This window comes from Mytilus californianus, unplaced genomic scaffold (assembly GCF_021869535.1).
Source record: "Mytilus californianus isolate M0D057914Y unplaced genomic scaffold, xbMytCali1.0.p SCAF_7, whole genome shotgun sequence".
Classification (NCBI taxonomy): Eukaryota; Metazoa; Mollusca; class Bivalvia; order Mytilida; family Mytilidae; genus Mytilus; species Mytilus californianus.
Genome location: NW_026262723.1, coordinates 89,399,522 through 89,471,610, shown reverse-complemented (window position 1 = coordinate 89,471,610; position 72,089 = coordinate 89,399,522). Strand labels below are relative to the sequence as shown.

The 72,089-nt window shown below is 33.0% G+C and overlaps 1 protein-coding gene across 2 annotated transcripts; it reads right to left on the bottom strand.

Annotated features, from left to right (window-relative positions):
• Positions 1 to 30,900: 30,900 nt before the first annotated feature.
• On the bottom strand, positions 30,901 to 69,189 carry LOC127710151 (wings apart-like protein homolog). Of its 2 annotated transcripts, none has more exons than XM_052215887.1 (17): positions 69,087 to 69,189; positions 65,068 to 66,711; positions 63,417 to 63,500; positions 59,491 to 59,679; positions 54,874 to 55,010; positions 53,984 to 54,095; positions 50,210 to 50,458; positions 47,617 to 47,728; positions 46,772 to 46,875; positions 45,087 to 45,163; positions 43,532 to 43,674; positions 42,210 to 42,325; positions 40,428 to 40,568; positions 37,170 to 37,416; positions 35,464 to 35,552; positions 33,998 to 34,093; positions 30,901 to 33,258 (listed from the first exon to the last, which is right to left on the bottom strand). In XM_052215887.1, the coding sequence occupies exons 2-17, from the start codon at positions 66,709 to 66,711 to the stop codon at positions 33,193 to 33,195; spliced, it is 3,606 nt and encodes a 1,201-aa protein (XP_052071847.1). In that variant the 5' UTR covers positions 69,087 to 69,189; the 3' UTR covers positions 30,901 to 33,192. The 2 variants fall into 2 exon arrangements, with proteins under 2 accessions (XP_052071847.1, XP_052071848.1); XM_052215888.1 differs by having other exon boundaries at positions 63,435 to 63,500.
• Positions 69,190 to 72,089: the final 2,900 nt, after the last annotated feature.

The following is a 72,089-nucleotide window of genomic DNA, read 5'->3' as shown; positions in this document are numbered from 1 at the left end:
CAAATATTTCCGCTTCCCGCATCTAGAGAAGTAATCGTGCTTATTTCCCGCGCCGGTTTTTTTGTAAACATTGAAGAAATAAAAAGCGATCGCCAGAGCGTTGTAGGCAGCGTCAAATCGCAAACCTTTAAACTGTTTCGAGCATTAACACAGATTTCTTATCAAAGTCAAGGACGATTCTTCACAAAATCATGCCGATTTTCGTTGTTAGAATAAAGGTGTATGTGTTAATACAGACACCTTTAAGCAAAACTTTCCATACCCGCTGCATTTTTATGCACCTGTCCTAAGTCAGGAGCCTGTTGTTCAGTAGATGGTAGATTGTTGGTGTGGTTCATAAGTGTTTCTCGTTTTGTATATAGATTAGACCGTTGGTTTTCCTGTTTGAATTGTTTTACACTAGTAATTTTGGGGCTCTTTATAGCTTGCTGTTCGGTGTGAGCCAAGGCTCCGTGTTGAAGGCCGTACTTTGACCTATAATTGTTAACTTTAAAAACATTGTGACTTGGATGGAGAGTTGTCTCATTGGCACTCATATCACATCTTATTTATATACAAAGTTCCCAAAAGACAAAGAACAAAAATGAGAACACCAAAACGACGGAGACACAGACTGAACAATTATTCAGTTCAAGATCTGATGTCCTCAGAAAGTAACAGTAATACAAGAAGTCATAAATATGCTGCAATTAAAGGTGGTCATTACATGCCTTGGTTAACAGAGGAAAAAAACACTTCAGCAGTTGATAAATTAAAGAAATGTCAAAGTACAAGTGGTAAATCAAGTTTCATACTATCTTGTTTTTATCAATATTGTGAGAACCTATGATTTTATGTTTAAAAAAGCTCGCCTTTACTTTTCAAGCTTCGCCTAAAAAATTTGCAAATTAAATTTTTTGTTATAAAAATTTTCAAATCGCTTGCGCTCCCCAATTTCTGGAGTGGAAAAATCCGTAGAACAAAATATTAAATTGGTGTGGCCTAAACAATTCACGAAAAAAAGCGAAATACCCGAACTACAACCACAAGGATGAACACCCAGACTATTTGTATTCGTTCACGAATTAGCAGCCAATTTACAAAGACATAAAAACTCAAATGACATACAAGTGATGCATCCAGGTTCCGAAAACGGGAGTCGCATGGACTTTTCAGTAATCCAGTAAAATTGGGAAAGCGATTGTCAAATTTCCGTAAAATGGACTTAAAATTGAAAAATAATGTTTTTTTTTGTTTGTCAATTTGTTACTTCTTTTGGTTTTTAATATATTCATTCATTTCCAATTTCTGTTTTTGCTACTAATATACTGTACCGGTTTCCCCTTTACATAAAGCATTGTATACTTAGTAAAGTATTTCTGTTATTCAGATGTACCTTTAGAAATATGCTTAAATAGAGACAATTGAGTAGTCTAATATACTTTAATATCCAAAGCAGACTGACTGTACGAGTCTTATAAATGACTGAACGATTCAAATGATGTGTCATGCGAAAGACTTTTTTTTCATTATCCTGAGATCTTTTCACAAACAAATCTTATCCATTTTCCTTTATAAGAATTTTTTTTGTGAAATAGCCCCATAAACTTGAAGTTTTTTTTTTGTAATAAAAATCGAAATGTTTTACATATAATATATTTTTCTATAACTTAATGATATTAGCTCTGCACATTTATTGTTGTTTCAAATGAAACTGTTGGGTGTGATGATAAAAAGAATGTTTAAAACAAATTTCTTTAAAATTTTATTGAAAGAAAGTTTAATTTTATGTATCGAAATGTGAAACAAGTGATTGTTGACATCCCCACTGGAGGGCCTCTGACAGACTGTGTGAGCGTCAAATCATTGTTGTCGATAACCGATGACAAACAAGTTAAAGGTAAATGATTTGCTATTATTAGGAACATAAGTATTGGTGTCGACCACACTGTTACGGGTTTGCCTCTATTTGATGTTGTGAGTTCGTAGACCGCCCATGGCAGCACGGTGCATTCGACTGCCGTCTTAATTGACTAGGATTGCCAGTTTTCCTGCCAATTAAAGTTCCTCTCTTGAGCACTTCTGCCTCCTTCACCTATAAAAACTGACGCCATGATATAGCGAAGAGTGTTAATAGTGACATTATCTCCTTATTATATTAAATACTAACGATCAATCTTATATTCCATTGAACTTAGATACTTCCGAAGTTCTGCTTTATATCTGGTTCTTTTTTTTATATATATATATTGACACACATATAGTCGAATTCGAACTAAAGGATCTATAACAACAAAATGAAAACAACACTTTAAAAATGTAATGCGTCCGAGGCGCTTTTCTGGATTTACCTTCATCACGAACGCTAAAAGCCGAATAATTTAAAACCAAGAATGAATAAGAACCGAAAAAATTGAAAAGTTATATGACAGCTAAATATAATAGCAGAATCCATCTATTGCTAATTTTGCCTGAGGGAGTTGAAACCTTGTGACAAAGGTGATGATTTCAAAGTAGGGTAGTGAGGATGAATGATTGAAATCGACAATACCTTTTACGATCACCATCACGAATTTGTTCACCGATACGATGTGTCTTTGTGTCAACTCACAAGCGTCATGTTTTCGCGGTTTTAGATCTTAATTAGATACCAGAAAAGTCGCATATTTTTTATGTTTACCGATTGTGTTCTATTTCTTATTGTTACATTTTAACTGATGGTTTATTCGCTTGTTGGTTGATGCATCGTATAGAGTTCGTAAGTTGAGATACGATCCATATAAAGTTACTGTTCCCTTGAATAAGCTCATTCGAAAAATAGATTATGTATCAATTTAGAATTGTAGTAAGATCTTTGAATATCACCTTCATCGGTACTAACATTAATTTCATTTTTGATAGTTAAATACATTAGTAAATGTATATTGTTTTCCTGGTATAAACACTTATTGTCCTATACATACTTAGTTTTAGCATTGCACATGGTCATGTTTTCTCAGACTACTCATAGATGACTTTACACTAGATCCATCAAAGGTGTACATGGTTAATCTATAATTAGACGAAACAGAGCTTTGAACCAGCGAGTATCTACAAGAACGCTTAGATCGATCATATGTTATGAGTTTTTGTGCTAAGTATGCCAATATGATGAGTTTAGCCCTTTTTAATTGATGTTTACAGTTTATTCTTATTTCATGTTGTAACGCCACTGTCAAAGGTAAGGGAAGGATTGATCGCTCATAAACATGTTAAACCCCACCACATGTTGTATGTGCCTGTCCAAACGCCAATAACCTGTTATCCAGTGGTTGTTGTTGGTTACTGTTTGCTGATTTCTTCTTTCATTGTTGTATAAGTCAGGTCGCTGGTTTCCTCTTTTGAATTGTTCACATTTTGTCATAAGAAGACTTTGTTTAGGGGCCAGCTGAAGGACGCCTCCGGGTGCGGGAGTTTCTCGCTGCATTGAAGACCCATTGGTGGCCTTCGGCTGTTGTCTGCTCTATGGTCGGGTTGTTGTCTCTTTGACACATTCCCCATTTCCATTCTCAATTTTTTTTTAAAGCTTACAGTATACGATATGGGTTTTTCTCATTGTTGAAAGTCGTACGGCGACCTGTAACTGTTCACATCTTTATCCTTTGGTCTATGGAAAGTTGTCTCATTGGCAATCAGTCCACATTTCCTTATTTTTTTTATCAAGCTGTTGAGACATCAACGGCAACACTGTATGCTGTAATCAACTCCCTAGACCACTATATATATATATATATATATATATATATAAGTCTGAAAATTACACCCAACAGTGTTAGAATTAGACTTTTATATATATAACTTTCGCTTGTTGGTTCATGTATTTCCTCGTTTGGTTGATCTAGGATTGTAACACAATGCATAACATATAGTATCTCGGAAATGGTATTATCTATACGGTTCATTTTTATTTCAACAACTCGAAAAGAATGGCAATCTTATTTCTCATACTTGTGACAACTACAGGACATGTTTCTCTGTTAGATAGCAGAGGCAACCGGCATACAGGGCTGTCACTACATTGATTTCCTTAAGTCTCCAATTAAGACCAACAACTGGGTTTTCTATGATCCTGTGGCTAAATGAAGAAATGTTTGTGTTGCGTTTTAGTTGTCAAAATACTACGGGACCCTAATGAGTGTTACATAAACTATGACCATGAACCACTGTAATACAGAAGAATCCAATATTCAACCTTTAAAAAGGTCTCTCTTACAAGTTTATCGATGTTTTGTTCTGTCAAGAAACTTGGTTTACTTCTCAATGGTGTTTTGTTTTCTCTTATGAAGTCGTCTAGTTAAATAGGTGTTTTTCTAAATCATTTTACTATGGTTCGGGAAAAAAAGTTCTGTTTCCTAAAAAAATAATGCTTCTTTGTGAACTTGTCATATTTATTTTCTTTTGTCTTTCTGATTGTTGCAATCATTTTTATACATTTCAATTATATTCTTGTCAAGCAAATATAAAAACAGTTCTATCAATAAAAAATACATCACTTTAATGATATAAGTTATTAGCCTGTGCTTTAACATTGACATATTTCAATACGGAATTTCCTTTCATTAATCAGACACTTAACGTATTGTCTTGTGTCATATTATTCAAAGTGAAAATAGAATTGTCATCAAATATGTCAGAAATGAAAATATCGACTTGTCAGTTTTATTTCAGGCTGTCGTTGGTTTATTCCCCTGGAGTGTCGTTTCAGTAGTACGGTCTTCAAACCAGTGACGGGTTGTCTATCAACGTTTTCCGTTTATTAACCGTTTTGAGATCTGTTTCACTGACAATCAGTCAATATGTAGTCCCAGTGGAAGGATATCATTTACTTCATGATTGACAGGGAGTGAAAATTACATGTTGTCATATTTGTCTTGTCAGTGTATTTCATTGAAGCTGATGGCTTATTTGATTAATGACAACTCCCTGAGGTACGTACTCAGCACGATACGTTCACGGAAGTTGCATTCAAATAGTAGCTCCGCAGTAAATGACAAATGTCTGTATCGACAGCTTGTTAATTGTTTGTATCAAATGAAAGTAACGCACAATAATATCAGTTATTAAATAGAGATATGGCCATGATTTATGTCATTGTAATGATGATATAACAAAATTACTTCATCAACAATGATCTTCTCTGAAGAGAAATGAGGCATAAGCATATAAATCGATCATGTTGACGTTATTACTACATTTGAAAAAGAAGAGATTCCATTTGAAGTATTATCAAGTTGGAACTTTAGCGATCCATAGAAACATTTATGAAAATAAAATAGATGTAATTTTTAAAATCAAAGCTAAGCTCGGTACATGCCAAAGGTGAAGTTTGAAACAAAGGGTGCTTATCATGTCTGCTAAAAAAGTTCACTTTATATTATAGGTTTATATGTTACAACTTTATATATGATTCTATTGATTAGTTTTGATGTTATATGAACATTTCAAACGCACTATCTTTTACGAGTTGAAGAAGGTTATCATTTTCCAAGGAATTTCATAAAGTTATGAGCTCATTCTTTAAGTACATGGAAATCAGAAATCTGGATTATGACCATGTGAACAGATAATCAATGTACATATACGTTATAACACATCTTCTCATCTTCTTATTTTTATATATATAGTGATGCCAGGTTTTTCTTCACTTCGACTGATAGCTATTGACATTATATGTCTGTTAACAAAAAGATGAAAATATAGATAAAAATTGACCCAGTAGAAGGATTTTACATTATTAAGCATGTGTGCAGTCGGGTTTAAAGAAGAAAGAAAATACAATGGAAGTGAATGATTCAGATGGCTACAAAAAAAGAATGAAAAAATAAACAACTGTTCAGAAAACATTACCCAGCAAACTAAAGATTGAGGGGCATGCACTTAACTAAAATCAGGAAACTTGACTTTCAAAAGAGTTAAAAGTTCCTGTCCACTTATTGTAATCGTTATGGAATATCTGTATATTCCATTGGTAGCCACAATTTTGTACCATTTTCCTTAATTGAGAAATCACTGAATTATTGTATGCAATAAGCACTACAATCTGTGTAGGAACTGCTTACTGCTCCTGTGCACACGAATTCCCTTCTTGTTTTTTAAAGGGATTTGTGTTGCTTTTGCTATAGATTTTAGAGTGTAATTTTGACCTATTTTTTCTTGAATTGTCTGCTTTTTACTACCGATAACAGCCTTGGTTTTCTTTTTTTGTTCCGAAAAAAATGTTTTTCTTTCAAACTGTTACATTCGGCCAAGCTTAGGGTTAGTTAATTCACTTGTGTTAGTGATTGCTTATAATAAAATTATTCACCAGAAAGTCCAATCTGTTTTTATTATATATATAATCACATGATATGACTTGTAATCGTATTATAACATGAGTAACGCGGCTGGTTTCACTAGTTGATTAGGAACTGTTGACGCTTCCTGGGCACCTGAGTTCACCCTCCGTTTTTGGTTGTTCATTTTTAGTTTTCTGTGTTGAGGTTTGTGTATTCTTGTTTGTTTTTCCGTCGTTTTTCGGTTTCAACAATGTGATTGTGACTTTGACAAATGGAACAAATTCGTGGTCATGCATTCCTTTACGACTAACAAAATCATGATTTAGAAATTTTTTTCGAAGAAATGTCTTCAAATTAAACTTTAAATAGTTTTTTTAAACAGGACTCTCTATCAAAGAAATTTGAATTAGAAAACACTCAGATAAGTAATATTCTATCATCTTAAAGGTTATTACTATAAGAATTTCTGAGCCATTTTATTCGCCCGTTAGCTCATCATATGCCGTAAATTGCATATGTATTGTAGTTGCTTAATTCGTTGATAGGAGGACTCTAAACTGCCTTCAGATTTGAACTTTGGTTTCTATCATGAGATCATAATATTAAAATTGATTATTTGACAGAAAGTGTAGTGGCATACAATCAACGTTCATTATTGCTCTCAGTATAAAATAAGGAGGTGTGATATGATTGCCAATGGTGCAACTTTCCACCATAGTCCAAATGACATGGATTAGAGCAAATATAGGCCACCGTACGACCTTCAACAATGAGTTAAACACATAAATTTCTTGGTCGATACCACTACTTTTTGTAAAGCTTTGACCTTTGATTAGGAATTTTCCTATGGAAATAGGAGTCGCTTTTGTGGTAAAATGTCCTATATATGGACGTTTATGTTGTTTTGGTCAAATTAAGACCAATAAATTTGTAGGGTTCCTTTATCATGTATTTACCTCTAGATGATAGAGTTGGTTGATCGTTTATTGTCCTATAAATATTTGGGTTGCTCCATCATGTATTTTCTTATAGAGAGTTGGCTTCCTTTTTCATGTAATGCAATGTATGTCTTGGTCATATAATGTCCTATGGATTTTTGGCCTAATTTGATCATGTATTGACCTATGAGTATTTGTCTTTCTTTGGTCATATATCAATTTGTAGTTATATGTTTCGTATAGAAATATTGGGTTGCCTTGACCATGTTTTGTCATATGGTTTCGTTTGCTGCCTAAGTCATGTATTGTCCTATAAATATTTGGGTTGCTCGATCATATATTTTCTAAAAGATATTTGGATTCCTTGGTCATATTATGTATGTTTGGATTGCTTTGGTCATGTATTGTCGAGCAGATATTTGGGTTGTCTTGATCATGTTTTGTCTTTTCTTCTGATAAGTATTCTAATTTCATTACAAATTGCTCCTGGCATGCATGTTTGTGACGTTATCACCTCATTTTCTTGGATAAAAGATTGTTAATGTAGATACGAAATCAGGTTTTAACATTTTGTTTTCAGACCGAACATGGGTATTTGTAAAACAGGTGGTCTTCAATTTTTTTTTCTTTGCAAAATGAATGTATGTTATTGGTTATATAACGCGCGTCAGGCGTACAAATTATAAGCCTGGTATCTTTGATAAGTTTTTACAACCACTTGGTCGATACCACTACTGGTGAACGTTTCATTATTGAGGGTATCACCAGCCCAGTAGTCGAAACACTACAGTTTTCATGCATAGATTTCCTTAGCCCTATTTGGCACAACTTTTCAGAATTTTTGGTTTTTTTTTTGCTCTTCAACTTCGTTTTTGATTTGGCCCTGGAACTATTTTGATTTGATCGATGAGTGTTATGTTCACGAAACGCGCGTCTGGTATATAAAATTATAAGCCTCGTATCTTTTGATGAATTTTTTAATGCATTACGGTTTGATAAATTTTGAAATACTAATTTTTATCATGCTTGAAATTTATGATTGTTTGAAATATCTGTAGAATTTCAATTAAGTTTCAAAATTGATGGTACCAAATGGTGGCCATAACGCCGAAACTGCAAGTTCTATTTCTAATTAGATTTTAATAAAATTTTCATATTATATACTACATTAAAATAAATTACGACAAAAATCTAAAAATTGTGAAAAAGACATCCCCATTTATAGTCTATTTTGATCATTTATTACTAAATACAGAATTGATGCTTATGCACTGAATATAGAAAAAGGAAGATATCTTGGTTATTCCAGAAATGTACGTCTTTGTAATATGTGTTAGAAAAAGATTATTGAAAATGAGTATATTTGTAGAATGTGATATATGATGATCTGAGATGTAAATATATTTTTGAGAAATATCAAAGAGCTTTTTAAAAAAATCCTCTGCAGAAAACGCAAGTAATGTTTAATTTTTCAAATATTTGTATTTATGTGTGTTTGCCAAACTCCAGTATTCTATGATTTGTGTTTACATATGCTGTATATTGTCATTTGAATATTTATACTTTGAATATGTAGTATTTTGTAAATCAATTGACCGTACTTGTTTACGGAAATATAGTATCAATTTTTTGGGGCCCTTTATAGCTTGCTGTTCGGTGTGAGCCAATGCTCCGTGTTGAAGGCCGTACCTTGACCTATAATGGTTTACTTTTATAAATTGTAACTTGGATGGAGAGTTGTCTCATTGGCACTCATACCACATCTTCCTATATCTATTAATATTATGTCTTTTTATTTCAGAATAATAATATGGATGCATTGATATGTCCATGCAATTAAGTTTTTTGTGGTTACAGGATTTGGTTTCTTAAATTCGAACTAAAGCATAAATTTTGTACAGTTGAATCTAAAATGTATTTTTCCATATTATTATCGTGATAATTAATTCTATTGTTGCATACAATTATAATATGCATTATAAATTTTTGCAATGCTCAATAGAGTAGAAATCCTTCGTCAACCTATATCAACTTTTAAATTGGCATTTTGACATAAATTGCTCTTTGAATTTTGAATTTTAAGGTATTATGATTATATATAGAATAAATCACCACGTGCATTCGGAAAATGCCTGATATGACAGTTGTTTTCCATTCGTTACCTTGGTTGATATAGTAGAGAGTTTGATTTTGTCACTTTTATGGGCTCCTTTTGAATTTACATTTGAGTTAGGTATTTTTGTTATACCTTTTTTTATATTGCACTGTTTAGATTTTACCTTCATACGATTTTGAACTTTAGATCCAAAAGATGTATTAAAAAAGAACTTTAAAATAATACAGTCCAACAGCAGAAATATGATTTCTTATTGTTTTTTCTACTTTTTCTTAATTTTTTTTATTTCAATCGCACATATTTACAAAATCAGATTTCCTTTGAACACATTATAACCAGAACTCCTTAAAAAAACGGAAATCCACTATTTCAATAAAGTATCATGCTTGTATAAATAGATTTGTCGATTTCCCTAAAAGGAAGCAGCTATGATGGTTTGGAAATAGTTAAGAAGCATTCTAAGGGAGGTAATGATTTGCTTTTAGTAAGGTGTTGTCATAACTATTTGAATTAATGTTTACAAATGTACAGATATCTTAGTCTATTAAAATTTGATCTCTCTGTCCACATTTATTTGATGAGGATTTTTGGTGTGTCTAGGTCATCCATTGTCTTGAAAACATCCTTGATCATAAATAAATGATTGCCCTTGACATTGTTGTCCTATAAGTATTTTCATTGCCTTGGTCATATATTGTCCTATAGATTATGGGGTAGGTTTGAGTCATATGTTTGCTTATGGATATAGACTCATCATAGATACCAGAAGTTTGGGTTATCTTGGACATGTATTGTCCTATAGATATCAGGGTTTGATGTTCATGTGAAGCCTTTTGAATTTTTGGGTTGGTTTTGGTCACGTCTTAATCTTTAAATTCTTTGGTAGCCTTGGTTTAGAATAGTTCCCGGGTTTTTTGTAAAGCTTTGACCTTTGATTATGAATTTTCCTATGGAAATAGGAGTCGCTTTTGTGGTGAAATGTCCTATATATGGACGTTTATGTTGTTTTGGTCAAATTAAGACCAATAAATTTGTAGGTTTCCTTTATCATTTATTTACCTCAAGATATTAGAGTTCCTTGATCGTTTATTGTCCTACAAATATTTGGGTTGCTCCATCATGTATTTTCTTATAGAGATTTGGCTTCCTTTTTCATGTAATGCAATGTATGTCTTGGTCATGTAATGTCCTAAGGATTCTTTACCTAATTTGATCATGTATTGACCTATGAGTATTTGTCTTTCTTAGGTCATATATTAATTTGTAGTTATATGTTTCGTATAGAAATATTCGGCTGCCTTGACCATGTTTTGTCATATGGTTTCGTTTGCTGCCTAAGTCATGTATTGTCCTATAAATATTCGGGTTGCTCGATCATATATATTCTAAAATGATATTTGGATTCCTTGGTCATAATATGTATTATATATCATATTTTAGATAACATATATGTACTTTTCGGCGATAAAGTGTATCGTCAGGTGTTAGGTATTCCTATGGGCACTAACTGCGCCCCTTTAATAGTAGATGTATTCCTGTATTGCTATGAATCCCAGTTGATGACCAAACTCAGTAAAGACACATCATTGTTACATTTGGTTGATACATTCAACAATACTGGATGATATTTTTTCGTTAAATAATCCAGAGTTCTCTAAATATACTACCGAAATTTACCATAAAAGAACTTACTTTAACTAAATCTAACAGCAGCAGTCGTCCTTTTCTAGATTTATTTAGACATTTCAATTTCTAAAGGGAAACTCCATACTAAAATTTACGACAAAAGAGACGATTTTTCATTCCCTATTGTTAATTTTCCTTTTTTAGACGGCGATGTGCCTTTGGCTCCATCATACGGTGTTTATATATCCAAACTCGTTCGGTATGCCCGTGTGTGTAGTGATGTCATAGATGTTAACGAACGTAATCAATGCATCACTGGTAAATTATTAAGTCAGGGATTTCGTTACCATAAATTACTTAAAACTTTTACTAAATTCTTTCATAGAAACAAAGATTTAATTAGTAAATTTGGCTGTACCTGTAGAAAAATTATTAAAAATGGTATTTCACATCCTAAATTTTACGGTAATATTGTACTTAAAGCGCGGAAATCACTATGTGATCCGTGTAAACTCATCGAACCTTTAAACAAACTTATTAGTAATGGTTATTGTAGCAATGTTGTAATTAGATCTCTGAATATAGTTTACATTGGCACTAATATCGATTTTGTCATTAGCAAATTAAAACATAACTAAATTTGTATTTTCTTTTCAAACGGGATGTATAGAGACACACACACGTTCATTTTTATCTATAAAGAAGTCACTCCTAACTATCCTTCTACCTGTCGATATATTTATTTTTGGCATTGCACAAGTCATGTCTTCTTTGACTGTTCATGACGTTAAAATACTAAATCCCTGGGATGTGTTTTAGTTGATTTCAGTCTCTGATGCATGATTTTTTATTATTACTTGTTTTGGCTTTTAACTAGCTGTCAGTAACTGCGAGTACTCTCAAATCGTACTTTCTTGTTAATTTGACCTGTTGATACTAGTTGTAATGCTTTTTTGTTATTTAATGTTAACATGGATCTTGTCTATATACCAGCTTGGATTATTTGGATTACTACAAATTTTCACTTCTTCGTACTATGAACATCAAAATTATTTCATTTCTCCTTAAATAATGTTCTTGCACCTGTACAGGAAATTTTATCTAGCACTAATTGTATAGTTTTATTGTTGATATTCACCCCATATGTACCAAGTGTTAGATTAGTTTTATTGATATTTAAAAAATTTCTTGGTATTCCTAAACGGAGGTTATACACACAGAAGAAGAAGTATACTTAACAACAAAATTATTTTCATTTACCTGTGTATAATATGACGCAGGTTTTTTCAAAAGTGATGATTTTCTGAATATTGTTTTACATTTCACAGTGGTATCATACTTTAACTTAGTTTCAACCTGTTTATTTACTTTTGACCTTAGTTATTTATCCCTTATATTTTTTATTAACTATGTATTTGCATTCAGGTATCACAGATCAAAATTATTCGTTCATTGTTTGTTAATTTACGTTTTTTGATTGAGTTAAGCCTTAAAATTGATATTTTATAGTGTGTCTTTCTATGTTGTGATGTTATACTATTGTTTCAGAAAAAGGGAGAAGGTTTGGTACCATTAAAACGTTTAATCCCGCTGCAAATGTTTGGTTTTCCCGTTTGAATGGTTTTACACTAGTAATTTTTTGGGCCCTTTATAGCTTGCTGTTCGGTGTGAGCCAATGCTCCGTGTTGAAGGCCGTACCTTGATCTATAATGGTTTACTTTTATAAATTGTTACTTGGATGGAGGGTTGTCTCATTGGCACTCATACCACATCTTCCTATATCTATGTTTGGATTGCTTTGGTCATGTATTGTCGAGCAGATATTTGGGTTGTCTTGATCATGTTTTGTTCTATGGTTTTGTTTGCTGCCTATGTCATGGTATGTCCTATAAATATTTGGGTTGCTCGATCATATATTTTCTAAAAGATATTTGGATTCCTTGGTCATATAACGAATGTTTGGATTGCTTTTGTCATGTATTGTCGAGCAGATATTTGGGTTGTCTTGATCATGTTTTGTCCTATGGTTTCGTTTGCTATAAATATTTGGGTCTATCGATCATGTATTTTCTAAAAGATATTTGAGTTCATTGCTCTTGTAATGCCCCGTGGATATTTGGGATGCCTTGGTCATGTAATGTCGTATAGATTTGTGGAGAGGGGGGGGGGGGGGGCAAATATCGTCCTGTGAATTTTGTTGTTGCTTTGATTATATATTGAATTTTGCGACGTTTTGGTTTGCATATGAAATGCATTTTCCTAAGTGATTGCGCCTTCTTAGTTATGCATTTTTCCTTGTATTCTTATGTTTTTTTCCCATGTTGTTTTTTTTTGTTGCCTTGTTCTTGAATTGTCCTTTGAATTTTGCAAGTTGCCTTGGTTATGAATGGTTCCGTCGATGTTTTAGCTGTCTTGATCGTGTACTGTCATATAGATTTATGAGTCGCTTTTGTGGTGTATTGTTCTATAGATAGTTATTTTTGCCTTTGCTCGTGTACTGTAAATTCAGAAATTATTGCGTGCATTTATTATTGCGATTTTGTCATTTTAGACTAAAATGCGATTTTAATTTTTGCGATATCGAGAAAAATCCTGTTTAATTCATATAACAAATTTCAAAATGCGAGTTTAAATTATTGCGATTATAACCGTGTCGCATTTTTCGCAATAATAAAAACATCGCAATAATTTCTGAATTTACAATATTATTATATTGATATGTCGGCTTTATTGTCCTACGTGTTCTAGGTTGTCTTGAGCATGTTTTGTCCTATTTTTCTGAATTGATCATGTACTGTCCTATAACTTTTTTCTGCCTTGATCAGGTACTATACTGTTTATATGGGTTGAATTTGGTTATGTATTCACACTTGGATTTGTGCAATGCCTTGGTCGTAATTGTTCTATGGATGTTTGGGCTGCTGCTTTTGTTAATGTATTGTCCAATGGATTTACCGGTGGCCAAGTTCATGTATTGGCCTATAAATTTGTCCATTTGGTTAATTTGGTGGCGTTGATGACCATGTATTGTCCTATATATGGATGTTTGGACTGCTTTAGTCATGCTTTGACCTTTAAAGTTATGAATTGCTTTGATCATATATGTTTCTACATATAACGTGAGGGTACCCAAATTCCCCTAATTTTGACCTGAAATAGTAGTGTAACATTACAACATAGAAAGACACACTATAAAATTTCAATTGAAATGGCTTAACTCAATCAAAAAGACATATTATCAAAAACAAATAAATATACAATGAACGAATACATTTGATCTATGGCGCAATATAAATACAATATTAAATAAAAAAGGGGGGATGTAAAACAATGTAGAAAAAGACAACTATAACCTAGGACAAAATGGCGTTAAATAAAATAACGTACACAGGTAAATTTAAATATAATAATTTTGTGTTTAGGAGTACGGAAATATTTTTTTACAAAATAAATAAATTTGTTGTTCATAGTACGAGAATAGAAGTGATGCTTACTATTATTTTTTTAAGAAATGGATCCCTGTGACATATTTTAATTGCTTATTTTTGAAAGTTGATTTTTTGTGGACGTCAATCTGTTGATATACTGTTACCGTTTTGTGTATATTTAAATACATGTATATTTAGCTATATTGAAAGACGTGCATAATGTCAAATCATAAAATACAAATTGTTAAGTCTCTAAGAAAATTTGTAAGATTTCCGCTGCTATTTTTTTTCTAAATGGGTGCAATTTGGGTACTGTTACGTTATATTGGTTGCTTGGTCATGTATTGTCCTATAGATGTTTGTTTTGCTAAAATTTTGTTTTGTTCCATGGATGTTTGGGTTGCTTGTGGTCATGAATTCTACAATGGATTTTTGGATTGACTTGGTCATTAGATCAAAAACGGTTGTTGACTAAATTAAGAATCAATAACCATTCATAAGAAATTGAACCAGGTAGAGGGAAACAAACTCATTTGTAAAAAAGAGGCGGAAGATACCAAGTCCACAAAACAATACTAAACTAAAATGACATCAAATCTTATCAGTTAATATTCAAGTAAATCTGTAGCGATCTTCACTGTGTTCAAAAACAAGATTAAACATGAAAATCAATATACTAAAATTACATAAAATCTTAAATGATCAGTTGTAAACAGGCAACTGCAAAGCAATAAAGATTATGACGCATGTGAGGCAGGATCTGCTCACTCTTCCCGAGCACCTGAGATCACCCCCGGTTTTCTGGTGGAGTTCGTGTTGCTCAGTCTTTAGTTTTCATAATTGTGTTTTGTAGACTTGTTTTTTCTTTTGTTCACTTTGTCATCGTCTTTTGAGTTTGAATATCCTTTTTGTATCTTCCGCCTCTCTTTAGTCGGAACAAATATCACATTTATTAATTAACATACCATGTATGACCAAATCAGCCCCTACACCATAGCACAATACATGACCAAGACAACCCAAATATCGATATAATATATACCAAATTGCATTAAATCTTACAAGTACAAAAAAAACCATGAAAGTATAGAGTGCTATATAAACTATTGGCAGAAGTAGGTTTAGCTACAGAAATTACTCGGGGTGCGTGGATGGATGCGCACCTAAAACTGATTTAACCCAACCACAATTTGTGTCAATACCAAGTCATGCTATCTTGAACATGTGTTATTCGTTGTTGTTTGTATGTGTGTTTTTCGGAGGAGTCTGGAGTTGATATTTGATGTGTTTTGTTGTGCTGTGCTGCATTAATCAAATGAGGACAATGATAGTCATATATAATGCTTCCTCATTGTTTTTATTTGTTATACTGTTTTACTCCTTTCGTGACTGTCTCCTGTTCTTTCAAATAGAATACTATTTATGTATGAATAATCCATCCGTTTTCAAGATATCTTCTCTAAGCGAAACCCGATGTAATCAATTGTGTATCTCATTATTAATATTATTTTATTATTATTATTATTATTTGTTTTGTGCTGTGTTGTTTTGTAGTTTGTTTGTTTTTTTTTTGTTTTTTTAGGGGGGCGTTTTTTTTTTTAAATCCTACTTACAAACAAACATGTGTGTTTGTTTGATCGCATATATCTTAAACTATGAATAAAATACAAAAAACGTCTTATTTGTCAGATGCAAGGGTTTTTATAACTCCATAGTTCAAGCAGATTAACAAATCGGAAACGATAGAATTCAATCAATCGAAGAACTGAAGTTTTTTTTTTTATTTGATTTGCATCCTGATGACGAAGATTTTTACATACTTTATCCATTCACGATTTTGTTATGAGTTATCTGGTTCATGATTCACATTGCCGATATTTTTACCGTTGCATTTAGTGTACTGTAATGATGAACAATACACAGTAATTGCCACGGATTTTAGCCAGCAATAAAAAAAAAGAAACGCGACATCAAAAGAGAGATAACTGAAAATGTCTCTAAATAGGAAAACACGGTCACTTTTTTTTTATATTTGTAGTTCGGTTATTCAAAAGTTATTTAAGAAAATCATAATCAATCAGGCACTTATCATTTTATTTTTTTCATTTTTTCATATTTTGAAATACTTACCATTACCTGTAATTCAATTCCTCAGTGATATTTTAATATATTTTTTTTGTATTTTCAGAAATCATGTTGTGGTCGTTTCTGCTTTGATGTTTGCGTGTTAAAGGGACATTAGGTACGAATTCAACAAACAGATAAAATACGATTTTTTTTTCGAACATATATAAGAGCGAAATAAAGAAATACTATTTCGCTATTAGCAGTCAGTTTGGTTCAATTTCAACAAAATAAGCTAAAAATAAACATCGTATTATTGACTTGCAAATCAAAAATTCAACTCGTGTGAATTCGCACTCATGTCACCTTTAATTTGACCTTTAGAGAGATGGGTTGCGCATGTATTTAGCATGTGGTGGTCAGCATGTTCATTCATTATGTCAGCATTGAAACGTGAAACAAGGTAGACACTAGGAATAACGTAGATATACGTTTTAGTATGTTATAAATAAAATATGAGAATTTTGATCAAATCGGTGAACATGAATTTAACAGCTAATGTCCCTTCAATTCGAAACGTTTTGTTTTTCTTTTTAGTAAATTGGCTTTCATCCATGACCTCATCTATCTAATAGAGACAATATATTGCAGAGTTCTGCTATGCATAAATAAAATAAAGACTTGTATGATTATAAATAAAATGAGTTACACAGACATACCATCTCCAAGCTGAGAAAAGCACTTCTAGTGTTATTTGGCTGTATTTGATGACACGAAAGCTATAAATATAATGAAATTCCTGTATAGCCGTTGCTTCGACGAAATGTATGACTTTGTGAACGGTTAATACTGTATAACCCTATAGGTTGTCCGATAGAGAATTTCAGTCGTAAAGTTGTCAATTCGTTAGAAGTTTATAATAAACATTGAAAGTGATGTTACTGCTTAGTAAGTATTATCATCATTTACGATAGACAAAAACATTATTTGCAAGGTATTCCATCTACATGCAACAATACATCATGTACTGTATTGTTACAGACCAAGATTAAGATTTCTCACCTACCGAAAGCTAAATTTTATATATGCTAGTAGTTCGAGTGGTTCAGGGCGCTGGACACAGTGCAGGCGGTGTAGATATAATATTAGCATGGGTCAAATCCTGCTGAGAGAAAAACAAAAATGTGCTTGCGCAAAAATTGCTGCTCCAACATTGTTAGGCTATTTTTTTTAAAAACGATGTATATAAATTTAGGGTGTTTGTCATATAACCCTAGGTTATATAATAGAGAATACGTATTGTAAGGTTGTCACATAAGTTAATACACAGGTGTTTTTCGGGATAATAATTAAAAGTCCCATACCGATGTTTGGTACACTGCAAATGTAAGTGTTAATTTTTCAACATAAATGAAATTTTTATTGCAGTTTATGAAGGCAAGTGTTTTCTGGAAATCTTTTAAAATGATGGATATGCCCTATGTTAAAAAAAATGCCTAAAACGTAAATTGCATTTGAAACATTTGCCTTCTTCTTACTGACATTTTTCCGAAAACTAATTTTCTTTGTTCATTCGTTACCTGGATTTAAACTTCACCAGGAACACTCAAAGCCGAATATTTGAAAGCCAATAATGTATAAGAACTTAAACAGTTGAAGAGCAATATGACCAAAAAGGACCTAAAAATAGCCAAATCCGTCTAACGTCAACTTTGTCAGAGGGAGTTTCTTTATAATTTCTAAATCTTTAAATGGACAATTTTAGTAAGACGGTTTAGATATAACCTGCTCTATTCACAGAACTAGTCATATACCAGTAATAGAAATCTCACGTTTTCTCAACGTATTGTTACACTTAAGCATGTATTTTTCCTCTTCACAGACAATGTTCCAATACATAGTGAGACGATCCGACCCCAAGGCTACTTTATGCGCCTTTGTTGTTACTCGGTCCATCTTGTATTTTTTTTTTAGGTTAGACAATATTTCATTCAGTTTTTTTTTTTTTGGTTTTTTTTTTTTTTGGGCAAATTGCATTTATCAATATTATATGTTATAAATATGGTAATAAGTCCATAGTTACATAGGGAAAATCAAGACAAATACATATATTTGTTTCTTTGAATCATTTGACAAACTTATGAATAAATAATAATGGTAGTAGATAGTAATGGTAAAAATCCCAGGCAGTCTTGATGGAAGGATATTTTCAATACTTAAAAGTTTACTGGCTTCAATTACTAGTATTATATTAGTTGGAAACAGGGATTCCAGAAGGAGTACACTCGTTGCAATGCCTTATTTCTTATAAAATATGATTATTTTTTCTTTAAGATAATTTTTTTAAATCTATAATATTTACTTGTCCGCTTTGCATTTTTGTTCTGTACATATGATATTTAGTAAGCAATATTATGAGGTTTCTTATGTTATGTTTTTTTCTCCTCAGTTTTTTCTTCATAAATAAAACTATTTCTAAGTTATGTGGTAGTTCAATTTGATTTTTTGTATATATCCATCTATTAAGTTTTACCATACGTCATATACTTTTGGACAATTCCAGAATATGTGTTTCTTTGGTTTCTATGAAGTCCATACAGAAAGTACATTTATTGTTTGTATTTGGTCGTGAAACTCATTTGTTTCCGATATTCTGTGAGTGATCATGTATTATACCACTGTAATTTTGAGTTTTTATTAATGTCAAATGACATTCTATACACTTTATTTCAGATTATTTTATGTTTATTTAGGATTGAGGTCCACTTTTCCTGTGATGTGATAATTGTTTTTTTTTATCATTTCGAACATTGTACATAAAAACAGGCAACAGTAGTATACCGCTGTTTATATAAAAAAAATATTGTACATGTCTTTCGATCCTTTTGTAGATTTAAAAAATATTGTAATAGTAATTGGTATTATTGGCCCATGAAGCTTAAATTATCTGATTACATTTGATATCAAGACTTTTCATATAAGATTTAACTACTGAAATTACTCACTGGTAGATAAGAAAGTTGGTATCAATATCATATGTTTGTTAAAATTCTTGCCAGTTCATTAATTGTCCAACTTTGACCAGACTCCTTTTTCGGTCCATTTTTTGTAAAGTGTGGTTTGAATACTAACCTTAATTTTTTTAATATTCCAAATATTAGATGTGATAAAATCATATTCATTCTTAACACTTAAGTGTGGAGTTCTTTCCAATCATAAAAAATTTCTTGCCAACAGGGATTTTTACATGTGTATTTGAATCTACTGAAAGTAGTTCATTTGATTTATTTTCTTATGAATAAGTCAGTAGCTTAAATAATTATTAGTTTGTTTAGTTATTTTTCTTATCCAAGTTAATTTTAATCCTTCTATATATTGCTTTAAGTTCAACATGTTTAGTCCACCCAATTCATATATTTGAGAAATTGTTTCTTTTTTTATTTTGTCAGGTTAACCATCACAAATAAAAGAACATAAATACATAAATGATTAACACATTGGTTAAGTAACCCATCGTTTGGATTTGGCAGTTTTAAAAATAAGTGATTAAGCTTTAAAATTATAAAACTTTTGATTATAGTAATTTTTCCAATTGGAGATACGTATTTGTTTGACCAACTCTTTAATGTTCTCTCTAGGTCCATAATTTAGATTTTCAAATTTCTTGTAAATCAACCGAATATTTGATACCAAGAAGCCTAAATCTGCTGGAACCCCACTCAAATACTCACTTTACATACATTGTTTTTTGGTCATATTTTTTTCCCAATCCATACAACCTTTTTTTTCTAAATTCATCTTGAGACCAGATCATTCAGCAAATAATCCTAAAATACAAATGAGATTTTGGCGAATCATAAGTCCTTCATGGCTTCAATGAACATTACATTGAACAACAAATGGGATGACTTACCTTGTTTGTATTGGATACATAAGCTTCACAAAATTCCGTACAAATAACGGTACATTGCCGGCTCATCTGCATGTTCGACTAAAGAATTGTCCATTAGATTAACAAAAATTATGTCCGCAGTGAAATAGGGTCTTCAGAAATACTATGAAACTGTTTACTCGCGTAGTGGTATTAACCATATGTGGATTCTCAAAAACTCTAAAAAACTTCTGGATATTTTTAAATCTCGATCTTTTCTGAAATTAGTTCTATCAAAACTTTTGATTTTTCAACCCTGTATACCACCATTCCCCATGAGAAATTGAAAAATCGTCTAAAAGAAATAATCCACAATGCTTTTCAGCATAAAAATGGTAGCATACGCTATAAATTTTTTACTTTGGGATACCATACGGCATTTTTGTTAATAGTGAACAAAAAGGTAAAACATGCTACAGAGGAGCAAGTGATCAGCTGGAGTTTCTTATTGACAACATATTTGTTGAATTTGGAGGTAGACTTTTTCAACAAATTGTCGGCATTCCTATGGGAACGAACTGTGCGCCTCTTCTTGCCGACCTCTTTTTATTTTCATATGAGTCGGAGTTCCTTCAGACACTTGTCAAAAACAAGAAGATCAAAGAAGCCAGGTCATTTAATTTCACATTCAGATATATTGATGATGTTCTTTCCATAAACAATCCAAACTTTTCTGATTGGGTTCCATTAATATATCCCCCAGAACTAGAAATTAAAGAAACAACAGACACGGCTTCATCTGCCTCATTTTTAGACTTATACCTCGAATTTGACATACACGGTCATCTCAGTACCAGAATCTATGACAAACGAGACGATTTTAATTTTGAAATTATCAATTTCCCCCACCTTAGTAGCAATATACCAACTTCATCTGCATATGGGATATACATTCCCCAACTTATTCGGTATTCAAGAGCTTGCAGCTGCTACTCAGACTTTGTAAAACGTCATCAGTGTCTGAGCAGAAAGTTGGTGAACCAGGGGTATGTCAAAGAACGTCTCGTCCTTTTTCTAAAAAAGTTCATCGGAAGATACCAAAACCTTGTTGATAAATATTCCGTATCAACTTCACAAATTATACACGATGGTCTCGAAGTATAGATTCTGTGTACTAACGTTGTTTATCATCTTAATAACGTGTTATAGTATTCTTTTATTTGTCTTTTTGAATATTACTTTTACTGTTTAGTCTTTTTTTGGTGATATCCATTTGACGTGGCTCTGTACTTATACATCCCGTTATTGTGCTATGGTAAATTTTTGTATTTTCGTCTTTCATTTTTGCTAATGTGCTTTGTCTATATACCTTTTTGTGTTTCTTTGTTACATATGACTAGGCTCTGTCCTTATGCATCCCGTCATTGTGTTATTGTAAAATTTGGTATTCTTGTCTTTCATTTTTGCTAATGTGCTTTGTCTATATGCCTTTTTGTGCTTCTTTGATACATATGACGTGGCTCTGTACTTGTACATCCCGCCATTGTCTTATGTTAATTATTGTATTCTTGTCTTTCATTTTTGCTAATGTGCTTAAGTGATTAAGATTATAACACAATGGTAACTGCTGTACCCTAATCTTTGACATTTTTACCTATTGTGTCTATTTGTTGTGTTCACACATCGTTGTCAATATAATGGAATTGTATGCAACTGTCATACAAGTGAGAGGTTTAGCTAGCTATAAAACCAGGTTTAATCCATCATTTTCTACATAAGGAAATGCCTGTACCAAGTCAGGAATATGACAGTTGCTATCCATTCGTTTGATGTGTTTGGGCTTTTGATTTTGCCATTTGATTAGGGACTTTCCGTTTTGAATTTTCCTCGGAGTTCAGTATTTTTGGGATTTTACTTATTCTATAAAAATCGAGGAGACGGAATCAAAACCTTTTGTTTAAAATCAGTGAGAAGGAGAATGCCTTGGATATCATTTTCGTCAGTGAAGTGGAGTAAATTTTATATCATCTGGTATGTTCAACAATAAATCTCATTTAGATTTGAATATATCAACAAAATTATCACAAACTTGGTTAATTTCATGTTGCCATTATTAAGGCCTTCTTTGGACATATTCTAGAGGGTATTGATGTTTGTCTTTTTATTCAGATGCTTTCTTCCCTAATTTTGATATACACATATGAATTTGCTGTAACCAACAATAGAGAAGAAAGCCTGAACTAAAAGACAAAAATTAGTATTCTCTGGAATACGTTCAAGGAAGGCATTGAAAGCAATACAAACCAATAATATCTTCAAAAACGTGCAAGAAAAAAAAAAAACCCATGGATAACCCATGAAATAAAAAAAAAACTGATGAGGCGAAGAGACCGAAAGAATTCAAACTACCTTTCTGATATCAAACGATTTAATCAACTAATGTAAACCGTTAAAAGAAAATCAAGACAAGCTTATTGGAAACATGTAGAGGACATATTAACTTCAGAAGATAATGAAGACACCCGTTCACCAAGGAACCAATTCTGGACCTACATCAAACACAAGAAAAGCGATAAAAACGGAGTATCATCACTAAAAAGAAAAGGCAAATTAGAAACCGATCCTAGAAATATAGCAAAGATATTAAATGATCCATTCCAATCCGTTTCCTCCGCTGCATGTCAGATTAAAGAGAATTCGATTGAAAAGACTAATGACAGAGACAACAGAAAAATATCCAAATAGAGAAAATATTTTCATCACAAATAATGGAGTGGAAAAACAACTGAAAAATCTTCATTCACACAAAGTTGCTGAACAATATAATATCAAACGAATGATACTGAAACAAGAATGGTAAAAAATATATACCAGCAAACTATGGGCCAATATCCCTAACATGCTTCTGTATCAGTAACATCATGAATTGCAGAGGCAAATCACATCCTTTACCTTCTTCTACATGGCTTCAGGAGTAAACGATCACGTGATACACAGGTCCTTGAATGTATAGATCTGGGAAAATGAAAAACAAACAGATATTCTAATTCTAGACTTCTCCAAAGCATTTGACAAGGTGTCCCACAGTTTATTCCGACATAAACTACACCATAATGGCATCAGATACTCTACCTACCTCAAGGCCTGCACATAAGAGTGAGACTATTTGATCACGATACTGTAGTCTACGTGACCATTTCCTCGGGCAATTACTGACATAAACTCCAAGAAAACCTAAACAAACTGGCGAAATGGGAAGAACTTTGGAAAATGGAGTTTCATCCTGAAAAATGCAGTCACAAAAAAAGAAAAACCCAATTCATCTCCACGGTCATACTCAGAAACATGAAACATTAACTAAATACCTGGGCGTCACCATCGCAAACGATCTGGGGAGAACATATAAATAACATCACAGGTAAAGCCAGCCAAAGTCTTGGTTTTCTACACCGAAACCTCCACATCAGCTCCAACACCTTTAAAGAGCATGCTCATAAGACTTAAGTACCACAAATGGAATATGCCACGACATCCGGTATGGGATCTGTATCAGCAAAAACCACAAAGGCAAAATAGAAAAGGTTCAAAGACAAGCCGAACGATACGTACCAGCCGACAAAGAAATAGATCCAGTGTCAGCAATATGATAAATGAACAGGATGGAAAAGCTTACAAAAGAGGCGGCGTGAAGAAGCACGACTTATCATATGTTACAAATTTAAAAATGGCCTTGTAGCTATAGTCAAGAAAAAGTACTTACAACAGCCAAGTCGAGTCGAGTCGTACAGGAAATCATACATACTTATTACAGCCAGCTACAATAGACTGTAGGAGGTGGTCCTTCTTCGTAAACACCATCAAGGAAACACATTCTCAGGTATGATTGTAAAGAATATAGGGATGTTTGATAGTTTTCTTTTTTGAGCCAGTGAGAACTGTGCATTTGCCAGGATGGAAAGCCATTAGCCAGTCTTCTTACCACTTCGCTGCAGCATCACGCTCTTATAATTGAAGATTATGTATATGATGATGTAATATGCGAACAGTTTACTGAATTTAAAATGTTCTGGTAGGTCGTTAATGTAGATCAGATAAAGAACAGGGTCCAGAACTGTTCCTTGTTGTATACCAGAAGTAACTAGAGAAACATCTGATGATTCTCCGTCCAGGACTACTGTTTGTATGCGGTTTGATAGAAAGGCGGAAATCCATTTTAATGTTTCATTTTGTATTCCATAAAAATTAAGTTTGTATAAGAGTCTTTGGTGTGAGACTTTGGCAAAGGCCTTGGCGAAGTCAATAACGATTAAGTTTATTGGAGTGTTCTTGTCTGAATTTGAAGCAAGTTCTTGTACGAAGGACAGTAGTTGTGTTTCACATGATTTAGAGTGTCTGAAGCCGTGCTGAAGAACATATAATAAGTTGGGTTAATTATGATGTTCCATTAGTTTACAACTGATACAAGTGAGAGAGATTGGTCTGTAATTTACTGCATTATATTTTTCACCTTTTTTGTATGCTGGTGCAAGTTTCCAATCAAATGGTATACAGCCATTTGTGGGTGAATGATGGTAGGAAGTAATGCTGTTTTGTTTTGAAGTTGTTTAAGTATTCTGCCACTGATGCTGTCTTGGCAACTGGCTAAGTGTGGATTGATAGTGTATAAACGTTTCTGTATGCTAGGTGTAGTGATGGTGAGAGATGTTATAACTGGATAGGGACTCGACCGTTTTTCATGTATACTAGTATTATTTTTCGTTTCGGTTGTGAAAACTAATTGAAATTGTCCATCTAATATGTTGACTTTTTGTTTGGTATCAGTTATCTGCTTACCCTTCCGGAGCACCTGAGATCACCCCCAGTTTTTGGTGGGGTTCTTGTTGCTTTGTCTTTAGTTTTCTATGTTGTGTCATCTGTACTATTATTTGTCTATTTGTCTTTTTATTTTTGGCCATGGCGTTGTCAGTTTGTTTTCGATCTATGAGTTTGACTGTCCCTCTGGTATCTTTCGTCCCTCTTTTATCAGTTCATTCTCTTTTTATATGGGAACAACTCCAATGGTATCAGTTCTAATCATTTGTTTTTTTTGTCAGATTGATTGCTGTAACTTTGGGCAGGGTAATTTGTTGGAAGGTCAAGTATAATTTTTCTTTTTATGTACAATAAGCACTTCTCTACTCTTGTTTGACTTGTTGCTTTAAGTCTTTTATATTCTCTTTTGCATTTTGTCCTTTTTGGAGTATAATTTAATCTTTTTATTCATCATTTTTCAGAGTGTGCTGTGCACCCAGGTAAGGCGATGTTTATATGTTAACATTTTATGTGGAATGTATGTATCTACTTATTTTTGTAATCTTGTTTTTAAATAAGTCCCCTATTTCAATTATAGTACTGTTGGTGTTATTATTCATATCATATCAAGCTCTGTGAGTATGTTTTGCAGGCTTATATTTTCCCAGTTTGCCTCAGCATATTCTTGGTCTGGATGTTGTCTTATGTTTCTGAATAGACAGTCATGGTCGCTTAGTTCTAGTGGTCGAACTGTATTTTTATTGTTGTTGGAGTATTTACTAAGATTAAGTCTGATATTCGATCTATTCTAGTTGGTGTATTTTCAATTTGGTGAAGGTTATAATTTTCTAAGAGGTATAAATGTTTATTGTGATGTTCAGCTTTCGGTATACCCGGCATAACCCTTGCAAGGATCCCATGTACAAACTCTATGTATCCTATTACTTAAAATAAGTGAGAAATTCATGTAACAAAAAACTAGTTGACAAGCAGTCGTTGAACCATGAAAATTAGGTCAAGGGCAATTGACACATGACAGACAGGAACAAAGCAACATAAGGCACACGTATATAAATTAGCACCCGGGTTTTCAATTACGTTATATAGATACAATGGATAAGCGTGGATTCTTGAAAAAGAAACCATGAGCCGGGAGGGCGAATGGTTTGTTTTTCATGAATCTACGCTTATCCATTGTATCTATAACTTAAACTATTGTGTTAATTTCTTTTCAAAATTAAAGCCTTTTCTTAATTAGAAGGTATTGTAAGTGTGTTTAAATAACCATGTTATCGTGTCCAACGATGCATTGATAATTCTCAGATCACAATTAATTGGTTAGCAAATTACAAATATAACACTTCTACCTTTAAAGATCTTTATATTATCAGGCATCTGAATATTATCTGTTTTTACAAAATAAGACATATTCGAACTTATTTCTAATAAAATTGAGAATGGAAATGGGGAATGTGTCAAAGAGACAACAACCCGACCAAAGAGCATATATAAAGTATATATAATAAGTATGTTACCGAAATTTCTAGCACTCAAGGCACATCACGATTTTCTAGCATAGGAATTTGCGAACAAATATTTGTTAAATTATGTAGTAAAACAGATGAAATCATACTATATTTATACAACAAAAATTGACAAATACAATGTAATCATTTTTGTTTCAAACATGTGAAATAGCCAATAATAATCCAAAAAATAAACGGTAAAACACGCTATTACTACAAAAATATCCACTATAACATGCAAAATTAGAAAAAAAAAACAGAATTGGAACAACAGAAATAATACAGGGATTCGAACCTAAACCGACAAATCTCTATCTTTTAACTCGTTGATTTGAAGCGTGCTAACCTCGCGGCTACCAACTTATACTATACGACTGCCCATTGTGTATATATAAAGGTACAACCCCTGTGTGTCCGATGTTCATTTATATATATAAAATATACATCTAAGTTGTAACCCACTGGTAGCCGAGAGGTTTCGTCGATGTGTTGATGTCAGTCATTGTTGTAGGGTTAATAAATAAATCACTGTAAATAACAAACCGTAAACGGAGAAAACAGATATCCGTAAAATGAATGTAAAATGCAAATGTAAATTATTCTAACAATGAAGAATATATAATTTCGTCAAGTCAATCCCCTGGTTCATTTGACGATTAACACACCGGGATAAACCTATATATAATGGTTGTACTATATAGGGCAGTTGTTAACAACTAGATACTAGTGCAACAAAGAATTTGTTAATGTTAAAAAAAAAAAAAATGTCAGTCATTCATAACAGATTTCAAGGAAGGGTTCGATTCCCAGTGAAGGCATATACAAATTACAAAAATTAAAGGTAAGTTTTTAAATTAATTCCATTAGTGAACAGAAATCAGTAAATTAGCCAATTCAAACTTAATGAAATTAGACACACAAAGGAAACAATTGAATATCATTTGGTGAGTCCATTTCAGCGGCAGATTTAGGAAGCGTTGATTCAAGAAAAAGAATCCACGGTAAATGAATAGGCTGACGTCACCACAATGGTTTAATGAAATATAAAGCTTTATACGATAGTTTACGCTGGATTATCATCCCTGTCTAGCATTCTGTGACTCGTTGCAGGCGAGACAGTTCTATTTCAAGAGATTTCATCTACAAACAAAGATTCACTTAAAATTTCAATCTATATATAGCAGCCATGTGTTAAAATGCTTCCCCGAACTTGTGACAATGGTGTTACAGCTGTTAAAAACACAATTTTTCAAAATAATTGTGTATTAGACCTCTCAAGAACTTTGACCATGATAAATAATATCTTAAATATTTTCTTAGCATCTAAATGATCTTAAGTAAGTGAGAACAAAAAAGAAAAAAAATTAAAATATAATCTTGCTTCTGTGGAATTTTTAAAACAGTTCGTTCTTTTTTATTTCAATTGGAATAAAATATTTAGTCTACATTTCTGTGTTTTCCTCCATGTTAAGGCATCTGTAGTTTATTGTGCCTTGGACCAATATGTCAATCTATTGGTCCCTTCTGGGCTAAATGAATAAGGGCAGCCAATCATGTCTAAATTTTAGATGTTCACTTATTTCAAATTCTGCTCTTTTGTTCAAAGTGAACCTTAAATCTGCAGAATAGAATTCACCAACCAGCAACCCCTCAGAAGATTAAAAATTTTAAGGTATTTTTTTTAGTTTAAAATAGACCAAAAATCTAAAAATATGAGGCAATTTCTTGTTACATTGGAACCCATATCCATTTTTATTTAAGTGCCCCATAAAGGATTTCTGTATTTCAAAGCTCTCTCTTTCTCTCTCTTAAGTAAGATACTTGTACGTAGACTTGGCTTAACCACTGCTCCTCTGCAGGAGTTCAAGAAATCTTTGAAAGCCTGTCTACTTCTTTGATCTGAAATTATATAGGAGAGTCAAAAAAGTAATAGTAGTAATTCTAAATCTCCAACGCTTTTCACAAAATATCTTTGAGTAAAAATACTTGCAGGTCTTGAGCATTTTAGTGCAACTGCATTTATCTGTAAGACTATTTGTGAAAAGAGGGCAAGAACTGCTTAATATTTGAATCATGTTTTCAAATTGTCAATCAGTTATCCATAGGCCTAAAAGAGGGACGAAAGATACCAGAGGGACAGTCAAACTCATAGATCGAAATCAAACTGACAACGCCATGGCCAAAAATAAAAAGACAAACAGACAAATAATAGTACAGATGACACAACATAGAAAACCAAAGACTAAGCAACACGAACCCCACCAAAAACTGGGGGGTGATCTCAGGTGCTCCGGAAGGGTAAACAGATCCTGCTCCACATGTGGCACCCGTCGTGTTGCTCATGTTATTACAAAGCCAGTAAATGGTCTAATTCGGTAGGTCACATTCGTGAAAAGGGAACAGGATTGTAGTTACGACATAAGGAAATATCCGATATCATCTGTGAAACGGATATTCCATAACGGTCAACTAACTCGTGATGGCGTCCGTAAGATTTACGAAGTGATGATTTCAACTGCACCATTGGAACTCTTGGTTTAAAAATGAAAAGGTCACAATTGGGAAGCTGGAATCATCTCTTTTGTCGTTAAGTTTTGTTTTCAACCGACCCTCATAGTCAATTTCTAGATATAAGTCCTAATCAAATCAAATGGCAAAATCAAAAGCTCAAACACATCAAACGAATGGATAACAACTATCATATTCCTGACTTGGTACAGGCATTTTCTTATGTAGAAAATGGTGGATTAAACCTGAATGTATATGAAGAGACGATGCATAAGGATATGTGGTCTAGTCATGTGAGCCTGCTATGCATTCAATCATAAGAATGCCAGGTCTAGTCATACGAGCCCGATATGCATTCAATCACAAGGATATGTGGTTTCTAGAGTCATACGAGCCTGATATGCATTCAATCCCAAGGATATATGGTCTAAGAGTCATACGAGCCTGATATGCATTCAATCCCAAGAATATGTGGTCTAGAGTCATATGAGCGTGATATGCATTCAATCACAAGGATATGTGGTCTCGAGTCATATGAGCCTGATATGCATTCAATCACAAGGATATGTGGTCTCGAGTCATACGAGCCTGATATGCATTCAATCACAAGGATATGTGGTCTAAGAGTCATATGAGCCTGATATGCATTCAATCACAAGGATATGTGGTCTAGAGCCATATGAGCCTTATATGCATTTAATCACAAGTATATATGGTCTCGTCATATGAGCCTGATATGCATTCAATTACAAGGATATGTGGTCTAGAGTCATATGAGCCTGATATGCATTCAATCACAAGGATATGTGGTCTAGAGTCAAATGAGCCTGATATGCATTTAATCACAAGGATATATGGTCTAGAGTCATATGAGCCTGATATGCATTCAATCACAAGGATATATAGTCTCGAGTCATATGAGCCTGATATGCACTCAATCACAAGCATATATGGTCTAGAGTCATATGAGCCTGATATGCATTTAATCACAAGGATATGTGGTCTAGAGTCATATGAGCCTGATATGCATTAAATCACAAGGATATGTGGTCTAGAGTCAAATGAGCCTGATATGCATTTAATCACAAGGATTATGGTCTAGAGTCATATGAGCCTGCCTGATATGAATTCAATCACAAGGATATGTGGTCTAGAGTCATATGAGCCTGATATGCATTCAATCACAAGGATATGTGGTCTAGAGTCATATGAGCCTGATATGCATTCAATCACAAGGATATGTGGTCTAGAGTCAAATGAGCCTGATATGCATTTAATCACAAGGATATATGGTCTAGAGTCATATGAGCCTGATATGCATTCAATCACAAGGATATATGGTCTCGAGTCATATGAGCCTGATATGCACTCAATCACAAGCATATATGGTCTAGAGTCATATGAGCCTGATATGCATTTAATCACAAGGATTATGGTCTAGAGTCATATGAGCCTGCCTGATACGAATTCAATCACAAGGATATGTGGTCTACAGTCATATGAGCCTGATATGCATTCAATCACAAGGATATGTGGTCTAGAGTCATATGAGCCTGATATGCATTAATCACAAGGATATATGGTCTAGAGTCATATGAGCCTGTATGATATTAATTCAATCACAAGGATATGTGGTCTAGAGTCATATGAGCCTGCCTGATATGCATTCAATCACAAGGATATGTGGTCTAGAGTCATGAGCCTGATATGCATTCAACAAGTTATAACAAACTAAAGTGTATAGTATTTTCATATTTATTAATTTCATAGATGTTAACCTAACACATGATGAAATCTACCATTTACACAATGGAAAATCTTGCATACAAATTTCATGATTCTTGGGAGTTAAACTCACACTTGTTTTTTTACTATACATCATATACAAAAGTCATTGATAAATAATTAACAATAATTAATCATATAGTTATTGTATGAGGAACTGAATTTTTCTATTTCACACATTTAATAGGTTATCCTTTCAACCCTGCCAGAAATGGTATGCTGCCCTATTAACTTTAACAAATATATGTTGCTTTAAAAAATGTCTTTTTTCAACAAGCAACACCAAAAATATATATTGTATATATTCTATTTAAACTTTAGAAATTTGCAGACATTTCATTTTTAATGATAAATATTGCACAATAAAAGTTCAAGTTGTTTCAATTGAACATAAACAATAAAAATTAAACAACAGTTCATGTTTACCTCCTGAAAAGTGTACTTCACTGGCTATCATGTAGATATAAATAGTCTTTGTAACTACAATGTCAAATAAAATGCCATGACCAGCATGCCTTCATACTCATCCACAAAATCCACTTCATTTATCATACATTTGTGTATAAAAAAAAAATCATTCAAACTCAGTCTTTGGTCTTCATGAAGAATTTGTTTTGGCATGAAAAATAATTTAGTTATATTTCTAATGCAATTTTATCACTTATTCAATTATTCAAAAAAAAATTATCCTCACAAACATGGATTCTCATGTGAACAATGCAGGCAATCAGGAGAATATTTTGATATTTTTCTGTTATGTTTATTAAAATGGATGTGCAACTGATTATAACATTTGCACCTTTGCTTTTCCTTGGACCATGTTTTCAAAATGTCACCTGTGATACCACAAACATTTAACATAATAATCCTGATTTCATTAATACAAATCAAACTATTTCATTTGAAATTTGTACATAATTAAGTAAATAGACTATTTACACAACAATAACACTCCCTAAGTAAAGGTTTATGTATTTCATCCCATCATTTATGCAAGGGAATTTGTAAGCTATTATCATTATATCATGTGATTTAATAAACAAAGGATAGAAGTCCCCACCCCTAAAAATGATTTTTTGTTTATGAAAATGAACAATTAAAGTTTGAATAGAGTAAACAGTTTCATTTAATTTTAAAAAAAGATGTGTGACAAGAAACAAAGGCACTGTTTCAAAATTTTAATAATTATATTCATCTACATTGCTACGCAGGTTCCACTTTTCTCATTTTTAATCTCTTTAATTCAAGTATTTGATAAGATAAACCTTTTTTTAAATTTGAAGGGAATCTAAAAAGAAATGAAGATGTAATTCTGATGCCAATAAAGTGATAACAGACAGGCTGTAGACAAACAAGTATTACTATGTCAGCAACTGTATTGCCTGGGCTATGATAACTGACTGAATGTTTAATGAACTACTTTTAGTATATCAGAATAGCTTCTGAAATATGAAGTTAAGTGTTTAAACAGATTTTGTTTAAGAACAGTCAGTGCTGATTTTGCATCATATATTCAGCACAAATGTACTTTAAAAATTATAGAAAAGCCTCTGAACTAAGTATGAACTACCTCAAATTATTATTTTTATGTTAGACTACTTACTACAAACGAAAAAAAAAAAATCACATGTCTAAAAACAGGCTGAAATTTGCCAGATATATAGCAAAATGATAAGCATTCTTGGACCAACTAATGAAATGATTACAAAATTGATATTTACAAGAAAACAATTATTTACACTGATAAACAAACAACATAAGAAAAATTATGTTATACATGAATGTTTGTGACAGACCAGATTTTAACAACAAAAACAATAAACAATTTTGTTTGTACACTTCATCTCTCACATAAAAAATGTTATATAAAAACATATGACATATTGTGTTTTGTTACATGCTAAATGTGTGATTTATGAGGAATAATTTACCATGTGTGACTTGCTAATGTTTATGATAAATGATTTAATAAAATTCATATGACTTTCCAGATCTATCAAAATATAAAAATTTCATCAAATGTCATTTTTTGTGTAAAACCACCCATTAACAAAATCTGTCTTAACTGGGATTCACCAGAGATACATGTTATCAATTCTGAAATGCATATTTCTGTCAGAAAATTAAAACAACGATAAATCCTTCAGAAAAAACTATTTGTAGTTTTACAGGAATGCCTTTGTATGGCATGTAATAAACTGGTGTTTGGTCCATTATATGTTAATGTGACACCCTGTACACGAACGTTAGCAACTCTCCAGTACTTCTATCACATGACCTATGGATTTCCCTCCTGAACTTCCAACTGCAGTCTGAAAAAAAGTAAACATGCTTTTACATATTTCTCATAGGCACTTACTATCAGAATGTACTTAAATTAATAAAAACTTTGTGTCATTGAACTAAAATGATATTTTATGTAAAGATAGTCATAAAACTTGCCCTTGAAAAATCCCTTTCTTCAGCAAATGTTTAAACTTCTAAATATTTTAATTGTACTGGATGGATGTGTTGATATTTAAAAACCAGCAGACAATCTTTTAGTGAACAATGGATAGATGTATGGATATCAAATATCCAGCAGGCAATCTTTGATTGATTGATTTTTGCTTGTTTAATGTCCAGTGGCATATATGGCAATCTTTAAATGAACAGTAGATATATGTCTGTATATCAAATATTCTTCAGGAATCTTTAAATGAACAGTGGATAGATGTATGGAAATCAAACAGTCTTCAGGAATCTTTAAATGACAGTGGATAGATGTATGGAAATCAAATTTTCTTTAGGAATCTTTAAATGACAGTGGATAGATGTATGGAAATCAAATATTCTTCTGGAATCAAATATCCAACAAGCAATCTTCAAATGAACAGTGAATGGAAGTATGGATAATATCCAACAGGCAATGTTCAAATGAACAGTAAATAGATGTATAAATTTTAAATACCCAGCATGTAATCTTTAAATGTACAGTGGACAGGAATATCCAACAGGCACAACAAGACTAATGATGGAGGTAAATGAATTGAATTACAAATATAAACTTACTGTTAGACTCATAAAGGATAAAAACTTCTTCAGTATCATTATCATATCATCAAAATTACCCGATGGTAGATGTTCCTTCACTTGGTTAACAAACACCTGAAATATACAATAAAATCACTCAAATAATGTCTTATATTTACTTTCAAATGTGATTACTTTTACTTTTTGTTATAACATGTGAAGAATTCCTAATATGTAAATCATCAAATGGATAATTCTGGGTCATTGAAAATTGTTAAAATCTGGGAAAACTCTGGACACAGGATATGATAATGGACATATACTATTTTCCTATTGAAACCAGCTACACTAAGCTCCATAATATATACAACAAAGACTCTATCATGGTAAAGACTTAAATGAAATGATATCAGACAGTTTTAACCTTAAGTGTATATGACATTGTTTTCAGTGATCATTTAGATGTAACCACAAAGTTGCATGCGATCTTGAGTCACACAACCCAGTAATAAAGCTATGCACTAACAGTGTGATCCAGTATTATACACAGCCCAGTGATCAAGTTATGTACTGATCTGGTACAACCCAGCATTAAAACTATGTACTTACAGTGTGATCTAGCTGTTATTACACAACCCAGTATTAAACCTATGTACTAACAGTGTGATCTGGCTGGTATAACACAAAACAGTAATAAAGTTATGTACTTATAGTGTGATCTGGTATAACACATCCCAGTAATAAAGCTATGTACTTACTGTGTGATCTGGTATCACACAACCCAGTATTAAAACTATGTACTTACAGTGTGATCTGGCTGATATCACACAACCAGTACCGCCTTGGTGGTCTCGTGGTAGCGTGTTTGCCTTGAGTGTGGGAGGTTGTGGGTTCGAACCCCAGTCTGGTCAAACCAGACTTTAAAATTGGTATTTGCTGCTTCTCTGCTAAGCACACAGTATTAAGGAGTAAGAGCAAAGACTGGTCGGCTCGGAATCAGAATAATGTGTCCGAGTAAGGTGACATGTCTTCCTGCAGATTTTTACCTTGTGAACTAGCAAGTTAAAAATCCAGCTCAGCGCGTCGGGTCCAGTACAAAGCAGGGTAAATATTCATTTTAAATTAACATGTTCTCGTCCTGAATATGCATATTAATTTGCCACTGGACGTTAAGCAGTCATCCATCATCATCATCAAAACCCAGAAATAAAGTTATGTACTTACAGTGTGATCTGGTACAACACATCCAAGTAATAAAGCTATGTACTTAATGTGTGATCTGGTATTACACAACCCAGTATTAAAGCAATGTCCTTACAGTGTGATCTGGTATTGCACAACCCAGTAATAAAGCTATGTACTTAGTGTTATCTGGTATAACACAAACCCATTAATAAAGCTATGTACTTGCAGTGTGATCTGGTTTTACACAACCCAGTATTAAAGCAATGTACTTACAGTGTGATCTGGTATTGCACAACCCAGTAATAAAGCTATGTACTTACAGTGTTATCTTGTATTACACAACCCAGTAATAAAGCAATGTACGATGCTACTATGCTGTTCTCCATATGCTTGCCAGCTTTCTGTAATGCTGAAAGAAAAAAAAAAAAAAAATTATTGTTACATAAATCAAAATATTATTCAGAAATCAAATATAGTAGTATATAACTTATATTTTAAGGTATATCTTTTACATTATTCCTATATCATCTTTCCCTCTCCTCAATTCTTTAAAAATATACACGAATACACACATCCAATATATATGGCATATCCACCAGTGTTAATCAATGCTCAGATTTCCAGAATTCTATATACATTATTCAAAATATTGTGACTTTTTTTTTTAAATATGTGGAACACTATACACATAAATGAGATAATTAAGGAATAAAAAGGAAGATTTTGTAATATTTGAATATTTTTTTTCTTTTTTCACAGTGGAAATTAAAAGTTTCATGACGAATTCGAATAGGATATCTTGTGTTATCTAATTTCAACATAATAATAAATGAGGCTTTGGCCAGTTTATAACTATTATTGAAATTAAATAATGAGAGTTAAAATCAATCAAAATGTTATTACAGTCGAACCTCGTTTTGTCAAAGTTGAAGGGACCGGACCAAAGTATTTGACTTATCCGAGGTTCGACTCATCCGAGGTCGAGTGTGTTTTAAATTTAAAATGCATGAAATACGGTATGAGATTTGTGTAAACTAGATACTTTGAACAGTGTGCCTTTTTTCGATATGACACTTTATGATTGTGTATTCAATCTCCATATCTTTTGGTCCTTCATAATAATTAAACACACAAGTACAGATACAAATCATGCACAAATAAAATCAATAGTATACACAAATATTTAGAAAGTCGGTCACTATAAATTATGAAATCACTCGCGGAACAAAACAAGTTCTGAACAGTCTCTGATGAGGTAGCCTGATTTACATTAAATTATTATGAATTTATCATAATTGTTTTAATCCTTTAATTTATTGTACTTAATGAATTTTAATTCTAACAATTCATTTAATCTCGGCTTTGGTCATTTAAATGCTTTTTGTTTTTATGTTAGGTGAAATATGTTCAACACACTAACGTTCAGCATGGACGATCAACAAAGGTGTTAATTACCGGTCACCATAAACATGTCATTTTAACTGTTATACAAACAAGTATCTTTACTCAGCTTTATTCTCTTTTGAAAATGATTAGGTTACACAAGAAATACATCCGATTTGAATTTTTATCATTATGTTGGCATCTTTCAAAAATTCTTACTTACCCTTTTCGAACTTCGAGACATCGGGGTCGAAATCACATAAATTTTACATCGACGGGACTATAAAATTTACTTGACTTTACCGAGTATTCGAATCAACTGAGTTCGACTCATCAGAGGTAATTATGCATTGATCAAACGGGAATTTTGCCGGGACCGAAAAATTACTTCGACTCATCTGAGTTTTCGACACAACCGAGTTCGACACAACGAGGTTCGTCTGTAAATAATGAGTTAATATCAAGTGAAGTGTAATTCTCACAAGTTAATAAACCTATTTCTAATATTGTAAAAATTATCTATGTGTAAAACAAATATTTCCATGATGTTGTACCTTTGAAGTTTTATAAATCCATAGAAAATAAAAATTAAATTGATTATTTCATCCTTTACATAGCAACAGAGGAAACCCTCATTATGTACCTTTAGCAAACGTTTCTTCGTCAGCCAAATCCTCTTCTTTGCTGCCAGGTTTTAGTCTCTCCTCTACATCACCATTTGTTTTCTGGTCATTTTTATTTTTCTTGGCCGAATTAACTATCCATTCCACTCCTGACTCTGACTCCTTCCATTCACCAGACTTGTTAGGAGACTGTTGAGGTGTTGTGGACTCCTGGGAGAAATCTTGTTCATCCATTGTCTTTGCTGTCTCAAATCTCTTACAGAATACCTTTAAATAAACAACAGAAACTAAAGAGTGCTAATATTAAAAATAAACTGTTAACACAGAGATATGTCTCGCCTATTTTTTATTATGATAATGCAAATGTTGAAATTAAAATAGCAATACTTTAACATGTAAGTTATGCAAATATTCAAAGTCAATGAACCATGACTGAAGGTACAGGGCTAAACAATCTCCATGGAAATGAGATGTGCCAATGCTAATACAACTGTAAATCAAATACCATTGACTTTTCATAAGTCGTTCCCTTTAAACAAACCTAAACACAAACATTAACTTGTAAACTATGTAAAAGTTTGAAAGTCAATGAACCATAATTAGGAGGTGGGGTTATATAATCTCCATGGAAATGAAACTTGCAAATGCCAATACATTTGCATACCAAATATCATTGACTTAACATTAGTGGTTCATCTTAAACTGACCTTATCACAAACTAATACATGTAAACTAAGCAAAACTTTCAGTGTCAATAGACCAAGACTGAGGGGTAAGGACCTGATATTCTCCATGGAAATGAGTTGTGCTAATGCTTATACAACTGCATACCAAATATCATTGACCTACCACTAGTGGTTCCACATAAACTGACCTAATCACAAACTAATACATGCAAACTAAGCAAAGTTTCAAAGTCAATAGACCATGACTGAGGGGGCGGAGCCAAATTATCTCCATGGAAATGAGATATGCCAATGCTTATACAACTGCTTACCAAATATCATTGACTTACCACTGGTGGTTCCCCATACACTGACCTAATCACAAACTAATACATGTAAACTAAGCAAAAGTTTCAAAGTCAATAGACCATGACTGAGGGGTCAGGGCCAAATAATCTCCATGGAAATAAGATGTGCCAGTGCTAATACAACTGCATACCAAATATCATTGACCAACCACTAGTGGTTCACCTTAAACTAGACCTAATCACAAACTAATACATTGTTGACGACGACGCCGCCAGAAACAGCATACCTATGTCTCGCTTTTTTTACTCCGTCAAGGCGAGACAAAATAATGTTTTTGAAATGAAATATAAAAGTATTTTGATTAAAATAAATAATAAAATCCTTAGAATATCAGTCAGAATTTAATTGTTTAAATTGATTAAAATCGTTCATAGAAATAACTGCAAGTTGTTAATTACCATGTCATGATTTGGTTGATTGGTTATTAAAAATCAATAGGATTAAGTACAGGACATTGTCGTAGGTAATAATGTTTATCACAGGAACATGAAATTTCACACCTTTTGATTTAAACAAAAATTATTGACAAGCTTTTTATAATAAAATATAATTTCGGTAAACTGTCGTTTAAGCATTTTTGTTTACTTAATTCTGGACAAAACGACAATTCTTCGTAATAAAATTTTAAAGGGAAAATGTAGGAAACAAACTGCATTTCAAACAATATTCCAACAAATTGTCGTTTAAGCAAGTATTTTTATTTATTCTGGACAAAAAGGATATTTTGTACGAAATAAAACTTACCAAACAAAATGTTAAATCAATTACTTTCTTAGTTTTGACCATTTTTAATGACTGCTTATTATGTCGTGATTAGGGTAAATAGCTTTCAATCAGCTGTACATCAAAGGGCCTTAAATATGTTACAAAAGTTTGACAAGAAATTGTAAATTGTAAAACAAACAAATAATAAGTTGCCTTTGTCCACGTTTGTAATCAAAGTTTTAAATCAACACTTTAACCTACAATGATCGAGCGACGATTAGGACAATTCAAACCATTTTCAATGAATTTCTATCTTTTGTCTTTATCATTATTCAAATAAAGATCCCCGAATTAATGTATCTGAAACATTTTTTTGAAACAGAGATCCACGAATTTACTTACAACACGAAGTGTCTTTTTTTCTCCATCCACGAAAATAAATGAATCCACAGTAGTATAAAATCAAGCCTATTTTTTGTATTAAAATAAAAAAGTTCATGATTTGTGATAAAAACTGAAAATTTTCAAATTTTCTTGATTAAATATATCTCACAAGAAGAATGTGTCCATAGAACACGGATGCCCTACTCACACTATCATTTTCTATGTCCAGTGGACCGTGAAATTGGGGTCAAAACTCTCATTTGGCATTTAAATGATCATATCATAGGGAACATGTGTACTAAGTTTCACGTTGATTGGACTTCAACTTCATCAAAAACTACCTTGACCAAAAACTTTAAACCTGAAGCGGGACAGACGGATGGATGGATGAAAGAACGAAAGAACGAACGAATGAACGGATGCACAGACCGAAAAACATAATGCCCCTAGGTGGGGCATAAAAAGAAATCTATCACCTTCTTGATACTTTGCGCTAAGAAAAACATGAAACATGGAAAGAATTAAATTTTGTGGTGTGTGGAGTCCTAATTGCAGGTAGATGATAAAGTTCTCCTAAACATAAGCCACATCTGGATAACCATATATATGACAAAAACAAATATAGTTATTTATAGAACTTATTTAGAAGTTCTAACTACTAATAATGAAATCTAACTTTTGTGCAAGTAAAGATTGATTGATTGATTGGTGTTTAATGCTGCTTTCAGCAAGCTCATCAGCTATTTCCAGTTTGGATTGGTGGAGGAAGCCTGAGTGCCTGAAGAGAGCCACTGACGGCAAGAAAACAATCCTAGTCAATTAAGGTAGGAATTGAGAGCACCTGCCACGGAGCCACTGACGGCAAGAAAACAATCCTAGTCAATTAAGGTAGGAATTGAGCGCACCTGCCACGTGCAGGATTTGAACTCACAACCTCAGTGTTGACAGGCTAGTGATACAGTAGTTCGACTACTTAGACCACTCCACCATAAGTTAAGATGAAGACTATATCTAAATGTAAGATGAAAGATTAGTCACCTACATGAAAAAAATATAACTTAAATGTTTACTTGCGGCTTTCAACAGATTATACATTAGAAAAACATTTATCTATAAACACATGACATATGATGGATTTAATATTTCTTTCCATACCTCAACAAGAGCCTTTGCTGCGGGAACTGTGTTTTTATTGCCAAGACAGTCAAATTCAAAAGATCTGTGTGTCTTTGAATCTAGGACTTTTCTCCTGTTTACACCACAGTGTTCCACCAAATTAATCAATAAACCCAGGGACTGAAAATAAAGACAATTAAGAATATACAACAGTTGAAATTACTTTTGATACAAAATATTTGTCTCAGTTTTCCAAATTAGATTGACATTTACTCCATTAGTACCTTGTTACAAATGAGGTGTGAAATATTCTGTAATTATATCTTGAGATACATGCTTTAAATGTAGGTAGGGTTGATGTGAGTGCCAATTTTCGTGGATTGAGGAAAACTTTTTAATTTTGTGGTTTTGCCAAAGTCTGCATACAACCTTATAGAAAATGCATCATTCCTTGAACATTTAAATTTTTGGTTCACCTGTACCCATGAAATCCATAAAAATTGGTATCCAACAAATAATATTAGTTATCTTGGTGTAATCAGGGGTGTACAGAATTTAACACCATTGCCGAAGGGTTTATGCATTTTCAACATGGCTGTAAAATTCTGTACACCCCTGATAACAAATTTATTTCTTATGAAGTCATTTTTATAACGGGTGTGTGTTGTTTTTTTAATTTTGCAAATAAAATATTATTTTTTTGCTAATTTTTGCATTTTTAATTTTTTTTTTCCAGTAATTTTGGGAACATTTTTTGTTAGGAAATTTTTAGCAAGGGTTGGGTGTTATTTATCCGCGGTAATCAGATTGCAGGATTCTTGCTGCATATGAATAATAATGAATACACAGTGATAAGATATTTAGATTTTTTAACTAGGGACCATATTATTCTTGCACATATAACAATAACTTATAAGATTCTGTTTTCTATACTGACACTAACTGATACTTAGACACACTGATGATAGCTAGATACAAGGATAAGAATGTAATATCGGATATCTTGTGTGACACACTGAAGATAGCTAGATACAAGGATAAGAATACCATATCAGAGATCTTGTGTTAGGGCTATTCCAATAAAATGTATGTGGGAGGCTAGGAAGGAAAGTTTAATTATTGAATGTGGGTCATGGGTCTTTTTTCAGTATGCGTCTATTACCATTATGCAAATTTTCTAAAAAATGGTTCTTGGTTGTAGGGGTATTTTGAAAGTCCCTTCCCACCCTCCCACATACATTTTGATTGAATAGCCCTTACACACTGAGGATAGCTAAATACAACAATAAGAATGTTATATCTGAGATCTTGTGTTACACACTGAGGATACATACTTACAAGAATAAGGATATCATACCCTAGATCTTGTTTGACACACTGGAGATACTTACAAGGATAGGGATATCATATCTGAGATCTTGTGTGACACACTGGAGATACTTACAAGGATAAGGATATCATATCTGAGATCTCGTGTGACACACTGGAGATACTTACAAGGATAAGGATATCATATCTGAGATCAGGTGTGATACACTGGAGATACTTACAAGGATATGGATGTCATATCTGAGATCTTGTGTGACACACTGGAGATACTTACAAGAATAAGGATGTCATATCTGAGATCTTGTGTGACACACTAAGGAAGATAGATACTTACAAGGATAAGGATATCATATCTGAGATCTTGTGTGACATACGGAGATACTTACAAGGATAAGGATATTATACTCTAGATCTTGTGTGACACACTGGAGATACTAACAAGGATAAGGACATCATATCTGAGATCTTGAGTGACACACTAGAGATACTTACAAGGATAAGGATGTCGTATCTGAGATCTTGTGGAACATACTGTGGAGTCTGTAAGATGGCTGTTAATACTGTACTTATGAAGTCCTCTTGTTCTCCAACTTTTGTACAGGCGAATTCTGTGGTAAAAGACATACAATATAGTTTGCTTTGCTACCAGTTGACTAAATAAGAATGTGTCCATGAGACACAGATCCTGCGCTTGTAAATATACGGCAAATTCTGCAATTTTTCAATTTACAAAGATACAAGTCAAGAACGGTGAAAGTGATTCCACCCAAATTTTAACTTGATCTGTGTTTGGTGGTTATAACCATTGTGTATAAGTTTTATAAAATCTGGTCGAGGTAACCTAAAGTAAGAGTGCAGAAACAGCAAATTAAGCAATTTTTTTCCATTTATAAAGGGACATAACTCGGGAACGGTGAAAATGACGCCATCCAAATTCAAACTTGATCTGTGTTTGGTGGTAATAAGCATTGTGTATAAGTTTCATAACAATTAATTAAGACAAACTAAAGTTAGAGAACAGAAAACTATTTTGGGACGTACAGACAAACAACGTTAAAACTTAATGACCCCTCAGCCGCAGCGGGGGCATCAAATTTACAAGCAACCTTTTTATTTTTAACTTTGGCCCCTTAATTTACTCATTTCATAATATCAAATAATCTCCCAACTGATTTATATCTATCATTTAATCATATTCACTTTCATGAATAGCTGACTATACAGAATGGATTTTGCTCATTGTTGTGGCAGTACGGTGACTTCTTAAATGCCTTGTATCCAAACAACATCATATATCATGGACTGAATTCATAAATCTGTAAACTGGGAGTGCCAGTTTGCACATCACAAAAATTCATACCCCTTTCACCTATTATGTACAACAATTATGTTGTTTTGCAACTGAAAACTCTAAAAACCATCTTTATATAAAAAAAATAAAAAGGAAGGTGAACAATGTCATAAGATATAAAAGATTTCCTGTATATGCTGACCAAAAAAACCAACAGGCAAATACAAGGACAAAGGAAAAAATAATCACACATACCCCACATTTCAGTAAGCATATCATAAACATGGAAATATTTGTGGCAGCTTTTTTCCTTTGTATGTGCAGTTAGTGTTAAGCTGAAGTATGCACTACTGTTTTAAAATATAAGTAACAGAAAATTTCTGTATAAGATGTGACAATGCTCAAAGTAAACCATTCTATATACACATAGGAAGGACCAAATACTGAACAAAATAATATTACTTATTGTAAATGTACATGTTTCAAAATCAATTTAATTATATCTGATATATATAAGATTTACCATTTTCATGAGTGAGATTGAGTAGTACTGATAGGATCGCCAGTATACTTTTATACACAACATATCCATAAGACTCCTTGTCTAGTTTCTGTCCATCAGGTAAGGGATAAATGGGTAAAAACTTCTGACAGATTTCAAGTGCTCTGGAAAAAAGTATAACAATTAACATGAAATTATCAAAATAAAATAACGCATCAAGAAGGGATAAAAGGGATAAACTTTAATCAGCCTCTGTTGGATACTATTTAATCATTAGATATAAGCATTCTTAAGCACTCCAAACTGCAAATTTTATAAACATATGTACTGAGGATAAATTTCACTGAAATCTTAAATTAACAGCACTTGTATGCAGGGGATTCCTACTTGTATGTAGAATTGACAAAATACTTCAAGTGAAGCAGGGAAATTTTCAACTAGAGGCTCTAAAGAGCCGGTGTCTCTCACAAAGGTCTATGTGCATCTTCAACATTGTAGACAACTGTTTACAGTTTCTATCCTATTTAGTTTTTGCTCAAAAAACAAAAGAGGGTAAAAAAATATCGTCATGTAAGGGCAATCACTCTCCTACCTACTAATTTTTTTGGCAGAATTTGACTTAATTGTAGATCATGTCTTTCTGATAATTTTTGTTACCTAAAGTTTTTATATTTCTTTTATAGTTTCCAAGATATGCAAAAACACCAAAATTGGTAGAAATCATAATTAAAGAGCAATAACTGAAATAACCAGTTGACTGAAGAATTCAGCTATTAGACTTATTTTTAGATCTTGTCTTGCTGATCATTTATGCTGTTTAAAGTTTTTATCTATCTCACGTATGCTGTTAAAAGTTTCTATCTATCTATTGTAGTTTTTAAGATTTAAAGGCAAAAACGCAAAAAAAAGATGGTGAAAATTGTCATTAAAGAGCAATAACTCTAATAAGGAGTCAATTGACGATTTCCACTATATTGACTTATTTTAAGAACGTGTCTTGCTGATCAGTTTTGCTGTTCAAAGTTTCTATTATAGTTTTCAATATAATAGGCAAAACGGAAAAAAAGTAGTAAAATTCATAATTTTAGGGCAATAACTCCAATAAGAAATTGTCTGACAGTTTTCTTAAACAGATAATAGGTAGTGCTCAACATTCGGAATATTTCTGCCCCCGTCAGATTTTCTCTATTTATATCAGTTTTCAAAATATTTGACAAAACTTACATTTTACCCCTATGTTCTATTTTTAGCCATGTCGGCCATTTTGGTTGGCAGGCTGGGTCATTGGTCATTTTTTAAACTAGATACCCCAATGATGATTGTGGCCAATTTTGGTTAAATTTTGCTCAAAAGTCTCAGAGGAGATGATCTTTGTAAAACTTAACGCACGACGACAGACGATGGGAAAAGCTCACATGGCCCTTTGGGATGGTGAGCTAAAATTGAGGTGTTCATAATTGCACATAATAGTAGACATTGTGACTGAGCATGGAAATTTAAATATATAGATATATAGACTTTGCATCAATGTTACAAAATTTAACAAAATCAAAATCCTTTTCTCCTAAATGCTTACCTGCAACAAGATGAACCAATGATTCCTGATTTGTATGACATTAAATATGTCTGATTCTCTGTGTTCACAAATATCACCTGAAAAACATAAAATTCTATTGTTAAATCAAGTGAATGTTGTATAAAAAATACCACCAGAAACAAATAAAATTAGTATGATCTAAATCTGAAGAATACTACACATTGCATTATTTCCTTTGATTATTTTCAATTAAGACTAGCATATATAATAAATCCCCAAGAATTAATTGTAATGAAATAAACAGGAGGTAATATCAAAATGACAATTCAAAGTGAATTTTCCTGTGACCTTCTAGAAAATAACCATATAATATAAAGAAATAAGCTTTCAATGCTGTTCTTCATATGAACAGTTCCTGGAAGGAAGTCCATGTCTAACAGTAAGTTAAAGAATGGTGCATTGGGATAGAGCTGGACTCAAGTCAATCTGTCACCAACAAAATCTTCAGCATCAAATTTTTGTTGCCAATTTTTTAAATTTGAACCAAAGTATTTCAATGTAAAGTTTCATCCAAATTTACCTACAAAAGATTGCTACTGATCTTAGTAAAAAATCTGATTGATTTTAAGTTTAGTAAATTTGTCAGAAATTATACACAATTTATACCTCTCATGTGTCACACAATGGGTGAATTACTTCAGGGTGGTTAGGCAATAACCATGTGAATGTCAGGGTCTTTCTAAATACCTTCGGAATATTCAATTAAAGAAAAAATACTTCTAAATTTTTATCCTCAGAGTAGTTTTAAGAAAAAATGTTGGTCTAAACAATTATAGGCAAGTCCAAAACAATGCTGTGTTGGCAGATGAAATACAAAGTAGGAAATTACTACACTGACAATCAACAGCTTGATAAAATTTTTTACAGAATGCTATTTTGCTTGGATTCAACATGTTTTCCATTATTTCTTTTGAAATACATGAGTTGTCTCCATCAAAAGCAGATTGATGCATTCCTCTTATACTGCTTCAAGCTGCCAGTTGATGCATTTATGGCCATCAAATTGCCACTTGATGGTATCAACTCATCAAATCCTATGCAGTTGTTCCTTAAATTACAACTACATTTCCCAGTGAGTATAAGAAGTAATATTACAGGTACTATCATTTGTTGTTCAAAAAATTACTTTATAAAGATTACAAATATATCAACAATTACAAGGCAATTCAAATATTATGAAAGTGGTGAAGTTGACATCATCTCTCTGTAAATTTAAGAATGTCATCCCAAGTAGGTTGACCGTTATGGAATATCTGTTTCACAGATGGCAACGGATATGTTCCAACTCTCGTAACTACAATCCTGTCGCCTTTTCCCTAAATGTGACCTACCAAATTTGACTTATCACCGAGTTTGTACTTACATGAGCAACATGACAGGTGCAACATGTGGAGCAGGATCTACTTACCCTTCCAGAGCACCAGAGATCACCCCCAGTTTTTGGTGGGGTTTGTGTTGCTCTGTCTTTAGTTTTCAATGTTGTGTTTTGTTTAATGTTGTTTGTCTGTTTGTCTTTTAGCCATGCTGTTGTCAGTTTATTTTCAATTATGAGTTTAAATGTCCCTTTGGTATCTTTTGCCTCTTTTTCATGGTTCTAATGTTATTTAAATTGGAAACAGTTAATTCAACATCAATATTTTTAAAAGAGAGAAAGTGTTCCATACATTTTCCAATACTCGTAAACATCTGTCAGTTTTCTTGATATTTTCTAGAGTACTATCATACAGTAAAGTTGTATCATCTCCTATGGCCTGTATACAGGAACAAACTGTAATTTAAAATAAATATTAGAATACTATAAATGTCTGACTCAAAAAAATCAAACCAAGCAACTGAAAGATTTCACACTGCAAATATTGATAAGTGGAGGAATCTGCATTTGCCTTATAAAAAGATCTAATTACAAAGTCATGCCATTTTGCATAAATATTGTTAATTGATCTGAATTATTTCATCAAAGTTTTTTGTTGTGCTGTTACACCATTGTCTCAGGTTAGGTGATGGTTGAGCACTCACAATCAAGTTTAACCCTGCCACATTCTATATGTGCCTATCCAAGTCAGGAGCCTGTAATTTAGTGGTTGTCTTTGGTTGCTGTCTGTCGTCATATTTGTTTTCATTTATTTCTTTATCATAAATTGGGCTGTTGGTTTTCTCTCTGAATTGTTTCACATATTGTCATGTAAAAACCTTTAATAGCCGACTATGTGGTATTAGTTTTGCTCACTGTTGAAGCCTTACAATGACCTATAATTGCTTACCTCCACATAATTTTGACTCTGGAGGGTACTTGTCTCATTGTAAATCATACATCTTTTTTCATTAAATGTGAATTCCTTTAAATGTGAATATTCACCAAGACTTGAAGTACAGAAAAAGTCTTTAATTCAATTTTCACCAAAAAGATGAAAATGTACTTTTGACACATATTTTTATGTCTGATATCTTTACTGAGTTTTCACAGAACTTATGATAGAAATTTACTTTAAGTTCTCTTATTCATATTTACCTGTATCTACAATATGATCTAAAGCACCAAGTGTTCGTAATTCTTCCTTAAACCATTCCCCAGCTCCACGTGAGGTCAGACTAAGTAACGACTCCATTGCAAGGTTACCAGTCTAAAAAATAAGCACAAAAAATCAACTTGTCGACCTCTGAACTCACTTGCTCGAATCCATTGTTAAAAATCTTGCATATTGATAATGTGCACAGTGACACTTTGAACTTTTAGCGTACCTAAGATGAAGGGAGTAATATGTTGTGTTATATGAATTTGTAACTAAATAAAGAATACTATATTAAAAATTGTTTATTATTTTCACAGATTTGCCATCCCAAAGTAAGTTCTCTGATTCAATGTCACTATCATTATTGGGAGTTTATTTTGGATTCAATCGTCATCACTGCCCATATCATTGGATTCTCTTATAGACCTATCGATCCTGTTACCAACGGTGAACCCAAATTTTCTTAAATCTATTTTTCACTTTGATTCCGTCTTGGAGGTAAACAATCAATACATGAGTTAAAAGCCTTGCGAATCCCAAGTGATTAAAACCAATTAAAGATTGTGATTCCGGAGACCCAGTTCTCTCAGAATTTATCTCTTTCGATATGAAAACTTCAGTCAGCCGTCAAGTTCAATCAATGAATTTAGATTTTGTTTGATCAATAAAAGAATCGTTCATGTTTTAGGTATTTGTAGGTCTTCAAATTTGATATATTTCATATCATGGATTTTTCACTTGTCCCATCAGACAATCGGACAACGGCAATGTCGAGCCCTGAAACATTGCTTACTTTTGTGCTATTTTCAAGTCTCCCATAAACACAATTTTATTTCCATCTTCTCAATTTTGACCTGCTTGAAAACTTTGAGTGATCAATCTTAAATTCTGATAGATTGTGTTAAATTTCTGATCAACTTTATTTAAATCTTAAATAAAATGCTCCGCTGGGCGCAGCTTGATACGACCGCAGAGGTCGAACCCTGAACAGTTGGGGTAAGTATGGACACAACATTCAAGCTTGATACAGCACTGAATTTGGATTGTGATTAAATATTTGACACAGGATAGGTTTCTGACACAGAATGAATGTGGTCTAAGAACTTAAAAAATTTTCATTTAACTATTCAAACCATATCATTATTATTTGCTTTTATATATAAATCAGAAATAACCAATTTAAAATGGAAAATTTTAAAGAAAAAAAGGAGGAAAAAAATCCCCCTCCCCCCAAATTTTTTGAACCCCCTTATGATTCATCACCCCCAAACTCAATCCCACCCTTCCCTTTGTGGTATGGTACCTTGCAGTACAATTTCAGAGAGATCCATACACTTGAACACAAGTTATTGTCTGGAAACTAGAAAAATGCTTATTTTTGGCCCCTTATTCCTAAATGTTTTGGACAATTACCCCCAAACTCAATTCCAGCTTTCCCTTTGTGATATGGAACCTTGTAGTACAATTTCAGAAAGATCCATACACTACCACACAAGTTATTGTCATGAAACTAGAAAAATGCTTGTTTTTTCCCCCTTTTTGGCCCCTAATTCCTAAAATTTTGAGGCAATTACCCCCAAAATCAATCCCAGCCTTCCCTTTGTGGTATGGTACCTTGCAGTACAATTTCAGAGAGATCCATACACTTGAACACAAGTAATTGTCTGGAAACTAGAAAAATGCTTATTTTTGGCCCCTTATTCCTAAACGTTTTGAGCAATTACCCCCAAACTCAATTCCAGCTTTCCTTTTGTGGTATGGAACCTTGTAGTACAATTTCAGAAAGATCCATACACTAACACACAAGTTATTGTCATGAAACTAGAAAAATGCTTGTTTTTTGCCCCTTTTGTGGCCCCTAATTCCTAAATTTTGAGGCAATTACCCCCAAAATCAATCCCAGCCTTCCCTTTGTGATATGGAACCTTGTGGTACAATGTCAGAGAGATCCATACACTAACACACAAGTTATGTCTGGAAGTTACAAAAATGCTTATTTTTGGCCCCTAAATTCCTTAACTGTTGGTACCATAACCACCAAAATCAATCCCAACCTTCCTTTTGTGGTATTGAACCTTATGGTGAAATTTCAAAGATATCCATTCACTTAAACTAAAGTTAGAGTGCGAAAACCAATGTGTCTTCGGACGACGACGACGACGCCAACGTCATACCAATATACGACCACAAAATTTTTTTGCGGTCGTATAAAAACCTCAATTGATAAGATTTTTTTTCCCGGTCTCATATTTGACTCATAGAGAAATACAGAAATCCAGAGTCCTTTTTCCCCTTTTAGATCCTTCCCATACTTTTGCCTTTTTAAAATAATTTAGGGGTCTTCCATAAAAACATACATAGCACCCAGGGAATTCACTTACAATTCTCACCTATTGACGAGTGTTTTTGAACAGTAAAACTTTATGAGAAAATTCTAAAATTGCCTCTATATATGGTTATCCAAATTTCAAAGTCCCTGTCCTGAGTACCATTAATGTTTTAATGAAAAACCCCTTAGGAAGATCTGTCCTACATTTATCTTTCAGATATGCACCCTTGGAAAGTAATATTTTCTTCTGACATTTGACTTACAGAAACGCTTTCAAGATCAGCTTGATGTTCTTTCCCATCTTCCTTCTGTAACTGGAAATACACTTCCTTAGCACGTTCAATATTTCTGTTGAGAGCTCGTTTCCCTGCAGCTGTCATTCCTCCATCATTGTTTTGGTTATCGACCTCCATAAGTCTTAACATTAAATTGAGACTAGACTTGTCTAGATCCATGTTTAATCTGTCTCGACTCAACATAAACATCATCAAAGCTGTACATAAGGCTAAACTCTGTCAAAATATGTGAGAGAAAATATAATATCCCTTATCCAAACATGTTTTCTAGTCCTTTGAAATTTTCATAAAATACTCCACTGGGCACAGCTTCATATGACCAGAGGTCGAACCCTGAACAGTTGGGGCAAATATTGACACTACATTCAAGCTTGATACAGCTTTGATTTGGATTGTGATTAAATTTTTGACACAGCATTGGTTTTTGACACAGAAAGAATGTGGTCAAAGAACAGAAAAATTTGAAATTGTACTTTTAACTATAATGGGTCCAATATCCAAAATCTAAATACAGTTAGATTCAGCATATCCAAGTACACCACGAATTTTATTTATTTATTAATGGACAAAATTAGTTATTAAAGGCGTTCGCTTCATCAAAAAAATATATATAAATATAGCATTTTGAAATTTCTTTTTTTATACAGAACAACAAACGAACCTACCACCAAGTTCCTCATTAAAAAATCTATAAAATTTACCTGTAATCATTTTTCAAAATATCTTATAATGAACAGTAAATTTCAAAATATATTTATACATAATTTCTTCTCTTAAAGAAGATTTGATGCTGTATCTATCTTTTAACTATGACTCTACTTACAATTTCTAATAATTGTGCAATACAGCTCTGAATTTGAATTAAAATTAAATATTTGACATAGCATAGTTTCTGCCACAGAATGAATGTGGTCTAAGAACTTAAAAATTTGAAATTAGGCATTTGCCCATTATGGTCCAATATCCAAAATCTAAATACATGGTTAGAATCAGCATATCAAAGAACCCCAAGAATTTAATGTTTGATGAAATCGAACAAAGTTTAATTTTGGACCCTTTGGACCTCAATGTGGACCAATTTGATAATAGGGCCAAAATCCTAAATCTAAATACACGGTTAGATTCATCATATCAAAGAACCCCATATGTTCAATTTTTTGTTGAAATCAAACAAAAGTTCAATTTTGGACCCTGATTTGGACCAACTAGAAAACTGGACCCAAAATCATAAATCTAAATACATGTTTAGATTCAGCATATCAAAGAACCCCTTGAATTCAATTTTTGTTAAAATCAAACCTTAGTTTAATTTTGGACCCTTTGGATCTGCAGAAAATATGAACAAAAATTCTCTAAATGTTTACACATAGAGAGATGCAAACATTGTTAAAGACAACTTTGATAAATTTTTAAAATCAAGTTCAATGCATAGAAAAAGGATGAGTATATTCTGTATTTTTTCAAAGTCAAACAACAATATCAGATCTTATTGCCAGAAAATGCAATAAGTGAAAATTTAATTTAAAAGGTTGGAATACACCTATTTTTTTTTGCAACAGTTTTATTTTGCTATTTTTGCAGTAAGAGTTGAAACACAAAAATAAAAAATTCCATGAATATTTCAAGGTAAAAGATTCAAAGGATGAACACCATACATGAACGTATACCAATAGTATTATGAACAACAGAGCAAGTTATAACAATAGCTTTACATACGACAGATCTATACCACAAATTGAAACTTTTTTTTCTAAATGAAAGGCAGACAAGCATTAGAAATCAAAACTTTTAACTCATGACAGTAGAATTAAAATAAAAGACATCTCAAGCAAATGAAAATTATTGATATTGTTATATAAACAACACTCGTAACAGTAAGGTGTTTTTACAAGCAAACATAAAATTTGTTATAGCTTTTTAATTTATACTTAAATAAAAGTGAAATAACTTTAAATGAGCATGTGCATTAACAAACCGATTATAACTATTCACTTTGTTCAGACAAAAAGGTTTTCTGGTTTTTCCAATTTCAACATATTATTTTAAGAATCATGCACTGTTTCAAAATCATTTATAAGAATTTGTATTGGACCCCCATTAATGGTGAATTAAGATTCAGTTGGTAAACGTAGAAATTTCCCAGTTATCTGTAGTCAGTGGAAATAGAAGTTATTTGACAATACCAGAAAATTGAATTCTTCTGATTTAACCTACTAAAGAACTGAAGCTGAGTGCTAATCAGTCACTTCAACAGATTTTAAGGAAATTCATTTGTTTTCTTCTTTCTATAACCATGATGAAGTTGTCCATCCTTAGACTACAAAGGACACTCATGCAACCTTCATCTTAAAACTGTGATTCTCTGCCCTAAACTCCTACATAGAACACTGATATAGTCAGGTATATTACTTACAGGGTCAGAACCATTCTTAAAACTGTGATTCTCTGCCCTAATCTCCTACATAGAACACTGATATAGTCCGGTATATTACTTACAGGGTCAGAACCATTCTTAAAACTGTGATTCTCTGCCCTAAACTCCTACATAGAACACTGATATAGTCCGGTATATTACTTACAGGGTCAGAACCATTCTTAAAACTGTGATTCTCTGCCCTAAACTCCTACATAGAACACTGATATAGTCAGGTATATTACTTACAGGGTCAGAACCATTCTTAAAACTGTGATTCTCTGCCCTAAACTCCTACATAGAACACTGATATAGTCCGGTATATTACTTACAGGGTCAGAACCATTCTTAAAACTGTTATTCTCTGCCCTAAACTCCTACATAGAACACTGATATAGTCCATTATATTACTTACAGGGTCAGAACCATTCTTAAAACTGTGATTCTCTGCCCTAAACTCCTACATAGAACACTGATATAGTTTGGTATATTACTTACAGGGTCAGAACCATTCTTAAAACTGTGATTCTCTGCCCTAAACTCCTACATAGAAGACTGATATAGTTTGGTATATTACTTACAGGGTCAGAACCATTCTTAAAACTGTGATTCTCTGCCCTAAACTCCTACATAGAACACTGATATAGTTTGGTATATTACTTACAGGGTCAGAACCATTCTTAAAACTGTGATTCTCTGCCCTAAACTCCTACATAGAACACTGATATAGTTTGGTATATTACTTACAGGGTCAGAACCATTCTTAAAACTGTGATTCTCTGCCCTAAACTCCTACATAGAACACTGATACAGTCTGGTATATTGCTCACAGGGTCAGAACCATTCTTTAAACTGTGATTCTCTGCCCTAAACTCCTACATAGAACACTGATATAGTCCGGTATATTACTTACAGGGTCAGAACCATTCTTAAAACTGTGATTCTCTGCCCTTAACTCCTCCATAGAACACTGGTATAGTCCGGTATATTACTTACAGGGTCAGAACCATTCTTAAAACTGTGATTCTCTGCCCTAAACTCCTACATAGAACACTGATATAGTCTGGTATATTACTTACAGGGTCAGAACCATTCTTAAAACTGTGATTCTCTGCCCTAAACTCCTACATAGAACACTGATATAGTCTGGTATATTACTTACAGGGTCAGAACCATTCTTAAAACTGTGATTCTCTGCCCTAAACTCCTACATAGAACACTGATATAGTCCGGTATATTACTTACAGGGTCAGAACCATTCTTAAAACTGTGATTCTCTGCCCTAAACTCCTACATAGAACACTGATATAGTCTGGTATATTACTTACAGGGTCAGAACCAGCATCATGTAGATTACCAAATATAACAGAGACAGTACCATGGGCTCTCAGATGCATTCTAAATGATGCAGAAATACATTTCTGGGCAAGTCCAATACAACTGAAATATAAATCATAACAGTTACACAGAGCATCTCAATATAGTATGCATATTTTCTTCATTCAATCATATTTTAAATAAACATGAGAGTGTTTTTACTTTTAAAAAAAAATTCTTAAGATGAGAAAGAATGAAACTTTGTTTAAGTCGATATTGTTGAAAAACAGTGATAAATTTTGTGAGTACAAAACCCCTTTGTTTTTTTAATAAACTTCATCAGACGTGCTCAAATCCAAAAATTAGAAAGGCAAGGATGTATAGATACTTGAATGCATCAGGTGCTATATGATCAAAGGGACACTAAAAAGAAAATCTAAATCCACTAAAGTTAAGGCCAAAAATAAAAGTAGAATTGTTTGATGCTGCCGTCCTATCCACCTAAAAAGCAGCCTACTTGATAAATTTTATGACACAAATTGTTTCAAATTTTTTTTAAAAGTTTTTTTTCGTGCTCTTACATCGTTTTCTTATCTAAAACATGTAACTTATGTCATTAGTCAAAAAATAAAATTAAATCCCTACCTACCTAACCAACCCTACAAGGCATGGGTAGGCAACATCAAACAAAAAACTTGTTGAGGGTGGCCTAACTTTGCCTAAGGAAGTTGGAATCTTGGTTTCTTAATAATTTCTTAATTTTTTCTAATTCTTAATTCTAAATTTTTAATTTATCAACACAGAATTTAAGAAAAGTACAAGTATTAAAGTGAATAGGACAAACTCATTGGACTTCGTTAATGTCTTAAGAGGAAAGTTATACACAGTGTTTTCCACATACCTAAGACATCTTGTAGACATTGGTTCTCCTTCTTTCAAACCTGCTAACAAATATTCAATATCATCAGCAAACTCTTGTGTTTCTCCATGTTCCTGAACTTCATGAGCTTCTTTCACATTCTTTACAACAGTATAAAGCTGTAATAAATTGTTAAAATATGTTAATTAAATAAAAACTGATCAACTTCTCTTCTTAAGATATGATTTTATTTGGTAGTGGATTTATGGCTCACTACTTTTGTTTATCATTAATTTAATTTTTTTAGGTAAATCCAAGATTTCTTTTATATAGCAAGTTTTAAAGAACTTGAGGGCCTAGGAATACAATAGACATTTCCTCAATTTTTTTTTAATTCTCTTGTTTTTTTAGAAATGTTGCCCGATAACAGCAACTACATGTAAGAGAGCACACTTAAAATCAGACACATTAATAAAATTCATTCTCCTTTTTTAAAACGATTTTATCCTGTGCTTCTACATTTTTTGATACAAAATGAATTTCTGTTTCAATTGAACTACTTTAAACATATTATGATAATATGAATCCTAGTTGTGAAAAACCTAACTTAAAGAACACAACAGTTATTGTTGTATAGGGTCACCAAGATTTCTTGTCAAGCAGTAAGAAAACAAATGATCAAAGGAAATTCATTGGCAAAGTATCAAAAAGGCAGTCACAGCCACTTCTTATTTAGAATGTTAGATACAAGGTAACTTTTGAGAGAAACTGTAATTTCTTTATATCTAAAAAAAAAATCTGCACTTTTTCAACATCTCCCATAGTATATTGCCCTCTTTGTCACTGTTCAAATTAAGGTCTTTTCAAAATTGTTTAAATTAAAGAACCTTAGTGAGCGCACTCACATACCCCCACGTCCCCACATTGTTATTGGAGAAATAAAATAAGTGTAAGAAAAAAATATTGTATCAGAAAAACAAATTGAATCATAATTTCCTGTCAATATGCACATCTACGTAGTATGTCCTTATTATCTGAAAAGGTTTCATGAAATTCTGTTGTGTGGTTTGAGAGGAGTTGCGATGACAAAAGGTTGCAGTAGTATATTGGGCAAATAAGTTCAAAGGGGCGTAACTCCTGGAAAAAAAATTGAATCGTAATTTCCTGTAGATATGCACATCTGCGTAGTATGTCCTTATTATCTGAAAAGGTTTCATGAAATTCTGTTGTGTGGTTTGAGAGGAGTTGCAATGACAAAAGGTTGCAGTAGTATATTGGGCAAATAAGTTCAAAGAGGCGTAACTCCTGGAAAAAGAATTGAATCGTAATTTCCTGTCGATATGCACATCTACGTAGTATGTCCTTATTATCTGAAAAGGTTTCATGAAATTCTGTTGTGTGGTTTGAGAATTGTTGCGATGACAAACTGTTGCAGTAGTACATTAAAGTAAATAAGTTCAAAGGGGCGTAACTCCTAGAAAAAGAATTGAATCGTAATTTCCCGTCGATATGCACAACTACATAGTATGTCCTTATTATCTAAAAAGGTTTCGTGAAATTCTGTTGTGTGGTTTGAGAGGAGTTGCGATGACAAGAAACAGGACTGACAGACCGACAGACGGACGGACAGACGGACGGGTCAAAAACATTATACCCTCAGCAACAAGTTGCGTGGGGTATAACAAGAGTGCACATGCTGAAATGTCTCGCCTGTTTTACTGACCATTGATTTTATGTTGAAAGTCTTAAAGATATAGGTTTTACTACAAGTATCACATAAACTTAACATTTTTAAAGATCCATGACAATGAGGTCAAGGTCAGATAAAAACTGTAACACAGACTTACAATTAATTATTCCATACACCAAATATAGTTGACCCATTGCTTATGGTAATTGAAAAACAGACCAAAACACAAAAACTTAATGTTAACCAGTGAACCATGGAAATGAGGTCAAGGTCAGATGATACTGGCTAGACAGACATGTACACCTTACAATCATTCCAAACACCAATTATAGTTGACCTGTTGCTATTAGTATTTGAAAAAACAGACCAAAACACAAAAACTTAACAATGACTAATGAACCATGAAAATGAGGTTTAGGTCAGATGTCACCAACTAGACAGACATGTACACCTTACAATCGTTCCATACACCAAATGTATTTGACCTATTGCTTACAGTACTTGAAAAACAGACCAAAACACAAAAAAATAACAATGACCAATGAACCATGAAAATGAGGTCAAGGTCAGATGAAACCTGCCAGTCTGACATGTACCACTTACAATCATTCCATACACTACATATAGTTAACCTGCTGCTTGTAGTATCTGAGAAACGGTCCTATTCACGTAACTTAAACCTTGATCACTGATCCATGAATTGAGGTTGAGGTCAGGTAAACCCTGTCTGACAGACATGTAGACGTCGCAAGGAACCCATATCCCAAATAGAGTTATCCTATTACTCATAATAAGTGAGAAATTCACATGACTGTAATTTTTTTTCAAGCACAGTCACTGAACCATGAAAATGAGGTCAAGGACAATGGGCATATGACAGACGGAAACTTCGTAACATAAGGTATCTGCATACAAGGTATGAAGCATCCAGGTCTTCTACCTTATGAAATATAAAGCTTCATATAAATAGTTTACGCTGTGTGTACCTCTTTGTATTCTTTGTGTACATGAACAGATAAATAATCATACTTGTGTGTACCTCTTTGTATTATTTGTGTATATGAACATGAACAGATAAAGTTATAATTACAGACGTGTGTTCCTCTTTGTATTCTTTGTGTACATGAACAAAGAAATAATTATAAACCTGTGTGTAACTCATGGTGTTCTTTTTGTACATAAAATGAGAAATAATTATAATTAAATAAATGGGAAATGTGACCATTGGACATAGATGATGCCCCCGCTTACATATAACGTTATAAAGGAATATAACTCAAGAATGTTTAAAGTGACACTCTAGAATGTTAAAAGTGACGCCACCAAAATTCAAACTTGATCTGCATATTGTGGTTATAAGCATTGTCTATAAGTTTTAAAACATTTGGTTGAGGCAAACTTAAGAAAACGGAAACGAAAAATTCAGCAATTTTTCCATTTGTAAAGGAGCATAACTCTAGAATGATAAAAGTGACTCTACCAAAATGCAAACTTGATCTGTGCTTTGGGGTAATAAGCATTGTGTATAAGATTCATAACATTTGGTTGAGGCAAACTAAAGTTAGAGAACAGACACCAATTTCGGGACGTACAGATGTACGTACGGACGGACCTAGACAGCTAGAGTAAAACTTAATGCCCCCTCCGCTACGGCGGGGGCATAAAAACCTCTTTTAGTTCTTTATACACATGAACAGAGAAATAATTATAATAACAAACATGTGTCTCCCTCTTTGTGTTCTTTACATACAGTCAGAGATATAACTCTATAGGGTTATTACAGAAAATAACTTGTGTGTGTTATTACAGATACTTTCATGAGTTGTCTACTCTTTATTCTTAAAATTTTCCAAATCTGCAATAACATATGTTTGTTATTTGTAATATAAATCAAAAATATCTTAATTTATAATGGGCTCTAGGGAACTCTTGGGACTTTGCGCAGAAACTAAATGCATAGCCTTGATAATTAATTCTTTAATTATATTAATACATTCTGATTAACCATGGTAAATCAATGAGACAAGGCTTTTAAGGGATAAAATTAGCTGTAATAACATAGCTTAGTTATTAAAGGAATGTAACCTATTATATGAGACAATTGGGAATTACTGGGAAGCTTGCGCAGAACCTCATTACATGCTCTGGTCATTATTTCTTACAATAAATTAAAATACATTGTGATTAAGCATGATGTATGTCTGAGAAAATGCTTTGGAGTAATATAGAGAAGCTGTGATAACACCCTTTAGTTATTACAGGCATATGTTTTCTGTAATAACATATAGATGTACTATGCAAAATTGGCAAACTATGAACTGTTATATCTTTCTATAGTTAAGTATACATAAAGACAATAGTAATATCAATAGAACTTGTATGCATTTTAACTAAACTAGTGATGTATATTGTCCCTTTGAAACATGTAACATACATATGTTATCACAGTTCTTTGATTTTTAAGTCCACAATAACAAATGTATGTTATTTTTCTGTAATAACCCTATAGAGTTATATCCCTGACTGACATACATGATCTACATGACGAGAAATAATTATAGACAGGTGTGTACCTCTTCGTGTTCTTTATATAAATGATGAGAAATAATTATAAACAGGTGTGTACCTCTTTGTGTTCTTTATATAAATGACGAGAAATAATTATAACCATACACATGTGTAAACATCTTTGTGTTCTTTAAGTTCATGAAGAAAAATAATTATAACTATAAACATGTGTGTACCTCTTTGTATTCTTATATACATGAACAGAGAAATAATACAAAATATGTGTGTACCTCTGCGTTCTCTATGTACATTATGTACATGAACAGAGAAATAATTATAAACTTGTGTACCTCTTTGTGTTCTTTTATATGTACATGAACAGAGAAACATTTATAAACGTGTGTACCTCTTTGTGTTCCTTATGTACATGAAAAGAGAAATAATTATAAACATGTGTGTACCTCTTTGTGTTCTTTATGTACATGAACAGAGGTATAAGCATCATCTCCCTCTCTATTGCCCCAGTGTACAGCTCTGACTAGGTGTGGCATCTCCGCAGGGGAACTCTCTCTTGATGCTGTTGGCTTCTTAGCTGTTTTACCCTGAGGTGCAGGTGTAAGCTTTGGTGGTCCCTCCGCCTCACGCTTTTTCTGTAAATACAAAAATATTGTTATATAATTATGTATAAGTATATAAAGTAATTATAGTATAATGATGCATGTCTTTCAATATAAATAAACAAATGGAGAATTTGGAACTGATGCATAGTTTGGATAGTACATGAATATGGTGAGTATGATATATCATATATGTATATATTGGTAATAAGAAAATATATAGATTCCTGTGAAGTAACTGATCAGTCTATGGAAGCATAAATACATGTAAAAGTGAAAATTCATACAATAACTAAGTTCAGAATTTGAATGTAAAAAAATATTCAACAAGCGTTCAAACACATTAATTCAGTGTTCTCCCCAGAAATTTTGGATAGCATCACATTTGGCGTAAAAAAATAAACATTTTTTTTCAATGACATTTGACGCGTCGCGGCAATGATCTATTTCCTTTATGTTATATATGTTTATATTGTTCAATTCATAACTGAGAATACAATTAAACTATAACCATGATAACAGTTGTTTCAGTTTATGTTTTCTATATTCATTTATAGTTACAGAATTATTTTTTTCCTCTTGGACCAAATAAAGATATATGTGTGGTTCCAGTTACCCTACCAACTCAACTAAATGAATGAATGAATGAATGGTTTATTATAGTGCAACCTGTATATACACGATACTAAATATCTAGCAAAAAAAAAGAACTGGTTTTTATATAAAAAGGGAAGAGAATATATCATATAGCAATAAAATTTCAATTAAAAAACTTTTTTCTTTATCATGTCTATGAAATTCATTGTTTAATGGTACTCAAAGAATTAGTCCCAGTTGTTTTTTTATATCAAAATGATATATATTTTTAACAAAGTTAAGCTACTTTAGCATGTTAAGTCAGTATATTAAAACAATGCTTTTTCAAAGAGAATACATTTAGCAAAGATATCTAATAGATAGTCTGTTAATGCGTGTGGAATGCGTAGTTTTCTCTTTTGTGATCATTTTTTCTGTCTACTGTGCCATGTGTGCATCTGTAGTTATTATCGTAAAAATGCGGAATTTTGTCATATCTGGTCCGGTTCCGATCCGCAGTTTACACAAATATGATGGCGGCGGAAGAAAAATTTACGAAAATAAACAATGTTTGACAAGAGATTGGGAATGCATATGACGCTTTAAATGCATTAAATGGATGAAACATTAACTAAAGCCAATTATGATCTCTTTCTAAAGAAATTTTAAACTTATTTAACTCAAATTCAAAATGTTTAATATACGCCATGTACGCTCTCGATTAACTAGATACCGGAAATGAAAGAAAGTATTTTTTTTAAAAGTTGTAAAAATATACGACCTAACCTCTTTTCTTAAAGAGAGAAATCGTTTGTATCTTTGAATTTGGATTAATGCAAACGTAGATTTCGAATTGTTTTTCGATTTTCTGATTAAATTTTCTCCATGTTGAAATTTGCGATTGGACCACGTGGTATTAGTCGTGTCACAAGTGTCAGCTTGGGGTATTCGTATCCATTCAGTTATCACCCAAAGGGCAATTTACACCTATTTAATCACTCTAAATTGCCTCTATTGTCGGACTTGAAGGGATTACAATTAAAGGTGATATAATTTTTATGATCACAAGCGGTAATTAGATGAAAGTTCAAAATTTAGGACATGGTTTTGCGATATAGAGACAAGAAAAATAGCATCCTCAAAATAATTATAGCGTCGCGGAAATTATTATAGCATCACGGGGGAAAATATAGCGTCTCGGTGCCGCGACGCTAAAACGGCCTGGGGAGAACACTGATTAATTCATGAATGCACATAGCACACAAATGAATTTTCAGTTTTAAGCCATGAGTAGCATATTTTTAATATATAAATTCATGTATTAAAAGATTACTTACAACTATGACTTATAAATGTTAATATGCAAATAAAATAAGAAAATATCTTTTTCTATGCATTTTGACTTTCTTGTGCATCTTTTTCTATGCATTTTGACTTTTTTGTGCATATTTGTCGACAAATTGACTTAAAGGGGCGTAAGCTGAGAGATATAAAAAAAAAAAATATGATTTTTTTTGTTCAATCAATAATGAAAGTGAAATAGTGAAATAATAATTCGCTTTTAACAGCCAGTTTGGTGCAGTTTTGTCAAAATAAGCAAAGAAACATCGCTTATGAATTATTCACTTGCAAGTGAATAATACAACCTCATTGAATTGGTATTCATGTGAACCTTTATTGATCCCTATAGCTATAGATGGGTTACGCATACATAATATACATCTTACTATCAATAAAAAAAGTTTTAGATCTTTGGTATTTCTAATTGCCTTGAGCATGTTGAGAGAAATGTTTAAATTTTTTGAAGAATGAAAAGGAACTAGATGTTTTTATTTAGATTAACATTTTTCTATTCTTGTATACTTTATCTTGTCCTACAGAATGAACTGCACTGATAACAGCCTGTAATTCATACTTATGATTATTTGCATTCACTCTCAATTGTTTTGGAGACTTATTTTTTACCAAAAATTGTAACAGTATAGACTGTGAAAATTCATCAGCAATTTTTAATTTTTTAATATGATCACTATGTGTAATCTATAACCTGTTGAAGTATCTTGTAATATTTTCTCAAGATTCATAACAGCAGTAGTATATATATATACAGTTATGTTGTCATGTTCAAAATTCTGATGTATTTAACTTAATTTTTCTGATATTTTCTGACAGAATTTTTAGATAACTAGAAGAAGAAAAAAACCAAATGTCATTGTACAAATTCTAAAACACATATTTCCATAGAACAGCAAATAAAACATAACAGAAATGCATCCTTATAAGCAATCATTAGTGATACTCCATAGTCCTCATTAGTAAAATGCTGTACACTTGAAATCAATGGTACATATATAACTTGTAAAAACGTAAGTCTAAAATGGACAGAAAAAAGTTCAAACAATGCAGCTTTACACTAATATCAATGAGCAAGGCCATCACAAAAGTCTACTATTTTCAAGAAATAAAGAATAAAAGCTTATGCAAAAATTAATGTTCTTGTGTTAGCAGAAGTTTTTTTACTATAAAATAGAAATAATCTAAAGACCACAACACTAAATTTTCTAATTGCTTTTCTTACTGGAAATACATTAACAGGTAAAATAAAATAATTGTTATATGTTACATTCATGCATGGTATAAACATTTAAAATCATCATGCAGCTTTACAAAAAGCTTTTATTTGTTGGCTCATAAAAAGTGAAACTAGGAGCAATAAAGTCCAAACTTTGGTCTTTCAACTATAATATTGAGTTGAAGGGGAAAAAAATCAAGTAACTCTTGATGGAAAAAGGGCAAGAATTAAATGGTAAGAAAAGCCCTTGCTTTTAAAAATCACAAAAAAATCATTAAATCACTTTTACTGATAACTTTTTTTAACAGAATTCATGAGTTATTTTTATTATAAAACTACTTTTCATTATACCTTCATATTAAAACAATTATACAATGGTGTCCAGAATTACTAGTTTAGGAAGATGAACTCCATTTATCATGTACATGTAATTTCATGCACTTAACAAGTTGTGGCTGTGTAGATAACCCTTTGTTCAAGTAATGAAAAACTTAAATAAAAAATGAAACAATGCAGCTTTACATTTATCACTCGCTCCTCTAAATTTCACAATATTTTATTTTGCTATTCTGAACACCACTGATTATATTAACACTAAAAAGCCAAGCAAAGCAGTATGCACATTTTTTTGTGTTGTTACCCTCTCCTCTTCATCTATATCTGCTTGCCATGTGGACCTCACATTATACACAGCCTTTGATGGGGACTGAAATATACAGTTAAATATCATGTTATACACAGCCTTCGACGGGGACTGAAATATACAGTAAAATTTCATGTTATAGACAGCTTTCAACAGGAACTGAAATAATCAGTAAAATATCATGTTTTACACAGCCTTGGAAGGTGACTGCAATATATAGGAAAATCTCATGTAATACACAGCTTTAGACTGGGATTGAAATATAGATTAAATCTCATATTATACACAGTCATGACAGTGTTCAACAAGGACTGGAAAAATCTCATGTTGTAGCAAGCCTTTAATTAGCACGGAATTATATGGCCATTTTGCCAATACTGCAAAGAAAAAGAAAATGCTCCGCTGGGCGCAGCTTGATAGGACCGCAGAGGTCGAACCCTGAACAGTTGGGACAAGTATGGACACAACATTCAAGCTTGATACAGCACTGAATTTGGATTGTGATTAAATATTTGACACAGCATAGGTTTCTGACACAGAATGAATGTGGTCTAAGAACTTAAAATTTTTTAATCTAACTATTCAAACCATATCATTATTATTTGCTTTTATATATAAATCAGAAATAACCAATTTAAAATGGAAAATTTAAAAGAAAAAAAAATCCCCCCCCCCCAAATTTTTTGAACCCCCTTATGATTCATTACTCCCACACAAGTTATTGTCATGAAACTAGAAAAATGCTTATTTTTTGCCCCTTTTTTGGCCCCTAATTCCTAAAATTTTGAGTCAATTACCCCATAAATCAATCCCAGCATTTCCTTTGTGATATGGATCCTTGTGGTACAATGTCAGAGAGATCCGTGATACACTTACACACAAGTTATGACTGGAAGTTACAAAAATGCTTATTTTGGCCCATAATTCCTTAACTGTTGGTACCATAACCTCCAAAATCAATCCCAACCTTCCTTTTGTGGTATTGAACCTTATGGTAGATCCACTAAAGTTAAAGTGCGAAAACCAATGTGTCTTCGGACGACGATGACGCCGGACGACAACGTCATACCAATATACGTGTGGTCGTATAAAAACTAGTCCTCTATATTTAGATTAAATATCTTATTTATTCCAATGAATCCTATTAAAAGCCAAAATTTTATATCCAATATTACTTTATCATAATAAGACACTTTCTACAGGTTAGTTTTACTGTGAGTGTGTGTGTATGTGCATGTATGTATTTCATTTTAAGTCTCAACACTAGAAAAATTCAAAATGCCATCTTACTTTGTAACTTTTAGATAGAAAACAAAAAAAAATATGCAGTAATATAAAAGATGAACAAAGGCTGATGCAACCAAATATTTCACCACATTTATGAATATATAAATTTTGTCAGCAAACTAAAATTGTTGATAATTTCACTTAAACAAAGATGTCTTAATAATTTAATTTCAGCCTTACATGTATGAATCACTGTTATAATGAAAATATCCAGTATGCCTTACATGTATGAATCACTGTTATAATGAAAATATCCAGTATATGCCTAAACCTTGTTTAGAGACCAATATTTCTTATATATTCCTTTATACATTTACAGGGATTGAAATATTGTCAGTAATACCTTCTGAAGTGTTGGCTTTTTCTGAAGTTCTGCCACTCTGGTGTTCTTGGATCGGAATATTTTCTTCACCTTGACTGGTTCCTTGGATTTAGCAGAGTCTTGTGAACTATCTAAAGATCCCTGACTACTGGACATGATATCTTGTGAACTGCTCAGGTCTTCCATTGGACTGTCACAAGTTTCTTGAGAATCCTGAGAACTTTGTATTGGAGTAGGTTCCTGCGAGGTTTCCATACTTTCAGCTTGTTGCCCTACAATATCTGGCATTTCAGACTCTTCACCATCATCAAAACCAAATGAATTCTCAGCAGGATTTTGCTGAATGTTTTCAATTTCTGCTATAACTTCGTTCTGTAACGGTGGGGGTGGTGTCTCTTCTTTAACTGGTGAATCTTCCCGCTTGATTTCTTCTCCAGGAAGGTTTCTATTTTTACTTTTAAATATTCTATTGACTCTAACCGCTGATCCCCCTGAAGATGACTTTGTCTTCCTGGTGAAGGACCTTGGTGGAACAGGGGCGGCTGTAGTAAAGTTATCTGAATTTTCTTCTGTCAAGTCAAACGCTGAGTTAGTATTTTTATTCAGGGTCTGTATTTCTTGTTTTGCCAATATTGCTGCCTCAGCCAAGTCTGATACCTGATTGAAGCTGGACACAGGATCTTCCTGGCTGGCTTTTGGGCCTCTAGGCTTTTCTTTGAGATAACTTTTCAGTCCTGGAACAGGGGGAACCTTTGGAGAACAAACCACAATGACTGTGGAACCCTTGCCGTGTTTGATCTCTGATTTTTGTAGAACTTTACTGTTATTGAGTCTCCCTACAGGGTCATCACTATGTGGTGTGTACTTGAACTGACTATATACAGCAGGATCCATGTAGTGACTTCTGAAATTTAGCACTGTTAACCCTTCTTCACTATCTTCTTCTGAATGTAAAACATGTGTTTTACTAGTGATCATTCTTGGAACATTACCTTCTTTACGCCTAGTGTACGTACGTGTAGTTTTCTTTTTACTATTTTGGTCTATAAATGGATCCTCTATTTCTCTCTCTGGAGAATCAGAAAACACATCCCTTCTCTGTGGCCGTTCTTGATTCTTTCTCTCTTCTTGGGTACCCGTCACAGACTGAACACCTGATTCTTGGTCATCACTGCCTCCTTTTTTCCTACGTGAATATGTACGTACAGGTCGTCTAGAAAAATTAGACAGAGGAATTTCATCTTCCTCCTCTTCTGTTCTTTCCTCTACATTCTCAGAACTATCTACACTTTGTTCTTGGCCTTTATGTGATACCTTTAAATTAGGGATGGCAGGACGTCCTAATCCACTCCCTGAGGTTGAAGATGGAGGGGGTGGTAAAGTAGGGGCTTGAACAACTTCTTTTTTCACAGTCTCACCATCTTCAAAATCAAAAGAGAAAGGATCTGCAGACTCTGTCTCTATTTTGACCTTTTTACATGTGACTTCAAATGGATCATCTTCTCTTAAACGACTGAATGAAGTTTTGCCCCACTTGGTCTGTGATGTTGACCTGTTTGCTGCAGAATTTGGTTTCAGAGCATCGTCAAATGCTTTACTCTGAGCAGCTTCTCTGTTGGCCTTCCCATATGTTTTAACAGCAGATTTGGTAGCCATGTTGTTCATCTAAAATATAAGTATAACTAAGCATGTATATTGTATTTCAAAGTTCATTTATAAGCTTTAAGCACTTGAAAAACGAATCATTAAAAATCAAATTCAAGTTAGACCTGCAATTTTTGTATTTTTAGTTTGCCGGTAAAATATATACACAGAAGTTTCCTTTTTTTTGCAAGACAGATAGTGTTTTATATTTTCCATTATAATCCCTATGTACATGTACATGTATGTATAAAGTAAAATGAATGTATGTTTGTAATTAGGCCACGGAAAAATGATTGTTGGTTTCCCCAAACATGACCAGGTCAAATTTTTACTGCAGTCATTTAATATTTTTCTGCCCTGTTTTGTTACGATTTATCATTGTTGTACTCAAGTTTATCCCATGTACATGAATGTTATCTAGTCATTTGCTTTTTATTACTTAAAACAATCATTGACAATCAAAGTTATAAACAAATATTGTATTTTTGCTGTGTACTGACATTTCCTGTACTGAAAAATATTAATAGCATGAGGTGTGATTGAGCTATAGATTTGTTATATAAAGTTCAGGTTTCTTAATCTTTTTAAAAATACCAGACTTTTCAACTGAGTACAGACAAATTTGTAGATCTCATCTTTTACACAGATGGGAAAGGCAACAGTCAATTATAATTCTATGTACATTATTTTTAAATATTCATGACACTGCTACATGTACATGTATGTATTATGATTTTCTTGTAAAATAATACATTTCTCAGAAAGAAAAAAAAAATTATAAATGAGCATTAGCTGCCAAATTCATGTCCACAGAATTGCTTGGATATTTCATCATTGTTCAAAGTTGATTTATAAAGAATTTGAGAATTATAAAAGTAACAGAGGAAACAATAAACAATGCATGAAAGGTATCAACATGTTGGGGTTAGGTGCATCTATTGAACTGTATTAAAATTGACAGCCATATACATGTATCAGGTTGGGGAAGATCCTCATAAATGGGTACTATCCCCATTTAAGGGTACAAATTGTATCATACTCAAAATAGGGTATCAATTTACAGTGATAACAAATAAAAAAATGTTTCATAATAGTGGCTTTGAAGGCGCAAATGTTCATATAAATTGGCATAGTTCGAATGAGAACTGAATATAAAGATGCCTCCAAAAATACTAAATTTATAAGGCTATCAACTTTAAGGTTCATCATAACAAATGGACAAATATGGCCGTATTTTCACATCAAAAACTACTCTGTGTACAGACTTACCTGTGCAGTTTGGAAAGTTTTAAGGTCTGGCATCCACTAGATATATAAAAGTTAAATGCATTTTGTGTTTCAGAAAGATAAAATCGTTTTTGGATTTTGATGGGCATTTTTTTTCCTTCCTGCAGAAGGTGTAAAAATAAACAAACACCTGAATTGCATTTGATACTGTCCACTCAGTTACTACCTTTAACTCACCTATAGATGTGTAGATATCTATTGTCCATGCCAATCAAGTACAATCAATACAATACAAACCAGTTGTTACCTGAGAAGGAGCATCTCAAAGTTGAATCCCAACTTAGTTTATTTTTACACCTTCTGCAGGAATGAAAAAAAATGCCCATTAAAATCCAAAAAAGATTTTACCTTTCTGATATACAAAATACATTTAACTTTTATATATCTAGTGGATGCCAGGCCTTAAAACTTTCCAAACTGCTCAGGTAAGTCTGTACACAGAGTAGTTTTTGAGGTGAAAATACGGCCATATTTGTCCATTTGTTATGATGAACCTTAAACCAGATGATATTTCAGTCATGGTGACTTTGGGAAATATATTGTCATTTACCTGAATGTTTGTGTCATCGACAGCAAAAATATCTTAAAATCCAAAGATTATATTTTTAACAGTTTTGTGGTTTAATAACAAAAAACGGTCATATCCATTTATGACGATCTTCCCCAACCTGTATATTAACAGCTGTGGTCCACTTTCATCTTGACTGAATAGAAGATATAGTTAAAGAATTGTATTCAATGTTCAAGTATGCACAAACAAAATCATGATGAATGCCAGGTCAACTGGATTCGAAAAGTTTTAGCAATACAAAAATGATCTTATTTGATCACGATGAAGCAAGAGTGGAACTATATAGTCGTCAATTATATGTTTTCAAAGAATGTACTGTAAAATCGCCTAAAATAACTCTATAAGTAGCAATAAATGAAAGGGCATTTCTCTCAGAACAGCTGAAATCAGATCTATCATTTTGATGAGGTAAGATAACTCGTACAAGAGAGAGATCGCGTTCCTTCGACCAATTGAGAACGTGTCGCACCACTTTACTTGTGTAAAATGTTGTGTGAATGCAAAATATTGTGATGAAAAACTCCCATTATCAATTCACCTAATAAAAACAAATCTGCATGATATACAAACACAATCCGCAGCTATCGCCTGTACAGCGCCATTTTGAAAATTCTAACAATAACAGTTCTACGCAGGCGCACTCTCATCGCACTTGTCTTTTAGGACAGATTTTACAGGCATTGTTTCGTAAATCAAAGGGGAAATAACTTTAAAAATAGTTCAACTATTCTGCAAGTGTTGTTTCCCTTTGACCACAATTTTTGTTCAACCATCATTCATTAGTATCCTGTTGTACGGCCCAAAGTTTTTGGTAAATCCTGCTATCCTTTTAATGTAATTTGAAAATCTACCTCAGGGAATTATTTCATCAACATGTATATATACATCATACGTTGAACTGCCAATCATAATCAATACACAACGCTTCCGATGGGAGCAAGAAATAGATAGAAACAGATTTTATAATATAAAACCAAGAATATATAAAGCAAGTCATGATATAAGTATGATAGGAAATAATAAAGAAAAAGGGTACCCATTTGTTTTTCGTTCATCTCGCCTGAACCAATGCGGCTTCCGTGGCAATACCAGGTAATTAATCCCCACCGGCACAGCCCCATTTCATCATTTGAATTCTTGGCACTCAAATGGGGACTGAGGAAACTAGAAAGAGAGTGTTAATGAAAGCTCCCACTTAAAGGATACCAAGCTACTGTTTCTGATAAAGAGTTCCAAGAGTTCACTGTTTTTGGAAAAAAAGATGTACTTGAAGCGATTGATCTGGGTTGAGTATTGCCGGAACTTCTTTGTATGTGCTGATCTTGTTCTTGCTGACATTGGCGTGAGGAAATTGTCGCATGGTATGTCCACAAGATCATTAACGAAATTAACCACTTTGTAAAAAAAGGTAAGTTGTAGTTTCTTCCTCTTGTCTTTCAATGATTCCCAGTCAAGTTCTTCCAACATGCTACCCACACTACTGGTGTTTCTATAGCGGTTGGTGGAATAACGGGCAGCACGACACCGGACCATCTCAAACTTTTTCACCTGCTCTTTTTGATACTGAGTGTTCCATACTGCTGCACAGTAATCTAAGTTGGATATGACCTTTGCAAAAAAAAAATAAAATCAACACGTTAAAAATCTCATGCGTCTGAAGCGCTTTTCCATCAGGAACGCTCAAAACCGAATATTTGAAACTCAAGGATGTATAAGAACCGAAACAGTTGAAGAGCTATATAACCAAAAACATAGGCATTTGTCTTTGTTTCACTATTAGATGTCATTAGATGTTCTTAGGTTGCGTTTTAGAAATCCTACCATGTTTGCCTTTTTAGGTTACTCTATCGATGTGTTGTTTCCTGGACAGGTCAGATTCGATGTCAACTCCAACCTTTTTTGGTTACTCTGTTGATGTGTTGTTTCCAGGACAGGTCAGATTCGATGTCAACTCCAACCTTTTTTGGTTACTCTGTCGATGTTTTGTTTCCATGACAGGTCAGATTCGATGTCAACTCCAAGGTATTTGGTATTTTTTATCTTTCCAGCACTTGTCCCTTAAGCTTTTATGAGTGTTTTATTGGTGAGCCTGATCTGGTGATAGTTTATACACTGCACATCTGTGGGTAAAAGATCTGGTGATAGTTTATACACTGCACATCTGTGGGTAAAAGATCTGGTGATAGTTTATACACTGCACATCTGTGGGTAAAAGATCTAGTGATAGTTTATACACTGCACATCTGTGGGTAAAAGATCTGGTGATAGTTTATACACTGCACATCTGTGGGTGAAAGTCCATGCCCTAAGTTTTATCCCTTTCTTCAAGTTTGTAAAGATCTTCTTGAAGTACATAAGTATCAGCAAGTGATGTTATTGTTCTGTATACTATGCAATCGCCTGTAAATAGTCGTGTGTAAGATTTTAGTTGCCAGGTAAATCATTGATAAATAGTAATTACAGTATTGTAATGCGCTGCGTATAACACATTCTTCATCTTTAATGCTACTGCTGCTTTTATACTGCTTCTTTTTTGTTTGCTCTAACGACTGAAGACTCTTGAAATACTCCATAAATTATGGACCTCACCAGATGTTTGCTCTAACGACCGAGGACTCGTGAAATACTCCATAAATTATGGACTCACCAGACGTTTGCTCTAACGACCGAGGACTCTTGACATACTCCATAATTTATGGACCTCGCCAGATGTTTGCTCTAACGACCGAGGACTCTTGAAATACCCCATAATTTATGGACCTCATCAGATGTTTGCTCTAACGACTGAAGACTCTTGAAATACTCCATAAATTATGGACCTCACCAGATGTTTGCTCTAACGACCGAGGAGTCTTGAAATACTCCATAAATTATGGACTCACCAGACGTTTGCTCTAACGACTGATGACTCTTGAAATACTCCACAATTTATGGATCTCACCAGATGTTTGCTCTAACGACCGAGGACTCTTGACATACCCCATAATTTATGGACCTCGCCAGATGTTTGCTCTAACGACCGAGGACTCTTGAAATACCCCATAATTTATGGACCTCATCAGATGTTTGCTCTAACGACTGAAGACTCTTGAAATACTCCATAAATTATGGACCTCACCAGATGTTTGCTCTAACGACCGAGGACTCGTGAAATACTCGATAAATTATGGACTCACCAGACGTTTGCTCTATAACGACTGATGACTCTTGAAATACTCCACAATTTATGGATCTCACCAGATGTTTGCTCTAACGACCGAGGACTCTTGAAATACCCCATAATTTATGGACCTCATCAGACGTTTGCTCTAACGACTGATGACTCTTGAAATACTCCATAATTTATGGACCTCGCCAGATGTTTGCTCTAACGACCGAGGACTTTTGAAATACCCCATAATTTATGGACCTCATCAGATGTTTGCTCTAAAGACCGAGGACTCTTGAAATACTCCACAATTTATGTACCTCAGTAGATGTTTGCTCTAACAACCGAGGACTCATGAAATACTAGTACTCGGCAATTTATGGACCTCAGCAG

Excerpts from the sequence above, each read along its gene's own strand:
- LOC127710151 (XM_052215887.1), bottom strand. The coding sequence starts at position 66,711 with ATGAACAACATGGCTACCAAATCTGCTGTTAAAACATATGGGAAGGCC. Across the intron at positions 55,011-59,490 it reads TACATAAAGAACACAAAGAG|CTTTATACTGTTGTAAAGAA; the intron begins GTACACACATGT and ends AATTTATTACAG. Across the intron at positions 42,326-43,531 it reads CAATCTCACTCATGAAAATG|AATTCGCCTGTACAAAAGTT; the intron begins GTAAATCTTATA and ends CTTTTACCACAG.